We start from the raw sequence: 72,089 nt of genomic DNA on the forward strand, positions 1-72,089 counted from the left end.
TTATGCTGCATTAACAGCTTGCATTGCAACTGAATTTTTTTTTTAAATTTGAAAGATTTGATATTTTTTACTTTATAAATCATAAATTATCTAATAAATAATTTTTAAACTGCAAATTAAAAAAAAATTTGTGCTTCATATATATGTTTTGGTATTTCGCAAGATACATATATATGCTATTGATTAGAGTTCATTTTTGGTGCTGCTTTTTATTATTTATTTTCAGTTGCATGCTGCCGTGATGCCTTGATTTATTTGTTATTGCATATGTTTTAATATTCGGTGAAAAGCTCATTAGAGCTTATGTTTTTACTGTTTGTCAATATGCCGAATCCAAATAAAGTTTTACTTACTTATTTACTTGCTTGTTGGAAAAAATATGCTGGGGGAATTGGCTGGATCGTTGTAGTAAGTTGCGTGTCTAATTGTAGTTTTCGGTACCGTGATTTATTTCAATTTGGCGCCAAACTTTGTCAACGAAAATGTTGACGTACACTGGTATCCTGCCAAGAGGTCATGCTTCTTTCTCAGCACGATAACAACCATTACCAGTCAAGGTTGTTTTTGAAGAAAAATTACGATTTTTGGAATTTGTCCTTGGGGTATTATGGAGTCGCCTTCGGAAGAATCATCCGAACTGCCCACACAACAAGATAACACACAAGATTCGAACGGTGATGTCAGAAATAAAAAGACAAAAGTTAAGGTAAACTAGTATAGAAATGAAATGTGATATTTGACTTGGTATTCTATTCTATTCTATTCTAGAATAGAATAGAATAGAATACCATGGTAGACATGGTAGATGGGAATTTATAAACATTATATATTATTTGACTTGGTAGACATGGTAGATGGGAATTTATAAACATTATATATATATAGCTTAGGAAAGAATTTAAACATCATCTTAGTCTTAGACAAACAATGCTGCTAGTTCTTCAGATATGCAGCTTGATCTCATATTAAGGAAACAGGAATATACTGTTCCCAGTCTCAGGCCCAGTATGGAACGACCATAACTTATGATATTTATTTATAAAATCATAAATTTGAAAGTTTGATGAAATGTTAAGCAACTTATGAAAGGTTTTCACTGCAATAAAGGTTGTAGTAATTGGTAATTTTGTTTCAAATCAAGCCAATATTTGACAGAATTTCCACAGATGTTTATAGATCTTTATATAAGGCCAATTAAAATTAATTGCTAGATTTTCATCCCCGCCCGCCCCTCTGAAATCGTCCCGCCCCGATTTTTTTTATTTAACAAAAAAACGATTTCCGGATTTTGTTCATGTCCGTTACCGGGAACCATCGATAATTTCGTTTCATTCAAAACTTCCTGTTTCAAATTTCGTTTTTGTATTTCTTCGAGTAATCTAACAAAAATGATTAAGTCGACATATTCTGCTGCTCTATAATGACAACATCATCTACCGAGAATAGAGATTGATAACGAGAAGGGCGTGAAATATTCAATTTACGAGTAAAACGCCTTGTCCTTGAACGCAATTTGCAGTAGTCACAAGTGAATCGAAAACTGTGTTTTTTCTTTATTTATACAATGACTTTGTGTCAGGAAATTTGGACTGTGAATGATATCCAAAACGCAAGAATCGTAGAACAAATTGGTACAAAAAACATGACTGGATTAAAGAAATTGACACAAGCACGAACTTGTTTGATTTATGACCGTATATTGAGAAAAAAAAGTCGACAAACACACATTTTAATTATAACAGGCCCTTATATTTACCCATGGCTGTTGTTTTTGTTGACAAACAGCAAACACCCTTTGTAACTATCCCTATACCCTCAATTTAGTCATTAAACTGCTTTTCGGTTATGTTCAATACTGAGTTTACATTTTATTCTGTACTCATAATACTTGTGTTGCATACAATTGTACCAATACTTTTTATTGATTTTATGGGGACTAAAAACCATTGCTTAGAAAGCAAAATAAATTTGGTGTAGGTATAGTCCAACTGAAGGGGGCATTTTTCTTCTTTTTGATGAATACTATAAATAGGTTTCTAAAGCGGCAATTACATGTATAACAGTGGTTGCCAATCAGGGATTTTTATTTAAGAGTTTAAAAAATAGTGTAGGATTCCTTTTACGGCATGTATATAAATTATACAAGCTTGTTTTCCACTAGCATATACCCTGCGGTATGGAGAACTCGTGACGAGGGTTTCATATGAAATAAAATTTTAAAAATAAAATCCTCCCACCCGCCCCATTTTTTTCAAAAATTTGGATGAAAATCTACTAATTAATTTTAGTTGGCCTAAAAGACATTTTTGTGTTAACATTTTAAACATCATGAACATGTTAAACAATAATTACTCATATGTTTGTTCCGGCGTTTTGCATTTGCGCCGATCTGCATTTCATTTGCGCCGATTTTTTCTTTCATTTGCGCCGATTTTTTTTTTCATTTGCGCCGAATTTTTTTACAGGTAAATAACAGGTAAATTACAGGTGAAATGATATAAGAAGATGTGGTAAGAGTGCCAATGAGACAACTCTCCATCCCAGTAATGTTATTTTCATTTATCATTAAAGACCTCTTCCGTTAGCCAGTTGTACATATGTTATGAATTGTCAATCATAACATGTATAAAACTGTTGTCTCCTGCTTAAAATCAAGAAGTAAAAACCTAAGATAAAAGCACTTTGTTTATACTTAAATGACGAATTAAAAATATATGTGCAGCATTCAAATCCATAAAATCGGAATACATTCAAATCATAAATCTGTTCTTGCCGAGTATGTTTAGGCAACACATCTAATATATTCCTTTCTTATGATTTCGCATCTTCTATATTTGGCGAATTAGTTGACCGTTATGGAATGTGTACTTGCACGTTGTCTAAGAATGTATGACATTTGTCATCAGAAGGAGCGGAGCGTCAGACAATGTCAAACGTGAAGCAGTCATCGATTTCATTTAGGGAAAGGAATGGTAACCTGAAACATTGGGCCCATTTACCAATTGCAATATCACTTGATTTGTCTTTATACTCTGTGCTCAGGCAATATAAAAGTATAAACTTACCTGTAACTTACCTGTAAATCCAATTAGGAAAAAATATAAAATCGGCGCAAATGAAAAAATGAAATCGGCGCAAATGAAAGAATGAAAATTTTCAAAATCGGCGCAAATGTCATACGCCCGTTTGTTCATGTTGTGCTAGCATTTATTTATGATTTACTAAAAATACTAAACAGTATTAAGAATAAAAAAAAATCATGCTGAGTTGCTGAAGTCGGGTGCACCCTGGAAGGTGTGCTTGAATAGTTCGGTAATTGTACTTATTTTAACTAATATTTTTTATTCTAAACTTGTAAAATGGAAATCAGGGCTATATTCCCTTTCCGTCCCTTTCTATTAAATACTCATTTGTTTTTCTCTAATAATTATTTGGAAGTGCATTATAAAATTGTTACATCAAAATAAGCCAAATCGTAGAATGCAACAAAATACATTTTATTAATTAAGAGGAAATGATTTAGGATTAAGTATTATTTAAACTTTCAACAATAGTGAACACACATTTTACTTTATTAGTGTATAGGAAATAATTCTTGTTGCATAGATCTATCATATATAATTTATTATCATATGTAACAAGATGATGGCTGTATATATGCAGGAACTCTTATCTAACTTATCAAAATAGCACTGAAAGACAAATTTTACTTTGGTATTGAATATTTTTCATCTATATCATGTATATTTATAATTTATTCTTTTCAAGAGAAAATTATCTGAATAGTTAAGCATGACCCTGTAGAACTTTAGTCTGCAGCCACTCTGTCATTTTGTCTGTCTGACCATTTTCACTTTTATGCTCTTCATTGTAGAACCCTAAAATATATTAAAAAGTCACCTTTTTATAAAAATGCCTTTTTAAGGAAGTGTTTCTACAAAATTGAAACATAATCAAAAAGAGAATACAGTGTAACTTGTGTAATCTGACACAATAGGGGACCAGAAAAAATGTCGGATTAAGCAGGGTGATGGAATACTCAGGTTTTTACTGCAAGGATAGGCATATTTTGGGACTTTGAAAATGTGTGGGTTAAAGCAGAATGTTGAAATACTGAGATGTCGGATTAATCGGGTTACACTGTAATATGCTATTCCAAGTGATTCTTGTTAATAAAAATATGCAAATGGATGGTGTTCACTGATCTGATGAGAGAATAAAGAGCCAAATGAAAAAAAAAGAAGAGAATAACTCGTGACTAATATCAAAGGAATAGAAAATAATAATAAATATTTGACAAAAATATATATGTATATAGAAAAGAAAATTTTTCAATATGAGCACATATAATTATGTTTGAGTAACTTCCCTTTAGTCATGTATGAAATGCCATGATCATTGATCTAGTGTAATCAATAGTACTTGTAGATAATGCAAAAGTACAGAAAATGATAGCCAAAAACATACTTTATATAGCCTTCTGACAATGTCAGAAAGAGTTGAACTCTCAACCATCAGATAAGAATGATGCTTTAGTTATCAACTGAGCTATAAAGCATGATAAAGCCTCAATGTTAAATGAAATGAAATATTCAATATGTATATCTAGGCTTACTCTTCTATGATCTATTAGCAAGTATATACAAGTTCACATAAATAAACACAGAACATTAGTATTCTAGACATGATGTAGTTGTTTCTGCTTTAGTTTTCCCGAGTACATGGAGTATGAAACAATAAAATTGATTTTATGTTCATACATCGATTTGTCTCCCCTTTGTATTACATGTATTTTATCATACATACAACTTTTTTGTATTTACTAGTTCTTTATATATATTAGACAGTGTTAGTTTTCCTATTGAATTGTTTTACACTAGTCATTTTGGGGCCCTTTTAAGCTTTATGGCTTGCTGTTCGATCTGAGGTTCAGTGTTGGAGGTTGTACCTGTAGTTGTTTGCTTTAAGTTTTTACACATTGTGATGGAGAGTTGTGTCATTGACCTGCTCATTGGCACTCATACTACATCTTCTTATTTCTATTGACTTAATTGGAAGCATATTTTGATTATACACATAAATAAAGTTCTGTCAATGATTTCAAATTATGATTATATTTTCCAAAGAAAACTTAAAATAGAATGAAAAATGATGAATGAAAATAAAATAGTATGGTCAAATTTTTTGTCAAAACAAAAGTTGACTATAAATAAAATGAAACAATTTAATCATAAATCTCACAAGTATTGTTTACATTGAAGCACCAACCAATGAAAGTGTTATGTACAGATTCATATAAACACAGAATTGGCAGAAGGTACAAGAAATTAAAAAAACATGGAGTTATTAGAAAGAAAAAAAAACATTAAAAAGAAATACTGAAAATAGACAAAAATATTGTAGCAAAAAAAGTTAAATTATAGTACTGTATTATATTTTGGTGTATAAATTTTGTCCCATACATCATATTTGTATATTTATATATATATATGTATTTTTTCAATAGCAAGTTCAAATAGTCTGTGTAAAGGACCGTCAGGTAAGAAAACCAGTCCCTGGTATAAACTGCATGCAATACTTGTATTAATAGAGCAATTGTTTGCACTGCTGATAGAAATTAGACTAATTAAAATGGATGAGGACTTTCTTTGATGTTGTTATTTTGTAGTGAAATTGTCATGTACATGTACTTGTACATCTGTACATTATAATGTTTTATACAATACCTTCCAGGGATCTCACTAGGGATTTATACAACAAGTCCAGTGGCTCACCAATTTTTGGCCATGGTGAGTCCACCTTTATCACTACAACTAATTGAGGTTAATATTTAAATTTTGATGATAATAATTATCTGGGCTCAACTACCCCCTAATACAACATTATATTCTTGCTACATCTTATAATGTACTCACCAGCCTCTCCAATTCAGAAAATGGTGAGTCCAGTCAAAATTTCTTGAGTCCACGACTTATGGATTCATCCTAGTGAGAACTCTGACCTTCCATGGTCTCTTCAAGTATAATGAAGGCCTTGTGTCATACAGAAAATCAGAAAGGGAATTGAGATTTTCAATCACTTGATATTATACTGTTATACATGAATAACATTAGCTGTTTTGTAAAGTAGCATTGAGGTATTTACTCTTTTCACAATACAAAGCATATAAACAGACAAATGCATGCAATTCTGGAATATTAGAAATTTGTAACGAAACTTATATTGATTAAGTTAACAATGTATGAAATTGGAAGATATATTTAACAATTATTTTCATGGAACTGAAAGCCATATTCATATGTCAGTTTATTATTTGTGTGGTTATATTTTGAATAGGTATTTTTGACAGTCAAAATTACATTGTACTTCACCTAATTGTTTTATTTTTGATCTTACATTGTGATAATAGTACAACCCATGATAAAATAGGCAAAGGTTACCAAGATAACTGCATGACCTTGCTATGCTTCTGATGTTGTCAAGTAGCAATTTTTCTTTAAAGTACATTTACACGTGCATGTTAATATATATATACATTCTGTAGTAGCATGTGCATCTACATCTATATATTGTATGCAAAAATCTATGCATGATTTAAAATAACAATTCTGAATGCTTTATATAAATAATAAAAATATAGAGTTTATATTCATTGATGTCAGTTTGATATTATGAGTTTGTACTTGTCTTCGATACTGTGGATTCATTGATATTCGTTGGATACCAATTTTCGTGGATTTCGTGGGTACAGGAGAACCACGAATTTAAATGTTTAACGAATTACAATTTTCTAAAGGAATGACTTTAGACTTTGCCAAAACCACGAAATTAAATATCCACGAATATGTCAGTTTTCCTCAAACCACGAAAATTGGTACCCACGAAAATAAATGAATCCACAGTATTATAAATGATATATACTACTAGTGATTTAAATCTAAAATGTTTCCATAATATAGATAAAATTTTCACGTGTATCTTACTTTGGGTTTGAAATCCAAAATTATTTAGAATGCATTTATGCACATTCCACTGAACATAGAAAATGATAGTGCAAGTGGTATATCCATGTACTAGGGACACAGAAACATGCTTGTTTGTAAATGGATTCAGTTAAATATCATATTTTCCATATTTTCATATTAAATTCTAAGGGAGTGTTTTATATCTCTATTTAACAGAAATCTTTAGAATGTTTCTGTTATAGAATTAATCTTTTCCTGTATTTCTTACTCAGTGTTTACAAATCCATTTAGAATAGATATATACATTGTACATGTGAAAAATGTTTCTGTTATAGGATTAACTTTTCTGTTTTCTCAAGTTTTACCAAATTTTACAAGAAAGGTCAGATTTGATTTTGGGTAATATTTAATAATGTTTAAAAATTGTTAAGTTTGATGATATGTCTCAAACCGCTATTTGTTGAACTTTGATAATAATTTACCTATTAGAATAGAAAAAAATGCTACCTTTGCTGTTATGTGCCATAGCCTAGAGATCTCATCATATACATACACCAATGGCATAGAAGCCAGGGGATTGGGCAAGTGGACTATGCCATCTTTTGGTAAAAAAATATTTTATGTATTGAAAACAGAAATGAAAATGAGAAAAGGACACTGACTTGCACTTACATTATAAGACTATTAAAAGCTTACTTGAATTTTCAAATTTAGAAGTCAGTATCACAAGCAGAAAAAATACTGAAAAATTGAGTAATGACTTATAGAAATGTTACATTGTGTAGATGGTACATGTATCAAAAATAATTAGCCATCTTAAGCTTAGGACTATAATTGTAAAAAGAAATGTCTTATTTTTCTAAAATCTGTGGTATACAATATGTATATATATAACCTTGTTTGATTAAAAACGGACATTTTTGTATATATACATTAAAGATAAAAACTAGTTACTTTGATTACTCTTGAAAGCAAACCAGTAAATTCTTGGCTTATCAAATGATATCAAAAACTTTATTAGGCGTGAGACCTTTAGTATGTCACTTTGATATATAGTGAGAAGGTGATAAAATGCATGATAATTTCCCCGGTAAATATATACAGTCTGCCAATCGGGACTAAAATTGGCATTTGAAAGTGAGAAAATATAAGATAAATTCTTACTGTTACAAATGGATGGCGCAAAAGTAAGTGAAAAAAGTTTTAAATTTTTTATATATATTATTCAAACAAGGGCGAGAATTGATCTGTTTTTATGTAGTTAGTTTGAATAAGAAGTTCCTTGGTACAGTTTTATTGTTCTTTTTAACGTCAGAATTGCCAATAGTATTTGTTTGAAATAAAAATTCCTGATTGATCTATAAGAGCAGTACCCAAGTGTAATGCATTGCATTATGTTCCTTCAGTCACAGAAACAATTGAGAGTAAACTTTGAAATAGAACTCACAGAAAAGGTAATGTATTTCAACGCTCAGACTTTATTGTGTGAAAATTGCTAGTGTTCATTATTTAAATGAAAAACAGAATGAATTCATTGTGTATGTATTTAAGAAAGTGCCAATTAATTGGATAAAGATTGGAGTTTGTTAAAGTTGGGAGTTTGAATTGTTTCTTTATATTGTGATTATGAAAAAGGAAAATATTAAAAAAGTTGGAATATTTTAATTTACCATTATTATTTGGAACTAAAGGTTGCTGCTTTCAATAACTTCAATAATTTCTAACACATCCCAGTAAAGGATCGAACTTATAATAAAAGATATATTATGCAAATATAAGTATATTGTGTGGCTTATTATATTCTGATCATATTTAATAATATGTTGGGCTACATAATTCTATGTTAGAATAAGAACTTTTTAAACAGTTGTGCTTGCTGAAAAAAATATTATTGAATCAATTTAACTGTACATTTCATTAAAGATGAAATGATTGAAACATTAGCAATTATTTCAATTTTACAGTACTAACATATGGAAAACATAGTAGAATTCTTTGGGCTGTGTTTATGTTTTAGATGATAGGCAAATAACAGATACTGAAGAAAAAGTGCAGATTATTAGATGTGTAAATAAAAAGCTTTCTATTTCCTCTGAAGAAGATTTAGATTTATCTTTAAGGATATATGTGATTTGTATGTAAAAACAAAAAGTATAATCTGACATAATGTGCCAGATTTGATCCATTTGGAAAATTATCAAGATTTAGAATAGAAAGTGCATTATTTGTGCTAAATGATTAAAATTATAACTTCAATCAAGGATATTTGAAATAATTGTATAAACTTATTTAAGATACTGATGAACTTTTCAGAAAAATTATAACTTCAATGTAGGATATTTGAAACAAATGTGTAAATCTATTTAAGATACTGATGAACTTTTCAGAATATATTTGAAGTACACAGTGACAGTAACTTTGGAGGAGGATTGTGGTAAATTGTCATGGTATTCACATGTGTGATAGATTGTGTTTAGTAACATGAACTGTTGTTTAAAATTTGAATCATGGATTTTAACAAAAATTTTACAAAACTAGTAGAAGAGACTCAATTGGTATGTGTTTTTTTTTACATAGTAGGTGTCAACTTTTCTGTCATCAGTATGTGTTTTTGCTTTTTTCTTTTCACCATTCATTTAGTATATAGTTTAGAAATGTATACACAGATATTTTCTAAAGTAGATAGTAAGGTTTTTCATAATACATGAGGAATTAAAGCTTGGAAATTATATGTAAAATCATATAACCATTATAAGAATGAAAATTTTCTGAGAAAATTGTATTTTTGTAAGCTATGGTACCACAGGGACTTTTTATACTAAGTATAGAAAGTCCCTCGGGGTACGGGTAGTCTCAGAGTCAAAACTGCCACCAAATCTGACAACAGTAAGTGAATACTGCCTATACATGTATCAAGTATAAGCAGAAAATGCTCCATGGAGTAATTTTGTTTGTCTTTTCCTTCACTTATCCAAACAACCAGCAATACTAGATATTAATCAAACAGAAATCAGTTTGTCAATCTTGATTTGTTTCCTTCCTGAAAATGCATGATTATTTTCCACTGGACATTAAACAGGCAAACTGATTTGTTTTCTTGCTGAAAATGCTAGCAATATTTGCCAGGTACAGTTAATGAAGTAGCAATCAGCCAAACTGATTTTCTTCTTCTTCAAAAGTATATATATATAAGGTGACCTATGGCTGTTAATTTCTGTGTCATTTGGTCTCTTTTGGAGGGATGTGACAATCATACCACATCTTTTTTATATGCAATAGTTTTCACCAGACAAAAATCACTATTTAGGAAGAATCAGTTAGTAAAACTTGATTTGTTATCTTCCTGAATATTCATGAAGTATTTGCCACTGAACCTTAATGAAGAAGCCACAAATGAGTTAACTGACAACTGATTTGTTTTTTTCCTAAATAGGCAAGGAATTTGTGCCATTTGACACTTACGAAGCAGCAATTGGGCAGTGAAACTGAGTTGTTTTCCATCATAATATGCATGAAGTAATTGCCACTGGACAATTATGAAACACAGATATCAGGCAGTCAAACCAAGTGGCTTTCTTCTCAAATATGCATGAAATAGTTGCCACTAGACATTTTTGAGGCAGCAATCAATATTAATGTGTCACAGAAATATCAATGTCATCAATATGAAAAAAATCTGAAAAATTATAGATATAGTCACATGATAGTAGACATTATATCTTTTTCTAGGCATTTAAGCTGTCCATTAATTTTATACTTTTGCTTCTATCCTTCCTAATTGTCTGACAGACAAAGATCACAAATCATCAAAATAGCAAATTTATATGGAATTCAAATGAACCCTCTTCAATGTTAATTAGAAGTTCAATACCATGTTCAGTTGATTTCTAATAGAAAAATAACTTAAATTCAACATATTAGAACATTAACCTTGTTAAACATTGTTTTATGCAGGTAGGTTATGAACTACCTTTGAAATATATTAGTTCTGTAACAGAAAAAATAGACAATAAAATTTTAAAAAAGACAAAGATTATTATGATAATGAGTTAAAACCAGTGATACCGAGATTTATACAGTCATTAATACCAAAATTGATTTGAAAGTGATGCAATTATAAAAACAAAACAAAAACACAATACACACCTAGCTCCTTGTTGATCTGCTGTTATAATGTATGAACAAATAAAATATCAACTAATAATCTTATTATGTCTTAAAAGCTCAAAAGATTAAAAGTTTATTCACATATTAGAATAAATAATAAACTTTTAATAAGGAGTGCATTTAATAAATAAGGAATTTTTTTATTATTTTTTAAATGACAAAATTGCAACCAAAAAAGGAAGTAACATTTAGTAGAACAGATTCATATATTACGGTAGGTTTGAAATAATTCTGTCTTTGATTTGGAAAAAGGTTATATAAAGTTCTCATAGAATTATCCACTCATGATGAGCTTCGTTTTGTAAAGAAATTGTAATCAAATGTTATATACAAATGTACTTGAAAGAGTAAAATAAATAAAAAACAAGAGGTCATATATATATATTTACAAACTTGAAATGTATTAAAACAAACAACCACCCATATGTTGCCTTTTGTATTTGAAAAATGTTTTGAATTATTTTGTTTGTTTTTTTTTTTTTTTAAATATTTTGAATAAAATGTAAGATATGTTTTAGGTATTGTTATATGGCGGTATATATTTATATATCTCTGATAATTTATAAAAGATCCTAGAGGTAAAAGTGATCCTCTGTGATGGTTCCCTGGTCATTACTATCAACCATCACTATATATCCTCATGTTATATACATGCAATGGTGTGCACCTGGGGTGTGCAGTCATTGAGGATTACAATAATTTAGCGCAAATAATTTCAGAATTTTCACCATGATACCTGTTATTGGACATCTTGCATTTATCATCCTTTACTATAAGATCACATTACTTAAAGACCAGCCCACCTCTCCTTAAGTATCAAAATCTATTCGTTTGCTTTAACCATGATATTTTGGTGTTATAATTAGATATACCCTTTCAGGCTAGCACCTCATAGATTTATCTTATACTTACAGTATGTAAAAAATAAAGCATGTTGATTGAAAGTGTAGAGAGTTGAAGTAACTTTGAATTTGTATGCTGATTTGAGATAAGTTAGTCCAACCCCAAAACAACACCAAAACCAACTATAAAAAGTGGTGGAGGACCCGGGCAATTTTGCAGGCCAGTTTTCTTGATCTTATGCCCTTAAAGATTGAATTAACGTTTGATTGTTCCTTTCGCAAAAACTAAAAAATAAGGTGAATGTTCAGTTGACTGAGTACATGGTGAATTTCTAAATGCCATTAAGACAAAAAGTATGGGAAGTTCAAAATGCGATCATAACAATGAAAATGTTTGCTGAGTTTAGATAAAAAGTATGGAAAGTTCAGAAAGTGATCGTAACAATAAAAAGTATTACCAATGTTAAAGATCATTTGTTTGACATTTAGATACTGTTAATGTTTCTATATAATATATTTTATTAAACAAGTAATATAGAATATCATGTTAGATAAGGAATATAATCAATAAATAATTAGGCCAGATGATAAGAGTTGGTTAATTTTACATCACAATGTCTCTAGGGCTTTCTTTTTGCTGATTTTTATAGTAAAACTTCCTCAGTAAATTGCACACTCATCAATATTTCTGTAAGAATTAGCTTTATTATGTTCTATGGGCATTGGGAAAGGTCTGGATTAATTTGTTTAATTTTGTAAAGATGCCATGATTTATTTATTTCGAAGATGTGTAGATGTTTTGATGCGTCGATAATTTTCTGATTTATCAAGGTTTAAATTGGTTGAAAACAGCTTCATGCCAAGTAACAGTATCAAATGTAGTCCAATGCAGATAGGCTTTTTACATCTAACTTAATTATAAATAGCTTGCTGATTAAATTAAAAAAATTAAATTATTTTTTTTAATCTGAAATAGTGTAACTGAAATTTTCAACATGGGTGTTGGTTAATGATATGGTTATTCTCAGTATCTGTGTTTGATAATGTATATTGGTTTAATTTGTGTATAATTTGTACTTTGTTCAAGACATGCATTAAATTGCAAAAAAGTTACCATATACATTAAAATACATTGTACAAGGCTTTGTGAGCAAGAATAACTGCCCCTTCTAAACTCCAAAATCATAAACAAAAAGATTAATAATGTGACCAGATTAAAAGAAGAAAATTATTTGTATAATATGCGTGAATAGTATAGTCTACAGTCAGTGTATTAATTAAAAAAGCCATATAATCAGAGTTATCTCCCTTATTCAAGTTAAATAATTTGAGTTATCTTTCTTGATAAAGATAGGTTTTGAGTGGACAGGATCTTCTGTATTTTGTTAAACAAAATAAGATTACTGTGTAGTTGGATGGATTGTCTAGTATGCCTTTGTTCTAGTGAAAATTAAGTGTTGAGAATATGGTAATTTCATTTCTGGTACCAAATTTCATGAATTAAAGAAGGAAAAAAAAAACGTATAAAAAGAAAAAAAATGTTTGCTCAAATCTGGATATATTAGTCTTTAAAATGTATACTTTTTAAAACATTTTGATTTGTGGTTAAATATACATGTATATCTTAACTTTTGTTATGCTGAAAAAAAATATATTGAGGTATTGCAGGTATTGCAAAAAATCAAATATTAATGAAAATGAATCAGTTTGAAATTATAATAAGGTTGCATGTCACAAGGAAGAAGAATTATTTTTAGCTCACCTGGCCCGAAGGGCCAAGTGAGCTTTTCCCATCACTTTGCGTCCGGCGTCCGGCGTCCGGCGTCGTCGTCGTCGTCGTTGTCGTCGTCGTCCGTCGTCTGTCGTCCGTCGTCTGTCGTCTGTCGTCGTTAACTTTTACAAAAATCTTCTCCTCTGAAACTACTGGGCCAAATTGAACCAAACTTGGCCACAATCATCATTGGGGTATCTAGTTTAAAAAATGTGTGGCGTGACCCGGTCAACCAACCAAGATGGCCGCCACGGCTAAAAATAGAACATAGGGGTAAAATGCAGTTTTTGGCTTATAACTCAAAAAACAAAGCATTTAGAGGAAATCTGACGGGGTAAATATGTTTATCAGGTCAAGATCTATCTGCCCTGAAATTTTCAGATGAATCGGTCAACCCGTTGTTGGGTTGCTGCCCCTGAATTGGTCATTTTGAGGAAATTTTGCTGTTTTTGGTTATTATCTTGAATATTATTATAGATAGAGATAAACTGTAAACAGCAATAATGTTCGGCAAAGTTAGATTTACAAATAAGTCAACATGACCGAAATGGTCAGTTGACCCCTTTAGGAGTTATTGCCCTTTATAGTCAATTTTTAACCATTTTTCATAAATATAAGTAATCTTTTACAAAAATCTTCTCCTCTGAAACTACTGGGCCAAATTAATCCAAACTTGGCCACAATTATCTTTGGGGTATCTAGTTTAAAAAATGTGTGGCGTGACCCGGTCAACCAACCAAGATGGCCGCCACGGCTAAAAATAGAACATAGGGGTAAAATGCAGTTTTTGGCTTATAACTCAAAAACCAAAGCATTAAGAGGAAATCTGATGGGGGTAAAAATGTTTATCAGGTCAAGATCTATCTGCCCTGAAATTTTCAGATGAATCGGTCAACCTGTTGTTGGGTTGCTGCCCCTGAATTGGTAATTTTGAGGAAATTTTTGCCGTTTTTGGTTATTATCTTGAATATTATTATAGATAGAGATAAACTGTAAACAGGAATAATGTTCAGCAAAGTTAGATTTACAAATAAGTCAACATGACCGAAATGGTCAGTTGACCCCTTAAGGAGTTATTGCCCTTTATAGTCAATTTTTAACCATTTTTCATAAATCTAAGTAATCTTTTACAAAAATCTTCTCCTCTGAAACTAATTGGCCAAATTAATCCAAAGTTGGCCACAATCATCTTTGGGGTATCTAGTTTAAAAATGTGTGGCGTGACCTGGTCAACCAACCAAGATGGCCACCACGGCTAAAAATAGAACATAGGGGTAAAATGCAGTTTTTGGCTTATGACTCAAAAACCAAAACATTTAGAGGAAATCTGACATGGAGTAAAAATGTTTATCAGGTCAAGATCTATCTGCCCTGAAATTTTCAGATGAATCGGTCAACCGGTTATTGGGTTGCTGCCCTCCAATTGGTAATTTTTAAAGAAATTTTGCTGTTTTTGGTTATTATCTTGAATACTATTATAGATAACGATAAACTGTAAACAGCGATAATGTTCATCAAAGTAAGATCTACAAATAAGTCCACATGACCTAAATGGTCAATTGACCCCTTAAGGAGTTATTGCCCTTTATAGTCAATTTTTAACAATTTTCATTAATTTGGTAAATTTATGTAAATTTTTACCAAATATTTTTCTCTGTTACTAATGGGCAAAGTTCATTATAGATATAATTGTAAGAAGCAAGAATGTTCAGTAAAGTAAGAACTTCAAACACATCACCATCACCAAAATACAATTTTGTCATGAATCCATTTGTGTCCTTTGTTTAATATGCACATAGACCAAGGTGAGCGACACAGGCTCTTTAGAGCCTCTAGTTTTTATGGCCACAATATTTAAGATTTTTTTGATACATATATAAAAAAAAAATGGCTAACAAAATCTCAACTTTAGTGTGGATTCATGAATATTCATATCTATAGTGAACGACAAATGACTTGTATATAATCAGATATTTGTGTTATATTTGTTTCTCTGAATGCAGTGAGTGTTAAAACATTGATTTTGTTGTAAAGTGTCATTGAATGTAGGCTGCTAATGGTAGTGATTATGTTGTTTGTAGAGCAATTTGTCATTTATGTTTTATCTACCAAAGCCAAACTTAATGATAATGGTTTTGGTTTTCAATTATTTAAGCATTTTAAATTAATTTTGTTGTATTTTTTGCACTTATGTTTATGAATTAATTGTCAAAGATCAATGTCTTTCCCCTAAAATTGGAACAGTATGTAAATATATTCATAGAATTGGTTAACAATGTTAAATTCAGGTAACTGTAATATACAGTATACTATATATATATTACCTTCTCTGATATATTATGTTCTATTGATCTGTACATAACCATTGAATGGAAAGCTATTTCGATTTTTTGTTTGAATAAACTTTAACCAAGCATATTTTCTGATACCAAATGTTGAAATCTCAATCCTCATCATGTGAGATTTTTTTTCTGTCTTAAAAACCATAATAATAGAAATAAGTTGTTAATATTGTGATAAATTGGCCTTTATATATTTTAGCATTATTTTTTATTTATGTCTGTCTGTCCCATGAATATTTTCCTTCACATTTTTCTCAGAAACTACAGTTCAAGGATTTCTGAAATTTGGTTTTAGGGTTTATATAACTTATAAGTCAGCTATACCATGTGATGCTTTTACAGGTTTATCACTCAACTACTTCCTGTTTACCGAACACATGTATCATTTTACACATGAAAGCCAAGGGGTATCATTAGTGAACAATAGCTCGAAGTAGCTCTCAGTTTCACTTGTTTTTTCATTATTAATATTAAATACATGTATATATATTGTACTACATGTACTAAGTTTAAATCAAGTCCAGTTATAGGAATTGTTTAAAAATATATCTTGGCTGTTCTTTTTTGTTTAGTCATTTTCAATATATTCCATACATATAAAACAATTTAATCCTTTTTGTATAAAAAAAAATGTTAAAAATACATGCATATAACTGTCTGTGCTTTTAAGAAAGGCTTATTCCTTTGGTAATGCCAATTGTCAATATGTTCCTTTTGAACCTATGTCATTTGATAACTATATATTTATTAATTCCATCAATAAAGGGGGGTTCAAAATGATGTCATCCCATTTCGCAGGTTGTAAATTGTATGAAGCAAGTTCAGTGTAATAGAAAATATTCTAACCAATTAACTCGATTTGTAGATTGTCTTTTTGTATGCATACATATTGATATTTATAACCTTTTTGTGTATTTTATTTTCTAGTTTACAGTGACACCTGTTGCTGATTCCTACCATGATGCTCTCGATGAACTCCCTTGCGATGAAACAACCATTCTACAGTTTGAGAATGAGCTTAAAGGTCAAATGGCCGACACAAGCGACACACTTACGCATAACAGTATTACAGCATTATTATCCTCAAAGTTCCGAGTGAGTAGTTGTTACTTGGTCTATGGTATAGATAACTTTGGATTCATTATTATTCTTTCGATACCAATTTCCATCAATTTCATGTGTATACTATAGGTGATCAATGAAATTAAATGTTCAACCAATGACAAATTTCTTTGTATGCAAACTTCAGCAGAACCATGAAATTAAATATCTACAAACATATATTAGTCTTCCTTAATCATAATGCCTGAAATTTTACCCACAAAAATTTAAGTGAATCTACATTATAAGGTAATCTGGTTCTACAAATTCATAAAATATCAGCTTCGAGCCACAATGTGAACCACAAGCAAAAAAAAAATCACAATTGTGTCCAGCGGCTGATATTTTACAATATCTATATGAAGGAAAAAAACTGATTATCTATTTATCATTATATTACTGGTCTTTCCCCCTCCTTAAAGGGAAATTTGCGATTTTTTACTTATCATCTAATTATGTTCATCTTAACATAAAAAACACATTTGCAAAGTTAAACTTAATGCCTGAAATTTTACCCACAAAAATTTAAGTGAATCTACATTATAAGGTAATCTGGTTCTACAAATTCATAAAATATCAGCTTCGAGCCACAATGTGAACCACAAGCAAAAAAAAAATCACAATTGTGTCCAGCGGCTGATATTTTACAATATCTATATGAAGGAAAAAAACTGATTATCTATTTATCATTATATTACTGGTCTTTCCCCCTCCTTAAAGGGAAATTTGCGATTTTTTACTTATCATCTAATTATGTTCATCTTAACATAAAAAACACATTTGCAAAGTTAAACTTAATGCCTGAAATTTTACCCACAAAAATTTAAGTGAATCTACATTATAAGGTAATCTGGTTCTACAAATTCATAAAATATCAGCTTCGAGCCACAATGTGAACCACAAGCAAAAAAAAAATCACAATTGTGTCCAGCGGCTGATATTTTACAATATCTATATGAAGGAAAAAAACTGATTATCTATTTATCATTATATTACTGGTCTTTCCCCCTCCTTAAAGGGAAATTTGCGATTTTTTACTTATCATCTAATTATGTTCATCTTAACATAAAAAACACATTTGCAAAGTTAAACTTAATGCCTGAAATTTTACCCACAAAAATTTAAGTGAATCTACATTATAAGGTAATCTGGTTCTACAAATTCATAAAATATCAGCTTCGAGCCACAATGTGAACCACAAGCAAAAAAAAAATCACAATTGTGTCCAGCGGCTGATATTTTACAATATCTATATGAAGGAAAAAAACTGATTATCTATTTATCATTATATTACTGGTCTTTCCCCCTCCTTAAAGGGAAATTTGCGATTTTTTACTTATCATCTAATTATGTTCATCTTAACATAAAAAACACATTTGCAAAGTTTTAAATTTATATTCCTTCTAATAACGGAGAAAATCAAGTATTTGTAACTTTTTTGGTTGAATTCTCGAGTGGGTCGTGACGTTTTAGCCCGATGTGTTGAATTCTGGGAAAAAATGAATCTGTTTAACTCTTATAGCTTATCGACAATATACGTAATTAAAAGCGCACAGCTGACAAATGGTCGTAGTTATTAACCACAATATAATAATGAACGAAAATGAATATGCGTATACCGTTTTGTATTGATTGAATTAAACTTCCTCTATAAAATTATCTCTAGTAAATATTTTCGAATAAATTTCATTAATTATTGTTGAGATTTTTTCATAAAATATCTATTGAACATTTTTACTGAATTGAACTGAAAATATTTCCGTTCTATTTACCGTTATTACTTTGATAATAATTTCAATACAACTTATGTGTGAGCAGAATGTGTATATTATTTTGTTAAGGTCACTGTATATTTCTCGGCTTGAGTTCAATTCGTTTACCTTGTAGCAATTTAGCCGCAGGTGTGAATTCATGCGTACACAGGTATGAATCGGCGTTTTGCATTTGCGCCGATCTGCATTTCATTTGCGCCGATCTTTGTTTTCATTTGCGCCGATTTTTTTACAGGTAAATAACATGTTAATTACAGGTGAATCGACATGTGGTATGAGTGCAAATGAGACAACTCTCTATCCAAGTCATGTTAATTTTTCATTTAACATTATAGAACTCTTCCGTTAGCCAGTTGTACACTATATTCACATACTTTAAAATAAAAAAAGTAAACTCCTTAGATAAAAACACTGTGATATATACTAAAATGACAAATTGAAAATCTATTTACAGCATTCAAATCCATAAAAACGGAATACATTAAAATCATAGATCTGTTAACGTTCTTGTTGAGTATTTATAGGCATCTAATATATTTCTTTCTTGTGATTTCGACACTTCTATATTTGTCGTAATTGCCAATAACGAAGTCCAGCTTTAAATTTCTTTGTCTGGCTTACGTACTTATGTGTTTAGCCGTCGAAGGTTAAAGAATTGACTCCTCGGCTCGTTGCAATTTGCAATTTGCACATCGTGTTACAGCTAGGATCAGAACAATATGAATCAAAATAAACTAAAACCTATGTTTATAACCAGATTTTACCAATATACCTTAACGGTATAATACACGAACAAGTATTAACTTACCTGTAAATCCAATTAGGGGCAAATATAAAATCGGTGCAAATGAAAAAATGAAATCGGCCCAATTGAAAGAATGAAAATTTTTAAAATCGGCGCAAATGTCATACGCCCGTATGAATGTTGTTATTTGGAAAGGATAAACAGAAAGGATCAGAAAACGTATGCCGTATTTAATACACTAACTCAAAGATTTACACGATCAGAATAAAGATACAATAATTAAATTGTGTAAATCAAAAGACAATAAAATTCAGATTCGAAATTCCGAAAGTGTATAAAAATAAAAACGTTCTTAGCGGCAATTAGCGTAAATATTCAAATATGAAGTAATACTCATAATCGTTATTTAAAAATCCTGTTTGCTAGATGTAGATTCACTTCAATACAAAAATTTCGTCTTTACATTTCGCAAGGGTATAACGCGGAGAAGCTCTGACGGTACATTTCTCCCATTTTGTTTGGGTGTGAACCATCGATGTTTACAGCAATATCAAAGAATAAGATGATGATGGTAGAAAGAACTATCGGCGTCATGTGGCAAATATTACATACATATCGGACCATGAGTTGTCAATCTGTATGAAAAGATTTCCAATACAACCATATTGAGAAAAAATGTTTACATGCTTTTCTCTCGTACTAGAATTACAGGGTTCTTGCGTCGTTCACCTTAGATACACATCTTTTTAACGATATTTAATAAAAAAAAAAAAAAAACAGAACCAATTTAATGTCATATTTCCCTTTTTTTTAATATAACTATAAGTCTTTTATCCGGCAAGAATACGCCTATTTAGCGGACAAGTAGTTTATTTTTTTCTTTTCTGTTATTGAATACCAAGCGAAATTAATTTGAAACTTTGATACTCAATAGTTTTCCAGCAAAATATTCACATCCCTTGGGGATAATTAGATTACGTCCAGTGGCATATATATAACATGCATGTCCGAGGAAATATGGCATAAGATACTTTCTGAACCATGTTCACATTATTATATACATTATACCCAACAATTGTGATGATGATGAATTTCTCCCTTTGTTCGAGAACAATTTTATTGAAATATAAATCTGTGATTTTACTATGTCCATAATTTCGATAAATCAAAACAAGTTAGATATCGACCTGTTTTTAATTCAAACTGGTTCTCTTCTTCTTTTAACCAAAATTAAAGAAAATGTATGTTTCTATCGTATGCATGTATATATCCTAAATTGTTACTATCTATAGTTCCGAACCTTCTATCCAGGCGTATAAACGAGTGGTCACTTTCTATCCAGACGTATTTATAAACGAGTGGTCGACTTAAGTGCGTACATTTATGTTCAATGTAAAAATGTATATAATTTTAAATTGCTCCGTAACTTTCTATCCAGGCGTATAAACGAAGATAATCAACGAATGGTCGACAAGTGCGTATATTTTTGTTAAATCAATATTTCTTGTATGTTTCAAACTGTCCTTCACTGTTGACAACGAGTATAATTCTACTTACATTTCCCCAAATTTACCCTTGGAAAAAATGTGTAAATAGATTCTTATTTTACCAAATCTTTTTGGGGAATTATAGTAATACCAGACATGTGTATATATGTCTCTGGTAATACTTAGATTTTTATAAATAATATTCTTTACACCAGACAAGCGTATGAGTTAAGTATAATGACTAGTATATATCACTATCGGACACGCAAGACAGAGATTGATAGTTCAAATGGAAAGTTACAAGTTATCGGCCATGTACACGGATCAATACACACAGAAGTGAACCGAAGCATGAACTTGCAAGTCCGACAGGAAATCGCTTGAATACCTGGACGTGTCACCTCACAATACCTTTGCCGGGAGTAATACCTTTGGTTATGCCGGTGATCAGATAACGGAAGGTCCGAATTTATTTAAATAAGTTAATCATATAAATTAAAAGAATTATGAACAAATTAGATTTTCGAAAATAATTTTCACAGAACACTTATTTATGATAATTTATGAATTTGACCTTTGACTTTGTAACTAATTCCCATGCAAACAGTTAAAAACCAACAGATCACGGTTTAAAAAAAAAAAAAAAAATCCGTATCAAGTTATTTAGTCGGATAAAACAACCGTACAATTGACAAGATATCGACACGCAATTACGACTACATAAGGTTACTGTAGTTTTGGTCCTTTGTGGTTCTTAGACATATCGTGGTTCTCTAATCGGACAAGATGGCAAAATGGTGGCACGCATTGAATTGATACTCTAAGTTTAAAATCGATGGTTATCTCTTATCTAACAAAATAAAACTTCAATATCTATGAATTTGAGCATTTTTATACAAATTGGACATTATATCAATTTTTTATTTTTTTGCGGAGTTTCCCTTTAAGACAGTTTTACGCCTGTAGAAAGCTTGATAATGTCTCCTCATGTATTATGATGTCACTAATAACTTTTCCTCAAGCATTCTGATGTCGTAATAATGCCTGCTCTTGTCTCAAAGCCATGATGCCGGAACTACGGAGCGACTGAGCAGGGTGATATAGGCCTAAGGAAGGAGGATAATTTGGTTATCTCGAGCTTATTTAATTATTTATGAAACCTGACTTTACCAAGAACCAAACAATAGATTTTTTATACCCCCGCTTTAAAAAAGGGGGGGTATACTGTTTTACCTCTGTCTGTCAGTCCGTCCGTCCATCAGTCCGTCAGTCAGTCCGTCAGTCAGTCCGTCAGTCAGTCCGTCAGTCAGTCCGTCCCATGAAACTTTCGTCACATTTTTCTCAGGAACTACACATCCACCCTTTCTGTAATTTGGTATCAACATTTATATATGTCAGCCATACTGTGTTTATACCCCCGCTTTAAAAAAGGGGGGGTATACTGTTTTACCTCTGTCTGTCAGTCCGTCCGTCCATCAGTCCGTCAGTCAGTCCGTCAGTCAGTCCGTCAGTCAGTCCGTCAGTCAGTCCGTCCCATGAAACTTTCGTCACATTTTTCTCAGGAACTACACATCCACCCTTTCTGTAATTTGGTATCAACATTTATATATGTCAGCCATACTGTGTGATGCGTTTTCAGATTCATCACTTGACAACTTCCTGTTTACCGAACACTTGTCTGATTTTACACATGATAGCCAAGTTGAAAATTTTTGTCACATTTTTCTCAGGAACTACAATACAAGGATTTCTGAAATTTGGTTTCAGGATTTATATAAGTCAGCTATACCGTGTGATGCGTTTTCAGATTCATCACTCGACAACTTCCTGTTTACCGAACACTTATATGATTTTACACATGATAGCCAAGTTGAAAATTTTCGTCACATTTTTCTCAGGAACTACCATACAAGGATTTCTGAAATTTGGTTTCAGGATTTATATAAGTCAGCTATACCGTGTGATGCGTTTTCAGATTCATCACTCGACTACTTCCTGTTTATTGAACACTTGTATGATTTTACACATGATAACCAAGTTAAAAATTTTCGTCACATTTTTCTCAGGAACTACAATACAAGGATTTCTGAAATTTGGTTTCAGGATTTTTATAAGTCAGCTTTACCGTGTGATGCGTTTTCAGATTCATCACTCGACAACTTCCTGTTTACCGAACACTTGCATATTTTTACACTATTAATATTATCCACTTGCGGCGGGGGTATCATCAGTGAGCAGTAGCTCGCAGTTTCACTTGTTTATTGTATTTTTTTTTATAGTGTTTGTTTGATCCATTGAAATATGAAAATCATTATTAATGTATGCTTGTAGTAAATATATATAATATAGTATATTCTCAGCTACCCTTTAACTTAATTTTGGGTAAACACTTTTTGTGTCTATTGACAATGAATGAATGTATTTTCGCATACCACTTTCTGCCTTCATTATCTTGTGGTAGCCTGTTTGCCTCAAGAGTTGGAAATCATTGAAATGTGGGAAAAGTGCATTAAAAAGAGAAAAATTAGTCAGCTGGGAATTGGAATACGGGTATTTTTTCTTGGTTTGTGACATGCCTTTCCTGTGGACTGTTACCTTGTAAACTAGCTGACTCAAAATCCAGCTAATGATGTTGTTTTGTACAAAGAAAGGTTCATGACATTAACAAGTATTTGTTCTGGTATTTCGGACTTTGAACACTCTTATCACATCATGAAATCCCTCCAATATCAAAAGTAGACAGACTTTTAACTTGTATTTGGTGGTACATGTATATTACAATAATAAACTTTCTACTACAGTACTATTGATTATTATTACAGGATATACAGAAGAGACTGAAGCAGTATGGGATTGAAGCACCAAAGTTCAGAAAGAGGCTCGTTTCGAAATGGGAGGTATGTGAAGAAAGATGGTAGCACTTAATAGCTTTGTCCTTAATTTAGTCCATGGACATTATCTTTGTAGTTATCTATTGAGGTTAAAGACAAAGTTTGTTTTTTGAAATTGTGACATTATACATTATACAAAATTGGGAAGTTTCCTCTAACCCAAATAATTCAGTTCTTATATTCTGCTGATCTTCAATTACTACATTGTAGACTAACAAATGAATGCATCAACAATGAAAAATCAGCAACCAATCATTTGGTATTAGCTAGGGATTGATTTATCTCAATAAGCAAGATTGAGCTGACTGCTGATTGGTGACATCTACTGCAGCGGACCATTTAAAATCCAGGATTTTAGCGTGTTAAGAATTTCAAGTCTTTAGATTGATAACAGGAGGCACCAAATCATTCACATTGTGCTCCCTAGTCCACAATCACAATAATAAATGCATGCAAAATTTTAAAAAATAAATGTTTTATAGAAACTATGAAACTTAATATGTTTATCTTTTTGTCAAGAAATATATTTCTATATGGATTTGTTACAATTTACATTTTTTTTTATATATTTAATTTTCAGAGTCTGAATTATGACATCTGTGAAAATGTTTTGTACATTAAGAACAGGGACCAGTATAGATCTAAGGTATGGATGAAATATGATCAACAGAACACAAATACATATTCACTAATTGTTAGTACAATGTATTAAAAGAAATATTTTTTTACCCAAATAAGCCACATATTGGATGTTATTAAACAAATAATGTAAAAGTCTTTTTTTTATTATGCCTCTGCTGTAGCAGAGGGGGCATTAAGTTTTACCCTTGTCTGTAAGTATGTCCATACCTCTGTCCGTACGTTTCAGTTCTGTAACTTAAGTTTGCCTCAACCAAAGGCTATGAAACTTATACACAATGCTTATTACCACAAAATACAGATTCAGTTTGAATTTGAGGGTTGTCACTCTTAGTGTTCTAGAGTTATGCCCCTTCACAAATGGAAAAATAGCTGAGTATTTTGATTCCATTCTCTAACTTTAATTTGCCTCAACCAAATGCTATAAAACTTATACAAAATGCTTATTACAACAAAATACAGATCAATTATGAATTTATGTGGTGTTGCTATAACCCTTCTAGAGTTAAGCCCCTTTACAAATGGAAAAATTGCTAAGTTCGTTTCTGTTCTCTTACTTAAGTTGCCTCAACCAATATGTAATGAGACGGGCAGCAGGGGGCATAATCTGTGTCCTATGCACACATTCCCTATTTATTTATTGATAATCTACATGATTTTTCAAGTGTCTATTTTAAATAGATTGTTTTTTTACTAGCTGGCATTCTATGCCTAGAGAAATATAGAAATAACATTCTTTTTTAGATACATCATGAATTTGGTGGAAGAGGTGTAAAAGTAAAATATTCTATGTTTGTTTGTTTTGTTTAACTTGACTTTTTGTTACATATATTTTTCATTTGTAGTATTTTTGTATTTGTGTTCATGTAACCTAAAATGCAAGTGTGACCTCATTGCTATCACTAATACATCCATTATCATTCCATACTGGATTAGACATTAGGGTGAAATAAAATAATACACCCTGAAATTGATCAACAAACTGTACACAGTACAAAATAAGGAGTTGTAATATGATTGCCAATGAGACAACTAACCACCAAAAACCAAAGTGGAAGGATGAAGTCAGTTACAGATACAGGTTATGGATTGACCTTCAACAATAAGCAAGATTGTAGTCCAATAATCATGAAGTCCTTTCAAGGCGTCATAATTATTTGGACTAGCAAAATTGAAAAAAAAACTATATTGACAAATGTAAAACAATTCAAGATTGGAAAATTGAAGACCTGACTTGAACTTATAAAACAAGTCAATGTGAATCTATTTGTGCACATGTAAAATTATTTTGAATAACTTGAATTCCTCAGAGTGGTCCTTGAAGAAAATCTACTGGTCCTTACTATTAATTCTATTGAAAAATACTAAAATTGTGTCAGTCCTACGCAAAATTTTGGTGGTAAAATCCTGAGGACTGACACTTTTCGCAAACTCTGATTCCTTGTCAACAATCACTCATTACTTTAATTTGAACATATGTCAATTCTTAATAACACGAAACTAATTATTTGTGAGTTGATTGTTCACTTCTGCTGTTACATTCTACAATACAGAGAAAAAAACCTCAGGAAGCTAAGCTATACAACCCATTCTTTTGGAAGGGTTGCGTTGTGTTTAAGATCATTCAGCTAATATTTATTGGTACATGTACCTGAGTATTAAGATTGACATGTCTATATGTATATTTTTTAATCACTAACAATTCTTATCAATTTAATGGTTTATAAGACACCTCAAATGATAGTTTGAGTTACATTTGTTATCCAAGTTAAAGATAATGTACCTAACATCAGTGATGGAAATAATTTTTGTGGCCATATATTATATGATCAAGTACAAACTAAGAAAAACTTGGTAGCCCAGCTCAAATTTTCTGGGCCATCCATGGGCTGCTTGGCCCCTCCAATGTACCATCCTAATATTGTATATATTTATCTTTTGATGAATGGGTTTTATTTAATGTATGATAATGTTACATGTAGTCATGTTTACAGAGATGCATGACTTTTAGGTCGCTGAGTAAATCGATGATAATGGTACATGTATTTCTGTTTACAGAGATGCATGACTTTTAGGTCGCTGAGTAAATCGATGATAATGGTACATGTATTTCTGTTTACAGAGATGCATGACTTTTAGGTCGCTGAGTAAATCTATGATAATGGTACATGTATTTCTGTTTACAGACGATTGACTTTTGGTTGGCTTAGTAAATATTATATATGATAATGTTACATGTATTTCTGTTTACAGAGATGGGTGACTTTTGAGTGGCTGAGTAAATCTATGATAATGGTACATGTATTTCTGTTTACAGACGGGTGACTTTTGGTTGGCTTAGTAAATGTATGATTATGTTACATGTACTTCTGTTTACAGAGATGGGTGACGTTTGGTTGGCTTAGTAAATGTATGATTATGTTACATGTACTTCTGTTTACAGAGATGGGTGACGTTTGGTTGGCTCAGTAAATGGATGATTATGTTAGGGATTGGTTTATTGACAGCCCTATTAGCAGCAGCCATTCATGGCATCGTGGAAGAAGTAGCTCATATCAAATTTAAATATCTCAGTGATTGTATCCTCTTCGAACTAACAGCCTTATGATGACAAGAAGCAGAGAAAACAGAATTTGACCACTGTCCAGAAATTAATAAAGATATAAAAATAATACAATCATAAAAAAAAATACAAAAAAAAATTATACTATAATCTTAATAACTTCAATTATCCATTTTAAAATCATTTTCAAACCTTAAATCAATCTGCATTGAGAATTTCCATTTTTATTATGCATTTATTACTACATTTGTATTTACCTTAACATCATATACCAGATTTTGATCAGTGTGCAAAGGATGATTGTTTATATTTACCTGTGTTTATGTGGATGGGCATGAATCTAGTCATTACATGTTTAGCCTCCTTACTTGTAACATTCCTAAATGTAAGTTCACAGAAAATAGTTCAGTAATATTTAACTTGCAGTTTATAGATAAAAATCATTATTTTGTAAAATTTCAATGGCAGTGTGGTCAAGTAGATAACAGTGCTGTAACATTCCTTCAAATATAAAACAACCAACAGTGTTTTAATATGTTAAATGATGTGTATAAACAATTGTGCTGTGATATTGTAAAAGGAGGTGAAAGATACCCGAGGGACTGTCAAAGTCACAAGTCAAAAATAAACTGACAACACCATAACTTAAAAAAGAAAAATACAGACAAACAAAAGTACACAAAACACATCATAGAACACTAAAGGCTGAGCAACAAGAATCCCACCAGTACTGGGGGTGATCTAATGTTCTAAGGAACAGTAAGCAGATCCTGCTCCACATGTGGCACCAATTGTTTTAACTTATGATTTGCAAATTTCAAAAAGAGTTCTGTCATTGCTTTATCTGGATCTGGAAGGGTAAGCAAGTACTGCTGCACCTGTGGCACCCATCGTGTTGCTCATGGTAAGTGTTTAACTGTTAAGTCTCATTTGATGATGTCATATTAGAGATAAAGATATAAGATGTAAAAGGTTTTTGGATATATATTATATAGGTCAATGTGAAAAAGCAAAAAAAAAAACCATCAAAAGTTATCTTTATATATATGCTCTGTATACTAGTAATCAGTAAATTATTTTTTTTAGCAAAAAGCAGCCGGGAGTGGTATTCCATTAATCAAGGCATATTTAAATGGTGTCAAGATACCAGGACTGTTGTCATTTAAATGTTTTATAGCTAAATCTGTTGGAGTTGTCCTTTCTATCTTAGGTGGTCTTTTTTGTGGAAAGGTATGATTAAGTACTAGATAGTCAAATACAGTTGTAGTTTGTTTGCAGTTATTAATTGAACATTAACAGCAGTTCAAGTGTGTTGTGTATTTTGCTTGAGATTTAATTTTAGCATGCTAAAACTTTTATTTGTTTATATATGTTAACAAGTCTAAGTGTTTGGCTATAATTAGTTTGAGGTTATCTCTGACTTACATTCTTTTGAACAATTTGGTTAAAAATGCTGGTGCAAACAGTCTGTACTGTTGGCCACTAGTCTGATGCTTCAGTCCAGTAAAATTCTATCTGGACTAGTAAGTTTTTGCAAAATTTTGTTTAGACACATATTCACTCTGTTATTGTCTTGCCTAGATTGTTTGATCATCAACATCACAGGAAGTAACTTAATAGTTGTGGACTTGCAACAGCAAATACTTAATTCATAACTAATATTGAAAACATTTAATATATTTTATACAATTCTGCCTCTGTATTTATTTCTTTTTCATGTTATATTTATAAAATCATATTTGTTTACGTTAAAAGAAAACCTGAATTCTGAACTTTTAATCACTTATTTGCACCCGCAGCTATGCCTTTGAACGAAGGAAATAACGAAGATTTTGTTGAGGCACCAACGGAACCTTCCAGAAGTGCCAGTACCATCCAGACAAACAAAAGAAAAAGGATGGAAGAAGAAGAAGCCTTACAACTAGGAATAAACCCGACCCGGATTCAAGAAAAGAATGTTTCACTTTTTAGAACTTACCGCAAACTAAATGTTAAATTGGTCCGTTGCGAACAGCATAAGGCTTACTTAACCCGATGTGAAACAAGGGATATGGTACCCAAGACACTTAAATCAAATATACAACCCCAAGTACCCGATACAACTCCCGAATTCCTTTTCGAATGGGAAGACGCACAACTAGAATTTGGCAGAACATTAGTAAAACTCCTTATTAAATATTGGAACAACCGATGCCAAATTATTTCATCTCAAATTGAAACTATGGAAATTAGATTAAGAGATAAAACAACAGATGCTGAAATGGAACACATAACCAGTTTAATACAGAAAACAAAGTTATCCGTCGAAGACGAAATCAGCAAACGACCCGCGAATCCACCTAAGCAACAATAATTCATCCAACCCCCGAAAATGCCGAAAACCAGAAAATTCATTAAACGCAATATTTATAAAAAATTAAAAAATAAACCACAAAAGGACACATGTGCCGTGATAAATTTGAGTAAAAAACAATTAACAAATGCCCAATATTCAGTGCTACAAAAAGGATTGAGTTTCTGCCCAACACCAGGCCCACTAAATGATTTAGAACTTTTCAGAGATACACTAATTTTTAATCGACGCATACGCCTGAAACACCATTTTGAAAAAAAGAACGACACCATTGGAAACACATATACTCCCAACCCGTTTAAATTACCTACAGGATGGACACCACCAGCAGGAAGAAATAAAGATTTGGATACATTTTTGAACCTTACTTCTGATGATATTTCACAAATTCCGAAAACAGGATTTATAAGAAAAAACCTAAACCGAAATCAATTTACAGCCTTAAATGAATTAAAAAATGATCAGACCATTACACTTAAACCAGCCGACAAAGGAGGAGCAATTGTTATTATGGACACCATAGATTACATGCGAGAAGCAGACCGTCAACTTTCTAATACTACTTTCTACAAGGAAGTAAATAAAGATCTCAACCCTAAAATCGCCAAAGAAATAAAAGAATTCATTCTCGCCATAAAACACAAACTACCACAAACTCTACACGAATTCTTATTACAAAAACACTGGCGAACGCCACTATTTTACCTTCTCCCGAAAATTCACAAAACAGGAAATCCAGGTAGACCAATTATTTCACAAATAAACTCTCCAACTGCAAATATGTCAAAAGTTGTGGACCATTATCTAAAACCTTTCATCAAAGATATACCGTCTTATATTAAAGATACCACACATTTTCTACAAAAAATCAAATCTCTAGGTGATATACCACCCAACAGCCTTCTAGTAACGGCAGATGTAAGCTCATTGTATACAACCATTCCACACAGAGAAGGAATACTAGCAGCTAAAGAAATACTGAACAACAGACAAGAAAATTCACCCGCAACTTGGATACTCCTTAGATTTATGCACTTTATCTTAACCAAAAATTGCTTTAAATTCGGTAATAAATATTTTATGCAAACTATGGGAACCAGCATGGGAACAATTATGGCTCCGGAATACGCCATTATATTTATGGATAAATTAGAGAGAGAATTCCTAAACACACAAGTACTAAAACCATTAGTATGGTGGAGATATATAGACGACATATTTTTCATATGGCCACACACACGCAAGGATCTTGATTCCTTCATTAGTGCCCTCAACCAATTCCATCCAAGTATAAAATTCACAAGCCACATAAGTGAAGAAAAAGTCGATTTCCTAGATACAACGGTAGTTAACAACCAAGGAAAACTCCATACAACTCTATACACAAAACCAACAGATGCGCACCTATACTTACACTACAACTCATGCCACCCGAAACACCAAAAAGAAAGTATTCCATTTAGTCAAGCACTGAGAATAAGACGTATTTGTACAGAAATAAATGATTTCGAATTTCACACAAACCTTATGAAAGAACATTTCCTGACTCGGGGCTACCCCCGTCAGGTTGTCGAATCTGCAATCTCAAAAGCAAAGTCCTTAAACCGAAATGATCTGTTAAAACCAAAAGAAACTGACCAACCTGTGAAGCCAGATATAATTCCATTAGTAATTAACTACCATCCGAAAATAAAAAATATTAACGGCACCATCAACCAGAGGAAAGATATCCTCAAAAGAACTCCTGAAACACAAACCCTCTCTACACAGAAATTCATTGTCTCATATAGACGATCCTTATCAATAAAACAAATACTAGTGAAAACCGAAATCGTACGCAAAGAAACCCGCAAGGGTAGCCACCCCTGCAGAAAGAACTGCTATCTCTGCAGACTAATGAAAACCGCAACAAGTGCAAAAAGTACCGTGAACAGTTACCAAATAGATATTAAACACGAAATTACATGCAACACAGAAAGTGTGGTGTATTTAATAGAATGCAAAAAATGTAAAAAACAATACATTGGTCAAACGGGAAATAGCTTAAAAGAAAGATTTAGGGGACATTTACAGGACATCAACACTGAGAATAATACAAAACCAGTCTCGAAACATTTCACCTCAAATGGTCACAATAAGCACGATGTCACCATAACAGGCATAACAACCACAGAACAAAACATAAACGTCAGACTTAGAACGGAAGAAGCTCTAATACACAGATTTGGAAGTACCGAGCCCTGGGGAATGAACAGACGATATGGCTAACACGAAAATAACCAAAAGAAAAGAAACAACAGGAATTTTCACAAGACGATTTAATTGCAAAAAATGCCCGAAAACATTCTGCAGTATTTCAACATTAAGAAGACACCACAAAGAACTTCACGAACCAGCCGCGACAATGTTTGAATGCAAACATTGTGATGCTACTTTCACTAGGAAATCAAATGCCATCACACATCTGAAATCAAAACATCCAGATAAGGCCAAAGAAGATTACAACAGTTTCATACAAAATCCTCGGGAAATGGCGAAAGCAGTAAAAAAATGGAGACCCCCCTTTGAAGCCGTCCAGAAAAAAGAATGGAACGGGAAAACCCCTATATTCAGGATAAAAGCAGGAAAATCACCGCATGAATACAAAAAACCATCAACAAGTACATTGGAACAGGACTTATACCTTTCAGATTCCGACACTTCTATTCCAAAAAACATTCCGAAATACATAACAAACGATTACGGTTATGTCATGGACCTTACTCAAGAAGACCACATAGACCTGACAACCAGCAGCAGTGATGATACTATCTGTTTAGATGAGCTACCGGAAGAACTGTGGGACAGACATGTGTTTGTACACTCAATATACAACATTTTTAGTTAAGACATTAACAACACAGAGTTGATACACAAACAATTTTAATTTACTTTCATTTTTATGTTGACAATCTATTTATACATTTTCTATTTATACTTTCACTTTCACTTCCTCTTTCATAACAACTATTATACTATGACGTCGTCATAAGACAACCCGATTGTATACTTAAGCATGTTCAAATGTATTATTTGTATCCTGATGACGGTGCCCTAGGCACCGAAACATGTCGATCAATAAATTTTATGCAGCAGTCCCTCAAGTGTTGTTGTTATAAGACTTTCTACATTTTTGTGTTTTATCATAACGACCCTGCATACCCGAGGTATCCACTTCAGGGACTCTAACTTACTACAGACTTACCAGGCGTTGGTTCACTTTCGTTTGCAAATTAAGTTTTGTAAAATGTTTTTTTTCTAACCTCTGAATGGAAAAAAGTTTATTTGAGAGGATACCATATACATGTATCACACTTGCTTAAGTCCTTGCGACACCGTAAGAAAAACATTGTTCATAATTTAGAATTTTTAATAAAAATACTATCTTTTAATTTTCCGGTGCATTACGTTTGCGCGCATTACCACTACATTTGCGCGCAAAAATCATTACTTTGCGCGCAGCTTTTGCTTACATTTGCGCGCATTTTTTTGACAGGTAAACTAAGGTAAAATACAGGTCATAATACTTTATTATTTATTAATTTGTTCAATTATTTACAAGTATCAGTACCCCTCCCGTTAGTTTAAGTCTCCTAAGGCACCTATTTTGAAAGAATTCAATCAATAATATTTTAGGGAAATACAGGTCATAATACTTATTTATTTATCAATTTGTTCAATTATTTACAATTATCAGTACCCCTTCCGTTAGTCTAAATCTCTTCTTAGACAGGGAAAAGGGAGATAAAGCTGCATATTTTTTTTCGATTTTCAGATACAATTCAACAAGTCAAAGGTGTAGACAAAACTTTAAGAAATCTGTGACATAGCCCATTTATCATAACTTGAACTTAAGATAAAAAGGGGTTTTAAATTGATTTTAGAATTCAATATGAACAATATATGATTTGAATTAACAAACTATTTTCAAAATTTATAATTGATAGTCATATCTATGATGAAAATACCAATAAAATATAGTCATTTATAATTTAATATATATGAATTATTATTTTACATGAGATTACCTGTAAAATAAATGCGCGCAAATGTAATCAAAAGCTGCGCGCAAACGTAAAATATTTTAATCCCCAAATGCGCGCAAACGTAGTGCGCCCTAATTTTCATTCTAAAAACAAACTAAAAAAAACTTGTTTTCTGTTTTATATATTAGATAAGTTAATTAGTTTATATCCAATTTTCTGTTTAATCTTAAACATTAAACATTTGATTAAATGTATAAGCACTGTGAAACTTCACTCCAGGTTATGTCAGTTTCCCGAAATTCAAGAATAAGGCTGTGTTCACATTGACCTAAACTCGGTGTTGTGTTAGTGTAACTCCCACATAAACTAAACATAATTACGTTCCCATTGATAAAACTCAATGTCTACATGTAGTTTAAATCATGTTTTTTCTTCATGCAGTCGATAGTCAATGTAGGCCTTGTGTAGGATGAGTGTACACAAAAACAAGGCATTCAGAACTTTAATTTTCCCATGTATATTTAAAAAAGAAACGATTTTTATATGAAATTGATACTTATAACACTTATTAATAAAGTTCTTTACAGAAATAGTTGTCCAAACTTGATATATTTATTTGTTATAAAAACACTTTTATGTAGCCTTATTAACCCCTTATCAAGACTAATCCATCATCATTGCCGAACACATAATTCCTTTGAAAAGGTCTTCCTGAATCGACTGGACGTACACACTGACAGAAATATTTGCCACTTGTCATTACTGAAACAACGATTCACTTATAAATGCATTACTGAAAAAAAGGGTGAGGTTAATTGTTTGTTTGTGTAATATCTCAGATCCGTTTAAATACAATTAGAAATGAAAAAAAAAAAAAAAAAACATTACCCCCCCCTCCCTTTGCCATATACTCCTTGGAGAAAAATACCATTTGACACAAACAGAAAAGATAGAAATATAGTGATCCTTAACATCTCAATCCTTTTCTTCATCCGTAAGCACGCTGATGCAGCCTATGTTTTTAATGCGCAATCAAGACATCTTTAAACTACTGCAAATCATCAAAAATGACTTTCGTAAATGAGCAACCACTTTACTTCAAAAAAAGGGGGGGTTGGGTTCTGAGTCAGAATCGCGTGAAAGTTTATATTTGATTTTTTTTTTATGGTACCAATTCAATATTTAACACTATAATGTATGGGGAAACTTTGGATTTAGAATTTTTTCTTCATTCTAATCATCTGTATGACCCGATTTTTTAAAAATCAAATTATGGAAAAATCCATCCCCCTTTTTTTTTTTAAAGTCAAATGGTCGTTCCCTAACTGCTAGAAAAGTTGTTCGAAAATTTGAATTTGCTTCTACGTAATGAACATTTAAATGACATATAGTTTACAAGTGTGAACAAATCTTATGTACAGGTACCTAAACAAGGTTTATAGATGTGAACAAATTTAATGTGAAACTAGTGTACATTACATTAATAGATATGGGGGTCTCGGGATGATACCCAGGCTGATATGGAAAAGGCCATGTATTAATCTCTATATATTTTTTTTTAAATTATCACACGGGTAACCATTACATTTTACAAAATCCTGATTAAACCAGTCACAGGCAGAGTTATCGAACGTAATTATGACTGGAATAGTTGCATATGAAAGTTTATGCTGGTTTTAGCAGACCTCATTTTGTTTTTATGTTACAGAATAAACTGTTTGATATTGCAGGCATGGATATTCACATTTTGCAGCATGTAGATGTAAATGTATGTTGCAGTTATTTCCAGAAGTAGGTCACCAAATACATCTTCAAGCTTTGTCAAAACTTGTATTCCCTTCTCTGCATGTGCTTCTTCAATGGAATTACACTGTACACATAAACTGCTTTATTTTTCACCCTGGATTAAAATATTAGATGCTAGATTCCTAAGATAGAATATGAATTTTTGCATGTAACTTTTGTTCTGTAATTCTTAGGTTCATCAAGGACTAGGGGAGTGCCATATACAAAAGTCAGGTCACTTTGAACTTTGATCCCTATGATAGTAAAACCTTGTCCAATATGTGTACCTTAAAACTAAGGTTATCCAAACTTGGTATGTAGTCACATCATAGGATTGGGGTTGTCATGGCCAATCTGGTGTTGAGTTTGACCTTTGTCTGTAGTAAAACCTTGTCCAATATGTGTACCTTAAAACTAAGGTTATCCAAACTTGGTATGTAGTCACATCATAGGATTGGGGTTGTCATGGCCAATCTGGTGTTGAGTTTGACCTTTGTCTGTAGTAAAACCTTCCTTGTCCAATTCGTGTCTGTCTTGCATCATTTATACCTTAAAACTTAGGTTAACAAAACTTGATGTGCATTGGGTTTGGGGTGTGTCAGATGCCAGTCAGGTCACTCTGACCTTTGATCTCTACTAAAAGTCTAATAAAACATTGTCTAAATTGTGGTCTATGCATAACTTTAGTACCATACAATTGGTTGCTTATTCATCATGGGATGTTGGGATTGGTGGGTTTCATATATCAAAGTGAAGTAATTTTGACCTTGAATTTGACCTTTGACCCTATGATAGTAAAACCTCATCTGATTTAGTGTTGTGCATTGCTTTTGTACTGCAGAACTGACAAAACTTTGTAAATGCATCAAACTGACCTTGACTTTGACCTTTTATTTCTGAATTTACAGTAAAAGACACCAGATTTTATTGCTGGGCCAGTATAATTCTGTCAGATTGACCTATCAGAATGATCAGTAACCATGTGTTAATCAAACTCTGAGGCTTGATTACATAAATGAATGGCTGCAAACCAAACTTCTCAAAATGTTATTGTCAAAAATAAATTACTGAATTTGTCAAAGATAAACTACTGAATTTCTGAATTTCACAGCAGCAACAAAAATGCATGGGCTGTGGTTATTGTGCGGACAGATCAAGTTTTTCTTATATTTTCACCTAACAGTGCAATCAACATTTTTCTGAAGTATGACAAATCTAGTGATGTTTGCAAAAGTTTAAGTGAGTCAAGGGACATTCTGGTCTCTGTTTTAAGGAAATTCTAGTCTCTAATTACATGCAGTCTCATTGAAGTCAAACCCATATCATTGATCATTAGTTTCTTATTTTTATTATTCATTATCAGTTTTTTATTATGCACATAAATTATTTTTAGACTGCCATTGAATTTTACCTGAGGTATGTTAGTTTTATATCATTTACAGGAAATTACCATATCTATGTACAGTATATCAAGAACTTCTATTATTTCCAAGGTCATCATGTTTTCTTGATATCAATTACCAGCCATGTTGTATATATATAGGATGCATTATTTTTTCTCATCAAGAGAGTCTATAAATTTGTAAAGATGGTCATTATTATAATTCATATTTCTGAACTTCATGAACTTGTAGATTTCTAATAATGAAAATGATATCATGGTATCTACTGTGGATATTTTTTGCTTCATACAAATGTGGATTGGAAAACTATCATATTAACAGATTTTTTGTTTGTTTGTTGTTTTGGCAAAGTCTGCAATTATTCCTTTAGAAAACTTGTAATTCCTTAATCATTCAAATTTGTCGTTCCACTGTACTAACGGAATCCATGAAAATTGGTATCCAACGAATATTAATGAATCCAAATTATAAAATAAATAATACTCAATAAAAATTATTGAAAAATGGAAAGCAACTATAAACATGATAAATATGAAATATAAGTACAACTATAATATCATAAGAAATATTTTTGAAATTAATAACCATTTCAAAGTGTATTTTCACTACTTTTGCTACATCTGTTGAGAAAAAAAAATTCTTATTGTGGCAGTTCATGTTGCATGTAATTATCATTTTATGAAGAAGTAAATATTGGTGGTGGTAGTGGCATGTTGGGAGAATTGTTAATACTCAGTCCTTTTCATTTATAATAGATAATATATAATCAAAAGACTTATTTAAGTTTGCACTTTCCATTTTCACCCACTCCTCGTATATTAGTAAATAAAACTACCATTTCCTGCATGGCTCTTTTTTTTTTCCAGTCACATTTTAGCTTACATTTTAGCTTACTATTGGACTACAATTTATTTACAGATCCTAGCAGACCCAGCATGCTATAGGCTAGAAACTTATGTGTTATAGTGTATAATTTTATTTGATAAAAAATTGGTTATATTTCATTTATTTTATAGCTTGATAAAACATTCTTTGATCAATTATATCAATTAAAGATAAAAGTTAACTTGATACTCTTGGATGATTGCTTATCAAATTCATACTCTTTATTCAGCATCAATATCATCTACATATCTTAAACCACAATGTTGATATTTAGATCTAGAGTCTTTCCCCTTTTATTTCTTTTCATGAAAAAGTTAAATTGCTATTTGAAGTGCATATATAATGCATGTGATAGGTTTGTTTTGATGGTGATATGTAATTTGTTGTCTGTACCCAGACTACTAAATATAAGGCCATTGTTAGTTAACTCTGAGCTTGAAATTTATTTGTGACCTTTTTAGATTTGTATATTTTTAGTATTAAAAGGATAAGATTACTAAAAAAAACTTTGCAAAGTAACTATTAGGCCACATTTAAAAATATTTTAGTCTGTCCAAACCCTACCCAAAGGTTGAAACAGTAGGTAGGTAACAAAGAGAAATTAAAGCATCAAATGTTTTTATTTAGTCTCCTTGCCTAAAACTTTTTCACATCAGGACAATAAAAGATTTCAAATAGGCAGCTATTTTTTTGGGTAGGTATACGTAGGGTTAGGGCAAACAAACATAATCTTTTTATAGCCTGTAATTATGTATATATTTGAATATATTTTAAAGATTTTCAGAACCAACTGAATGTTTTAATCTGGCCATTTAAAAAATCTCGAGAGAAATGTATCCTGTAACCGCTGTAATTATATAATGCCAACTGAAGTCACAATTACAACTATCCTTGTTTGTGATTAGGTCCCTTGAATAGGAAAATTCAATTACAATTGAATGTGTTTACAATTACATTAGTTACATTTTCAAATTCCATTTCCCATGAAGACTTCATTGACTTTGATAGTTTTGAAAAGTTTGCAGGTAATTTTTTGCCAATTAGGTTTCAACAGTCACATTAATCTATCAAAAAGTAAAATAACAAAATTACCAAAAGTTATTAATTAATGATTTTATGAATCAGGTGTTTTGGGGTCAGTATACAGACCAATCAAAATGTTACCTCTAATTAACATGACCAATCAAAATGTTACCTTTAATTTACAGACCAATCAAAATGTTACCTTTAATTTCAGGAAGGTCCCATGGCTCACTCAGGAGGCATCATAGCAGCAGGATTAGGTAAAGGAAGAATTAGATTATGTAAAGGCAAAGGTATTTCGGTAAGATATACTACTATGAAAATATACTACTTTTATAGCTGACTATGCAGTATGGCCTTTGCTCATTGGTAAAGGCTATATGGTGACATATAGTTGTTTTAACTTCTGTGTCATTTTGGTCCCTTGTGGAGAGTTGTCTCATTGACAATCATACTACATCTTTTTTTTTATATTAAATATTGTTTTAGTACTCAGGAATTTTATTATCATGCTAATAAAATAGAAATGATAGGCTGTATTAGATCTTTACGCACATTCCTACATGCAACAGTTGTGCACTTAAATAAACTCAAATTAAAGGTCAAGAACTTTCACTACTGTTCTTCATCTCAGGGTCCAAGAGCAACAGTTCACACCTCACTTCAAATTCAAGGTTATCTCTTAGCAATGTTTGCTTGGTTACTGCTGAATTATACCACTAAAATAGCTACTGTAGATTCTTTATTATTTGTTGGATACCAATTTTCATGGGTACAGTTGAACCACCAAATTACATTTTTAACAAATAACAAATTTTCTATAGGCATATATGCAGACTCTGTCAAAACCATGAAATTAAATATCCAGGAACATGCAAGTTTTCCATAATCCACGAAAATAGGTACCCACGAAAATAATGAATCCATAACTACTATTTAACGATTTATACGGTATATCAATAGTTTGATGATTTGAATTATGCTAGTTTGAAGGCAAATTAATATTAGAAAGATTTGTTATAACAACTTTATACTCTTTTAAAAGGGAAATGTGTATCAGTAAGGCCTGAGGGTTTTTTAATTTGTTGGTTTATGGATTTTCCCCATGAAAAAGTTGGGTAGGTCGGTCGGGGATGAAAAAAAAATAATCTCTCAAGACAGAAAAATATGCAAAAAAAAATATATATATTTGACTTTTCGTACAATATGTTTGGTTTGCTATTTGATCATCATTTCTTATATATTAGTTTGATTAAATATTATTGCAACTATTTCAGTTGTATGATGGATTCAGGAATGATCATGAGATCAGAGATTTTGTAGCAGGTGGGGCTGCAGCAGGGGTATCAGCTGCATTTGGGGCACCAGTGGGAGGAACTTTGTTTAGTTTAGAAGAGGCTGCCAGCTTTTGGAACCAGGACTTAACATGGAGAGTAGTAAGTTGATTTTTACAACAGAATTATATACATCATAGTTATCCAGATTTCAGTTAGGACATTAGAAATGGGAAGATGTGGTATGAGCACCAATGTGACAACTCTTCATCCAGGTCATAATTTATAAAAGTAAAGCATTATAGGTCAAGGTACAATCTTCAACACGGAGCCTTGGCTCACACCCAAAACAGCAAGCTATAAATGGCCCTAAAAAATTACTAGTGCATATTAAGAACCATTTTAGAAACCTTACGGTTTTATTTTCCCCTACAATGTAAATTTGATACCTTCAGTAATTTTCCTCAACCATGTAATTATAACAATTTCCACTGCATAATATGTTGATGATGTTGCTTGTCATAGCAGGCTTGAAGAATCCATTTTCATTATTTTGATATGAACTTGACTGTGAGGGAAATATTTATTATTATGCTGTTTTTTTCTATATTTTAGCTATTCTCTTGTGAAATTTTTCTACATTATCCAGTTTGTCATATGCATTATATATTAAACAGAAATTGTATACACAATAAAACATAAATCCTTTGTTGGTTTTTTTATCAGGGACATAATAATCTGTTAGTATAGTAGTCCAAGCTGTTATAGAAGAAAAAAATAACAAAATATCTTTGTAAAAATAATAAAGTTAGACCAAATGACTGTTAACTTTGTTTTTTAGTTTTTTGGTGCTATGATATCAACATTCTTCACCAACTTTTTGTTGGGTGCCTTCCATGGTCATGCCACAGAGTTATCTTCTCCTGGTTTAGTTAGATTTAATGTCTTTGATAACGTAAGTATTAGTTTATTTCAGTTTTGTTTTATTTTGAATGGATATTGCCCCTTAAGCAAATGATAAAAAAACCCATTAAAACGAAAGAAAATATACAAAACAGTATGTGCCAAATTTTGTTTGATATATTTCTTAACATACCAAAAATATGTCTAGCAAAACAAAAAAATATGTCTAGCAAAACATACAAAAAATGTGTCTAGCAAAACACAAAAAATATGTCTAGCAAAACATACAAAAAATATGTCAAGCAATAACATACCAAAAATATGTCCAGCAAAACATACAAAAAATATGTCTAGCAAAACATACAAAAAATATGTCAAGCAATTACATACCAAAAAGATGCCTAGCAAAACATTCAAGAAATCAGTCAAGCAATACATACCAAAAATATGTCTAGCAATAACATACCAAAAATATGTCAAGCAATATATACCAAAAATATGTCTAGCAAGATACTAAAAATATGCCTAACAAAACACACCAAAAGAATGTCTTACAAATCATACCAAAAATATTTCTAGTACTACATAACAAAAATTCGTAAGGGTTCCACGGAACCCAGTGTCTCGCCTACATTTGCTGTTAATCGCAGACTCAACAAAAATGATGAAAAACATCAATAAAAATTTCCCTCTCGATACTGTCTTTTGATTGAAAGAAGCTTCCAAGTTTGGTAAAAAATCCAGAATAGTTTATGAATCTAATAAATGTTTTATAAACTTTAACTGCAGACTGTATGTAATGTTAACTGGAAGAAAAACTAAGTTCATTTATAAGTAAAATACGGAAAAAGTTAATTTTTTTTTTACAAAATTTACTTCTGAATAATATCTTATGATCAGAAACAAGCTTTTGTCTAAGTTTGGTAGAAATCCAGGATAGTTTAAGAACATTATAAAAATTTTAAAAACTTAAACCACAGAGTGAATGTTTTGTTTCTGGCAAAAAAAACGAAGTCCATTTATAAGTAAAATACGGAAAAGTGGAAATTTATTTTTACAAAATTTTCTTCTTGATACTATCTTATGATCATAAACAAGCTTCTGTCCAAGTTTGGTACAAATCAAGGATAGTTTATGAAAGTTATTAAAATTTTAAAAACTTTAACCACAAAGTGAATGTAATGTTTCCTCGCAGAAAAACTAAGTCCATTTATAAGTAAAATACGGAAAAAATGGAATTTTATTTTTACAAAATTTACTTCTGGATACTTTCTTATGATCATAAACAAGATTCTGTCCAAGTTTGGTAGAAATTCAGTACAGTTTAAGAAAGTTATTAAAATTTCAAAAACTTTAACCACAGAGTGAATATTTGTGGACGCCGCCGACGCCGACGACGACGGAATGTAGGATCGCTTAGTCTCGCTTTTTCGACTAAAGTCGAAGGCTCGACAAAAATGAGTCTAGCAAAACATACCATGCATACCAAAAATATGTCTAGCAATATAAACTCAAAATATGTCTAGCAATACACACTAAAAATATGTCTAGCATAAGATACAAAAATATGACTAGCAAAACATACCAAAAATGTGCCTTGCAATACATACCAAAAATATGTGAAGGATTGGATATGAAGAACTTAAATAGAAAGGGTTGCAGACATATAGTTAGAAAAAAAAGTAAAATTTGCTGCCTACAGCTTTTTTGCAAGCTAGTTGTTGGTTATTTTGTGATTTGGTCCTGCCCTCACTATGAGAAAAAATAATATTCTAAAAATTTGATCTGTTCTTGGATAGCATGGTAGCAAAACTATTTGAGAACTATAACAATGTATTTTTCAGGATTTAAAGTTTGATTTGATAGAAATTCCAGTCTTTGTAGTAATGGCAGTTGTAGGTAAGTATACTGAAAAGACTCAATAAAATCCTTCAGTTTGATGTTTGATAATTCTATAAAAGTGTCTCATCAAGTGTAAATTTTCTGAATTTATCTATGCAAATATTGAAAAACCTCAAACTCAATTACCCCCCCCCCCCTTCCAATACAATAGATATTTCTTGGTTAATACCAGACACCTGGAAACAAAAGATCTACCAATTCAAACTCTGGATGAGAGTACCTTCAAAAAAGGGTGTTTAGGTAGGTGGGGTTTTCTATGTTTAGAAATTCTTCTAAATTGCTGGATTCTTACAAAGACTGACACATTTAATTAACCACAAGTAACCAGAGAAGGATAAGTCTTAAACAAACAGGAGTTTTACATTCACAAAGTTCAAATAAAAAGAAGGATGTTTTGATTAACATTTTTTTTTCATCAAAGTTGAGGGTTAAGTTCTGAAGAAAATGTTGTTGACTGAAAGCTTCATATGACAATTTAGCAGAATAAAAAAATGTACCAAATTTAGTCAAATTGTCACAATGTATAAAAATATGATGCAAATCTGGTTTGGTCTAGACAATAGAAAGCTTTAATCTAGGTATTTAATATGAAGATTTTATTACATTAATTTATCAAGCAAAGATGGAGTGATTGATTGTTGGGTGCTAAATGTCCAGTGGCAAGCCAAAGATAGAAAATTTGAAGCTAAATGGCACTTTTAAAATATGTTTTAGTATTTGCAGGTTTGAGTTTCTAATATTTACCTACTCTATATGTCTATCATACTTGTTTCTTCTATTTCTAACTAGATATATATCTATGTATTTACAGGTGGAGTACTTGGGGCCTCATTTGTTGTTCTTAATTACAAACTAACAGTATTTAGACAAAGGTAAGTTACATTATATTTTCCTAGCTTTTCTTAAGTGACAAAATAAACTTTCAAATAACAATATTTCTTTCTAATTCCTGTTAACTTAGTCATTTTCATCTGGAGCTTCTTGAACTTAAATTGTTTGTTTGTAGCCTGTTTATTCTATTGATTCGTCCTGTATCCTGTTAAAGTTTTTGGTTTCTGAGGAAGCTGTGGTCACAGCCACTTGAAACTAAGGGCCACTATCTAGTTTTGAAAACCTGAATGGTCTGCTTAATGTTATTTTCCAATGTCAATGACATATGACTTATGAGCTCATCCACATCTCTATTTACACTACTTGCTGTAGAAGAGTGATTTCAAAAGATTAAGGGAAGATTTTAGAAAATAGTCAGGAATACTTATTATGATTTTTTTTTTCCTGAATAGTATTGTAAATGTTTATACAAAAGGCATCTTTGTTGACAATTGGATCAAGGTGACATATACTTTGTGCTAAAAGAAACACAACACCTACACATTGTTTTTTTTTCTCTATTTAATGAAATTGAAACAAAGAGATTTACTTTAAAAGTTGATTAATCAGTCTAAGATTTTAAAGACTTTTCATGTTAAAGCTGCAGAACTATTCCAGCAATTTTCAGGGATTTTTTTTGGAAAGATTTTAACTTTCCATACTTTAGTATAAGTGATGTAAATATATATTTTCTGAACAGGTTTTTAAGAAATAACTGGCTGAAGGTGATAGAAGCTGGTGTTGTGGCTATGGTATCAGCGTTATTGGCCTTTATATTGATGGTGGTTGTAGATGACTGTACCGCTACTAAACCATTCGGAAACAACACTGTTACAGCAAGGGTATATATCATTACAGACTATTGTATTTTTATTCAAAATGTTTATGTATCTGCATATATTGCTTATTTCATGACAATAGTATTTCTTGAATCACCTGTTTCGGAAAAAGTTATCTTGGGGAAATAAATAAAATAAACATTAGAAAAGGTACATTAAGGACTTATTAGGGTCCTACATTTAGGATCAAGAGCAGTATAGTTTTCCCTTCGTCTGTCTATAATTTTTTGTCAACATAAAACCTCAAAAGGTATGGATACGACATGGATGAAATCTGATACATATATATATTTTGCAGTTAAACTTAGTTTTTGTAAAAAAATAAATTGAAGAAATATCTTTTTCATGCTTAGGTTTCAAGGAAATTGATGTTAAGCTTAAGGTATAATATGCTTTTCAAAATTTACTCCTGGAATATAAACTACTTGTTTATTTTCCTTACTACACACCAATGTGCAAGCAAATTCTTGTTGACTTGTTAGATTTTAGCTTGGTTTGAAAACTGACCAAAAATTCTGATATATTCATGTTTTTTGTATGATTTTCTTTTAATTTATATAAGAGACAACTATTATTTTGTTTTATTTTTAGATGCACTGTAAACCAGGTGAACATCATGGGTTATCTAACCTGTTTCTTAACACACCAGAAGGCTGTCTGAAATCACTGCTTCATGATCCATATGGTAAGTCAATGAGATGAAATATATTGTAGGAAATGCTAGATAGTCTCCTTTCCTTTCCCCTAGTAATCATGTTACTGATGAGGATTTATTAACAGATCTATATAGTATGTCAGGCAGTATGGCTGATACAATATGCATGGTATTATATAACAAAATTTTATAAGTGTTTTACAAATCTGAATCATTACAGCAGAATTGCTGGCCTTATCATTAAGAGTTTATGCTAAGAATTACTGTAAGCAAAAACAAGGGCTGATAATGAGTTTGATTTTTGCTGAAAGAGCATATCATGTGTTGTTAAAGTTAGAGGTCAAAGGTCAAGCTGTGATGACCATTCCTAGTCAAAATATTGTCTTTATGATGTATATTTCACCTTTTAGTATATTACATAAAGGCAACAGTAGTATACCGCTGTTCAAAACTCATAAATCCAGGGACAAAAAACAAAATCGGGGTAACAAACTAAAACCGAGGGAAACGCATTAAATATAAGAGGAGAACAACGACATAACACCGAAACGTAACACACACAGAAACGGACCAAGCATCAGACAAAACACCACGAGAATAACAAATATAACATGAAAACCAAATACATGAATTTGGGATAGACAAGTACCGTGCCACGTCTGATCTCAATATCTCAAAAATAAGAGAAAACACAAACGACTCAACGTTAAAATGCAACACACACAGAAACGAACAATAATATAACAATGGCCATCTTCCTGACTTGGTACAGGACACTTTTAAAGGGGAATAAAAGTGGTGGGTTGAACCTGGTTTTGTGGAATGCCAAACCTCGCACTTTAATGGCAAAGTTAAATATAACATTGAAATGACAACATAATATTACAGGACTACAATACAAATAAATAGGAGAACATATTAGACAAAGAAAAACATGATTAATAGATAACAAAAAGCATCAGGTTTAAAATTCAATACGCCAAAAACGCGCCTTGTCCACACAGGACTTACAAATTTTGAAGTATGATTGATGATGAAACATTGTTGAATATGAAGTCTTGGTATCAACATAAGATTGGTTAATTTCCACTAAAGAGAGAATACATTCCCCATGATTGTATTTTTATGCCCCACCTATGATAGTAGAGGGGCATTATGGTTTCTGGTCTGTGCGTCCGTCCGTTGGTTTGATCGTCCGCTAGTTCGTTCCTCCATCTGTTCGTTCGTCTGTCAGTCTGTCCCGCTGCAGGTTAAAGTTTTTGGTCAAGGTAGTTTTTGATGAAGTTGAAGTCCAATTAACTTCAAACTTAGTACACATGTTCCCTTTGATATGATCTTTCTAATTTTAATGCCAAATTATATTTTTGACCCCAATTTCACGGTCCAATGAAAGTGCAAGTTTCAGGTCAAAGTTTTTGGTTAAAGTTTTTGGTCAAGGTAGTTTTTGATGAAGTTGAATTCCAATCAATTTGAAACTTATTACACATGTTCCCTATGATATGATCATTTTAATTCAATGCCAAATTAGTTTTTTTTTATACCAATTTCACGGTCCACTGAACATAGAAATGGCTAGTGATAGTGGGGCATCCGTGTACTGTGGACACATTCTTGTTTTGCATTTCTTATATTTACATTTCAGAGTCCCACAGTCCGGCCAGTTTAGCAGTATTCACTGTGGTTTTATATTTCCTGAGTGTTTGGACCTATGGTCTAAGTGTATCTAGTGGTGTTTTCATTCCTTCCTTAGCAACAGGTGCTGCATGGGGGAGACTAGTTGGTATGGGTGTAGTTGATATGCTCCCTGGATTAACTCATTTGGTAAATATACATAACTTGCAAATGGTAACAGAATTGTATTATTTTACTTTAAAAATTTGTATTAGTATTCTTGTTATTTAATTTCTTCCTTGAGCTAAAGATAATAGGAATATTGTTTATAGCTAATTTAACAGTTCTTATACAGGTAAAAGTGCCAAGCATGATACACGCATGAAAGCTAATGTGTGCCAAGTCATGTGTGAATCATGCGAAAAAATAAGCATGATATGTGCACAATTTTCACATGATTTTCATGTGGCACATTTACTTGCAATTGAAAAGTATATCTTTTGAGTAGATCGGTAAAATGGATTTGTAGGAAATATAAGTACTATACCAAGTTGTATGTCATTCAGCAGAAGACATTTTAGTAAACAAATTGCCTTTGTTATTATATATGGAAAATTAGATGAATTGTATAAATTGTTATCTTCTGAAAATTTGAGTATAAAGAGAAAGAACATTTTAATTAAACTAAGGTAAATGTCAACACTGAATTTTTGTCCCTGAGTTAATTTTGTATTTTGGTTATTATGACAGCCATGTCCTGTTACAGGTGACTCTGTCAATAATTATGTTTTTTATGTGTTAGATAACTGTTTATGTTTTCCAAGCATTCATCTTATGGCTGGGAGGTAAGCTCTAATTCCGTAGACAGTGTGATCTAAGTATGTTTAATGAATGCTGTTACTAAGTTGCTACGACATGATATTCTGATTCTAAAAAAAGAGATAAATTTAAAGAAAAGAAAATTAGGGATTTATTGATGTGTCCTAGAACTATTCTTATGTTATAATGTATAGAATAAGCTGGATATTGGTTGTAACTGCAATGTAACATTTAATAAAAAAAAGTCTTAAAAATATCATAAGTTTAAATTGATGTTGTTTAACAGATAAGATAAATAACAGTAATCAGGGATGAAGACAAGTATAGATTAGTCATGTGATTTTGTAGTTTATATCTACTGTAGTACTACTTCAGTGTTGACAAGAAATTTCTGTTTTTCAAAACTATCTGATACCAATTTTCGCTGATTAAGGAAACATTGATATTTGATTTTATGGTCTGCCAAAGGCTATAAATAACACTTAAGAAAATTGTACATTTAAATTTGTGGCTAACTTATACCAACAAAATCTATGAAAATTGGTATCCCATGAATAATGATGAATCCACAGTATACATAAGAGGTTATGACAACAACAGTGATCACAATTTTATTATTGTTCTAGACAAAAGATAAAGTAAGTTATATGCCTTGTCTGTTTTACTCTGTTTTACTCTGTTTTACTAGATGTGATTCCCTACATTTCCTCACTGTTAGTTTTCTGTGCATAGTATCTTGGGGAATTATTCTCACATGGTTTGTACATGACCTTTTTTAAATTGGGAAATTTTTATTATTTTAAGACTCCAAAGGAATATTTAAAACTACACCTGTAAACATATTAAAAACTAGGCATTCGTAGTCAGTATGCAGTACACTTTTTCTATAATTGATACTTAAGGAAGTATGGGGGTGTAAATAAAAAAATTACACAATTTGCTAAAATGTAGTTTATATAGAGTTATTTTCAACAAATTACTTAAGAGTGTAGTTCACAGCACTTATTTTTAAGCTAAAGGTTGCAACCTAAAATAATTTTTGTTATGGCTAGTCTGTATAGTGTCAACACATAAATTTTGTCATTCTTACATCTGGAATGAATCAAGTTCATGTCAAATTGCATAATTATTATTAAAAGGCATTATTGGTATGTAGAAACAATTGTTAATCATAGGCATACTTCTTTATTTATATTTTCTTACAATAACAAACTTTTCTTTAACTTTTTATTTGCCATAGAAGAAGACAAATATCGTGAGTTCTTAACTTTTTTAAATGAAATCTTATTGTTATAATGTATACTTTTTAAAAACTGCTTTGAATGCTCCATATTTTTTTTTTCATTTGTAGACTGACAAAGTTTGATGCAATTCATGTGCTTATATAAATTCTTAGTTTCACAAATTAAGTTGTGATATTTGTTTACACTGGATGGTTTATAAGTTTTGACAGCACAACACTTTTTACAATAACTGTTTACTCTTTGTTCGTACGTTTCAATGCATTTCTTGATTTTGTGCTAAAAGAAATTTTTCTGTATTGAATTTTCTGGAATTGTTTGTTAGCAGCATGGAAGATCACTTTCACCTTACCATACTAATAATAATTTTGCAAGATTCAAATTTAAATCTTGAAATGCATTTCACATCTTAGTAGTCTATATATATATATTGTAATAAAGAAATGTTGTATGATTGCCAATTGGACAAATATTCATGTACAGGAGACCAAAGGACATGAAGTCACTGTATGACCTTCAACAATAAGAATAACCCATACTGTATATAGTTAGCTATAAAAGTGTCTAGCTGGACTAAATGTGAAACAAATCAAGAGAAACATTAATGCACCCCCATTATTGAAACATCAGGAAACACAAAAATGAATATGATCTCCAATGACACCCACTGAGTAAACACCTCAAGATTAGGGACAAGCATAGAAAAAAGTGGTGAGAGTTATACATGTTTGTAGCACTTAACCCTCCCCAACTTTTGGACAGTGGTGTAACAACACAGCATAAGAACAAACTATCAAAATCTGTCCATTTTATCTTCAATATCAGCACATTGTTTACCTATAATTGTCTTATATTAACTTAAAGGAATTACGGTAACAAAGTCAGAATTGGCTTTCAAATATAATGCCTCAGAACTGTAAAGTCAAATGACTTGATGCTAAATAGTGTTCAGGTGTTGCCATATGTCAATACTATAAGTCTTTCTATACAGGTAAAAGAATTTTCCAACACGCTTAGAAATTCAAGTCATTTTGCATAAAATATTGATATTTCTTAATTAGAATATTTGTATTTGTACAGTCAGGAGATTTTGGGAAGTATGCCCTAATTGGAGCAGCATCTCAGATTGGAGGAAATCTACGTACAACTATTAGTTTAACTGTGATAATTGTAGAATGTACAGGAGATATATCATTTGGACTGCCAATCATTATTGTACTTATGATCTCAAAATGGGTCGGGGATTTTATCACGACAGTAAGTAACAGAGACATGCATTGTTTTGGTTTAAAATAAGATACAGGTTATGATTTTAAAGTGTTGAGAGATTGTATTTTGACAGTATATATATCAAAGAATTATATTATTTGGACTTTCAATCATGATAGTGTGCTATACTTGTTTTAAAAGGATATAATTGATTTCGTAACAACATAAAGTACTGTAAATTCATTTTTCGCAATAATAAAAACCACACATTAATTTCTGAATTTACAGTATTATTTATAATTAGAAGCTCACAATGTTTGGACTTCCAGTTCTCACAAAATTTAGTTTTAGAATTAAAGGTAGGTTTAAGATTGAGCAATGACAGTAATTATCAGATTATTTCAATATCTATCTTGAAATCTATCTCTGACACAAGCAGCAAAAAAAAATCATAATAGATCTTACATTTTACAATGCCAGAAGTGTGGTTTCTTATTCGTGATAGTTATTTTATTTGCTCTGTAATTTTATTACAGTTGATACTCTAAGTATAAGTTGTATTAGACTATAAGCATGATAAGTCGGTTGCCCTTTTCAGCTTCAAAATCTAAGGATGGTAATAATCTTACATATATTGTAGGGTCTCTATGACATGAATATAGAAGTACTAGGTATACCTATCATACCCTTTGAAGCCCCACCACTGGTAGATGACATCAGAGCAAGGTTTGTAAATGTGTAACAGTTGAGTCCATTTATCTTGAAAACTATAAGATAGAGAGATATCAAAAATCACAATTCTAATATGACAGCCTATATACTTTTAACCAGTATAATCACAGTATATCTACTTTAGGCGCAAACACATTTAAAATACACTGTTTCATCTTACACCCATACATGTTAAAATTATACAATCAGCTGGTGAACTCAATTTATGACAGTAACCGTCATTTTACATAGGCCAAGCTGCAAATAAAATATGCTTATCTCTATTCTAATGCTAAATGAACAAATATAAATTTCATTCATTATATAGATCGATCGATAAAATTTCATAAAACAAAATTCTGCCAAATGATGCACTTAGAACCATGTGAGCGAGCCTCTAGCTTTGTATATATCTCAGATTGACCAGATGTTATGAAGGTTTGACACAGCGTTTGGATTTAGTTTTACCGTAATATTCCTTTGTCTTACACATTATGTATTTTATTAGGACCTAAAGACATGCATGACTTTTATTTTTCAGTGAAGTAATGACATCACCATTAATTGGTTTTCGACCGAAAGAAAAAGTAGGCCAGATAATAGATATATTAAAGACAGAAAATATGTGTGGTTTCCCTATAACAGAAACGCCAGAAGATGTAAGTAATAATTGAGCTGCGTCGAATAAAAGTCAACCTTATGCAAGTGCACATAAACATGTACATGTAAAAGACTGATTGATTTTTGAATATTCTAAGACGAATAAAAGATAAATTTTGGACTGTTTTGTAGGGATTTTATGTCAACTCAATTTTCAAAGAGTTACATAATTTTCATAGAAATTTTTTAACCCGAAATTTAGTTAACAGATGTATTTATATTCATTTACATAAGGTCGATTTCTATATGACGTGGCTCATTTGTTTGTTGTAGAATCATTATATTTATGCTTCCTTTCAGTAAACAAAATTATGGTATAACATATTTTGTTCTTGCTTTGACTACCTGTAAAGTTGAGTACATCAATTCCTAGCTTTGACTCACTGTTTATAGGTCACAGGTTCATCTCAGGTTGATTGTTTTGATAACTTGAAATAAAAACCATGCTTTTCTGTGATAATAATCTGTAGGCAGGGTTGAATACCTCCTTCTGTACATTTTTTATGAACATAACTAGGAAGTTTTTACATAAACTTATATTTTATAATTGTGAAATGACATTATAAACTAATTCTTACTTTCATAACCTACGAATGGTTAAAAGAAAAGTTCATTTATTTTATAGGAACCTGGCAGAATAAAGTTAAAAGGTTTAATACTAAGGGAACAGTTAATAGTTATATTGAAGAAAAAAGTAAGTATCCTGATGTTTATACTTCAGTGCTAAGATATATGGGTATTAAATTAAACCACCTGTGTTAAAGTCAGATAAGAATATCTTGTCACTTGTCTATTACTTGTACACATTATTGATTGATTTTTGTTTGCCTAACATCTAGCGGCAAATATTTCTTGAGTGATAAGGAGTAGAACAAATTACAAATCAATACAATAGGTAAGTTCTGCAGAGTTGGTTGAACAGTATGAAGCTCAGAAATTTAGACTGCCACTTGAAAATGAAGAAGTGTTAGATAGAGACAAATCTTTTGCCTTGCTGCATGCTACTTATGGAACCCTCAGAGAGTTGTTGTTAAGTTTCTAGTACTTACAGAGAACAAGAATCTACCCCTATATTGGGCACAAAATTTAATGTTTCCATTTCTACCAGACTTAGCTTCATATTTAATATATATATTTAACACTGTCAAAAGGACTCTACAGCCTAAGTTTTCTGCATGACTGGAGAAGATTAGGGATGCCCATGTTTCTTAGGGTTACTTCTACAAATGAAAGCTAATAGGAATAAACTGATGGAATAGTTACTGAATTTCGAGGTAGGGGTAAGCTTCTGGAATAGGTCTCTATTCAGGATTATATACAGTTAACTCTCGTTGTCTCGAACTCGGTTGACTCGAAATTTCGGATGAGTCGAAGTTTTCACGTGGTCCCGAACTTTATTCCATACAAAAGTATGTAATTCGACTCCTGATGAGTCGATATTGGATGAGTCGAAATTTGGTTGAGTCGAACTAAATTTACAGTCCCAAGGTTAACAAAAGCATTCAAAAATCATTTTTTATCTCGAACTAATACACATATGTCAAAACATGACCTCCGGGATTTAAATGGATTGAAGAGTTAATCTGACAATACACGTGTAATTAAATTTCCGGTCACTGACCACTATATTGATTTATGACATGCTATTTCCATGAGTGTTTTCCTAAGATTATCTTTTGTAGAATTTTTATAAATAATTAGTGATAAATTGTTAATGTTCATGAAAAAGTATTTTAATTGTTTACAAAACAATTAATTTGTGATTTACACTAATGAGCTTGGGTGTGTATAAAGTGAGGATTATGGCTTCCGTGGATGATCACCTAAAAACTACTCAAACGGCGTCTTTAATCTTATTATATGTTCTTTTGAAAAGAAAGAGTGAGATAAAACAAAATGAATAGAAATCAAAATTTTCTTAAATCTCTTGTATCCGAGAATAAACAATTTTGTCAGCTATTAGCGACCTGAATTACGAAACTGTCGATTGGAAATTACTCTCTTGGAAAAGCCATAGGATTTTTTTTTTAATTGAAACAATTGAATAAGTAAAAATAACAGTCATTATAATAATAAAAGACTGTGCCATACAAATACATCGATCTGATACTAGAATATCGATCCCCTTGTCATATTCACCCGTATTTATTTTAGCTTTACCAAGCTAAGCAAGAGTTGTGTCCCTTAGATTGTCGAACTTCCGGTGTTCGTTTGAGTCGAACTACGTGTATCTCGAAATATTTCTCTGGTCCGGCTGACTTCGACATAACGAGAGTCGACTGTATTCCGATGTCAGCATCATTTATTAAGTAATGATAAGTAACACATGTATGAGCCAAGGTCTTTTTTTATCGGTAAGTATTATCTGACAACATATTTTGCAGATTTTTGCTCCAGAAGGTCTTCCACAACCAAAAAATATAACCATAGCAGATTTCAGAAATTTTTATCCACTGTATTTGAAAATAAAGGTAAGTTTATAAAACCATATCAGTTTGTATATCACATATTTCAGTGTATGTAATTTTTCTTTAAAAACTGTACTGTTAAAGGGTTTCTGTGTAACAATTTATCAAATAAAAATATCTAGAATCTTTAAATATGGATTAATTCTTCTTTGCTCTGTTTAACCATATGTTGGATTTTGTATGTTTATAAAGAGACGATTCAAAATATCTCCATGAATTCCTGGACAGAACTTTAATGCATAAATGAGAGTGCATGTTTTTTGCTTTCTAGATATATACAACTTGTAACAACTGGTTTATAGTTGAATTTATTTTGAAATTAATATTATATAAATAATAACCCATAGCAAATTATTCTTGTGCAATTCTATGAATGTTGTATTATACAACTAATACATTTTTAAATATTTTATTTAGGATATAGCCATTTCAGAAGAAGAGAGAGATTACATGATAGATCTCAGACCATTTTATAATCCAACACCTCACACCATTGAAAAGGTAAAATAGAAAAAATCAGTTTTACTGCCTATTGTTGCAGCCTGCATGTTACGCTCTACATTTATTTTGATTAGTTTTGTTATTGGGTGACTGTCTTATTTATGTATACCCCATATTATATCCCATTTATCTTACCTCCTATACATTTCTAGGAATATGATTGGTTAAAAGTGTCCTCGTGGATACCGTGTATATTTGATATTAGGTTAATAGGGAGGCCGGGCTTATTTCATACACGGTTAGTAGTTGTGTTATGTCCCTTTATATTCCATATTAGGTAAAAGGGAGGCAGGGCTTATTTCATACACAGTTAGTAGTGGTGTTACGTCCCTTTATAAAAAACAAAATGGTACTGAGAAAAAAATCTTGAGAGGTTTCAACAAATGGAAGAAATTGATGATTAAGATTGAAATAAATTCAATAAAACGCATTTAAATCTAACAAGTTGTTATTGTTGGCATCTGTTTTTGTAGGATCAGTGAAAGTAGCTAGTTTCTTAATGCTAACAGTATCGAAGACTTGCTCATTTTGATAGGTCACTAGTCTAAATTTCACATGTTAAGATAGTCGGTAAGATAAATTCTTTACGTAGTGTGCTAGTGATGTAATACGGTATTTATGGGAACAGTAAATTCCATATGGGGATTTGAGCTTCGCTCTCACCTCATATGGATTATCCTGACCCCATATATATTGTATTAGGTCACTAGCACACTATGTAACTAATAATATCCACTAAATCATACTTATAAATAAATAAAGTATTAAAAAAAAATATTTTAAATTAACATTAATAACTTTATATTTTGTCGATCAAATGATGTGATATTTTGATGCTATGACTAATTTTCGATTTTATCTAACAAAAACATGAAGAAACTGTGATTGATATTGACTTTTACTTTCCAGACATTTTCTCTGCCAAAAGTATTCAATGTATTCAGAGGTCTTGGATTAAGACATTTAATTGTAACAGATGATAAATTAACAGTGAGTATAATTATATAGGTTGGAAAATTATATTACTACATCACTTTGAGGATAAGACACATGAATACTAGATGTTGTCATTACTTTGATCTCTTTGAACTTGACAAAAAAAACATTTGAAACAAGTATTTAAATAAATTTTTAAGTGATGCTAATACCAACACGTCATAAACTTCTAGTATAATATGAAAATGAAAAGTTTTCATTGATATTGATTTTTAAAACATAAGACTTCAATTTCAATCATTATCAGTAAAGCTAGCAAGACATTTAAATGATTGTCGTATGTGCACCCTTGTAAAAATCAAGTTAACAATTATTTCATTTTATTTCCAGCCTTTAGGGATGATTACAAGAAAAGATTTAGCCAAATTTAGAGCAGGTACAAAACGAGGTCTGGTCAAAATAGAACATCTAAAGATTGAAGACAATTAAGGAAAAGCACAGCAAACACTTTTTTATCGAGTTAATATTATATGGGCTATTGGGTTGTTGATATATTATACTGCATGAAAAATACACTTTAAAGATTTCCTATTTTCCTTTTTATGTAAACTTAACAATGAAAGACAGTTTATGATTATTTAAAAAATGTTCTGAAGAAGAAATTCTTCTACATAATTGACAAAAAATGTTCAATTTTATATTTATTTTAATTAAGGGACAGGAGGGGATAGTAATCAATACAAACTCCTGCATGTTAGCAGGAAAAAAGTGAAAAAATATTTGATTTTTTTTAACAGAGTTTAGTAATACTGAATTTAAGGAAATATTTATCCTTTCATAGAATAACCATTACACAATTTATGACAAAGGACTACCATTATAATTGATTTACAGTTTATGACAAAGGACACCCTTTATAATTGATATAAAATTCTATTTCAATATAATTTATATTTTAAAGGAAAGTTTTCTTCTCACAATTTTTATGCCTGCTCTTTTTAAATTAAGAGTTAACAGTAATGTGTTCTTAAGAAAGATAATTGCAAATAAATGTTTGTCTTAAGTAAAATATTGTCATGGTAACTTATATGAAAATTGTAAATGTCATTTCAGCAAAAAAATTGAATCTCTGTTGATTAAGATATTAGGTTGTTATTTATATTTTTTGATGTGTCTGTTTGATGTACTGTGGATTTATTATTTTTCCTTGGATGCCATTTTATTGTGGATTTCGTGGTTACAGGGGATTTCGTGGTTACAGGGGAACCACAAATTTAAATGTTAATTTAATTATTATGTATGTTAATATATAAGTATATGAAGACTGCCAAAACTAAGTAATCAAATATCCATCCAAAATTCAGATTTGATTTAATCAATAAAAAATAGTACCAACGAAAATTCATTAATTCACGGTATAACATTTCATTGCCACATTTTTAAGAATATCCAAAGAGTTTATAGGTATGTTTAAGTACCAGTTGTTTTATAGTAAAATTTTGCACCAATTCATCATAGAAGAATATTGAAATTTTATGATGTATATTCATTGACGCAGTTAATTCATTTATTTTGCACTCATCTGTGTTTTCAAGTTATTTAAATGACTGTACATGCAACTTTTGAGTCAGATTTGTTACCATCATATGATAACTGAAGATGTTTTGGACTATACCAATAAAACAACAATCCAACAGTATAACAAAACACATCCTAATGTCATTTTAAGGCCGTCAATCATGTACTAAAAATTGTAGTAGTCATAATATAGATGCCTTTCTTAAATTTCAAATCTAAAAAATAGAGGGGAAAACAAATATTTGATTGGTTAGAAAAGCAATTTATGATTCTGTTTATATTTTACCAGAAATAGAGTGCAGAAAATTGGCAGATAAGATTGGAATTACTGGATTAAATGGCATACACTATATATTTAAACATATCATTATTATATATTGTTTGTCTTTGGTCAATACTTATATTGCATATTTATTTAATGATTTCAGTTTTTTTTAGCATGTAGCATACTTTAAACATTGTAATATCACAGAGTTTTTTTTGTTGCATGTTTTTAGTGTTCAAATCAAACATAAACATTTTTTTTATTTTTAAGTTCATTTTGACTTTTTATACGCCCCGTATTATGGTATACAAATGTCCGGTGTCCGTCCGTCCGTCCGTCTGTCCGTTTGTCCGGCGTAAATATGTCGCACCGTAACTTGAGAACGACTTATCCAAATTTCATGAAAATTAATATAGTTGTTTCTTATGATGGTCAAATGATCTGTATACTTTTTGTTGAAAATAAGATTTAAACTTTTTGAGTTACGGCACTTTGTAACTAAAACAAGGGTGTGTTTTTTTTCACATGTCGCACCATATCTCAAAAACGTTTCTTGATTATTGCTTAAAACTTTACACACTTCTTATTATATTAATCTTAATATCTGTATACTTTTTGGTGATGATTCAAAATTTCATTTTTGAGTTTTTGAGTATTTTGTAAAAAAGGGGGAGGTTTTTTTTTACATGTCACGCCGTATCTCAAAAACGATTTATGATTATTGCTTAAAACTTTACACACTTTTTTGTTATATTAATCTAAAGATCTGTATACTTTTTGGTGATGATTCAAAATTTCATTTTTGAGTTATTGAGTATTTTGTAAAAAAGGGGGAGGGTTTTTTTTACATGTCGTGCCGTATCTCAAAAACGATTTATCATTATTGCTTAAAACTTTACACACTTCTTTGTTATATTCATCTAAAGATCTGTATACTTTTTGGTGATGACTCAAAATTTTATTTTTGAGTTATTGAGTATTTTGTAAAAAAGGGGAGGTTTTTTTTTACATGTCACGCCGTATCTCAAAAACAATTCATGATTATTGCTTGAAACTGTACACACTTCTTTGTTATACTAATTTAAAGATCTGTATACTTTTTGGTTTGATTCAAAATTTTATTTTAGTGATATTTATAAAAAAAAAAACAGGGTGGGGGGGTGGGGGGGGGGGGGGGGGGGTGGTTTCACATGTCCCGCCGTGTCTCAAAAACAATAAATGGTTATTGCTTAAAACTTCCTCAGAAACTATTTATGATTATTGCATAAAACTTCCACACAAGACGTCGGGCATATCATGCGCTCATGGCGCAGCTGTTTATTGTTTATATTATATCCATCAGACACCATTGTTCACATTTTGTTCCATTTAACTATATAAAAGAAGCTATCTCACTTAAATCAGATAAATGCGAGTTGAGAAAAGTTTTTTGAAATATTTTAACTCCATCTTGCTATTACATAAGGACTTACATTAGAACATACATAGTGCCGGAGGAAGGAATTTCACAAAATAGGGTACCATCTATAGAGGAATTATAGAACTTTTGTTATATTTTAACTGTACAAAAAAGTCTTTACCCATAGTAGAGATATAGAAGTAGTTTTCTGGGCCCTTTGTATGTTTTTATGGAACAGCCCTATTTTGTTAGGCAAATACATATTATTATGTTTGTGAAATTTGCACTTAAATGTTGTGCAGGTGTAAAAAATAAAACCATAGTATATTTTGATTAACAACCAAGAGAATCTCTTAACACACTATTTATAAAGTGCTGACAATACATCAGATATGAATGAGATGGGTTTTTCATTCAAATAACATCAGATATTTTAATTTTTAACCGAATTTTTGTGACAAAAATGTCGGTTATTGATTTGGGGATGTACGGTGGGCGGCGGGGCGGGCGGTCGGGCTGTAGAGCGGGCGGCAATCAAATGTTGTCCCTGCATTAACTCGTGAACCGTTTAACCAAAGTTTTTAAAATTTTAATATGTTATTACTGACAACTATACGAAGGTCAAGTTCAATAATGGCGATTTTGACTTTTACCGTTCAGGAGTTGTGGTTCTTGAAAGATTGAAAAATGGAGTTTCCAGTCGTGTTCGTGCATTTATGCATGAACTGTTCTATCAAAGCTTCCAAAATTTTAATATGCTGTTACTGATGACAAAATGGAGGTCAAGTTCAATATTGACGATTTTGACTTTTACCGTTCAGGAGTTATGGTTCTTGAAAGATTGAAAAATGGTGTTTCCCGTCGTGTCCGTGCATTTTCTCATGAACCATTCAACCAAAGCTTTTGAAATTTTATTATGTTGTTACTGATGACAAAATAGAGGTCAAGTTCAATAATGACGATTTTGACTTTTACAGTTCAGGAGTTCTGGTTCTTGAAAGATCGTAAAATGGCGTTTCCATTCACGTTGTTGCATTTACTCATGAACCATTCAATCTAAGCTTTTCAAATTTTAATATGTTGATACTGATGACAAAATGGGGGTAAAATTTGATATTGACGATTTTCACTTTCACCATTCATCAGTAATGGTTCTTGTGATATTGCCAGAACACAAATAAATGTTAATAAATCCGGTTTGCTGTCATTGTGACAGACTCATGTTTGGGTACTATTTGTGGTCAAGTTAGAACTGCAAAATTAGAAAAAAGTCCCAACTTTTATAGATGAAAATTTTAAAACATTTATTCAAAGAATGTTGATATAGATATAGGAAGATGTGGTGTGAGTGCCAATGAGACAACTCACTATCCAAATAACAATTTATAAAAGTAAACCATTATAGGTCAATGTACGGCCTTCAATACAGAGCCTTGGATCACACTGAACAAAAAGCTATAAAGGGCCCCAAAATTACTAGTGTAAAACCATTCAAACGGGAAAACCAATGGTCTAATACATAGTTGAATTTAATTAGTCAGATTGAAGATATGCATGAAACATACAATAAACACACTTATTGCAGTCAATGAACATATAATCAGAAAAGAAAATATATTACTCAGAAGAGTTGTGACTAAATTTCACTTTTGTTAATTAGTTCTCTACTGAAACTATGCACATATAATTGATCTCAGGGTATTAAGTTAATATTGTTTCCATTCATTAGTTATTCTTTAGAAAAGTGTGCTCTTGTAACCTTTGACAATCAGAGTGTCTGATGAATATCCATAGGTCAAAATAATTCTTACAAAGGAAAACATTTCTAAATGGGAAAGAAATATAATTGTAAACAAAAAATTTAAAATGATTTTTTTTAAATCTTTGAAACTATAGAAATTCCTATATTTGAACCTTGTGTATAAGTTCGTTTTGACAAAAACCTTTAATTATTTAACCACTTGTTCACATTCCAGTACAATTGTGCTTTTCCACTTATTTCTTATCTATATGAACTGATTCTAATTAATGTATATTATTATTACTCATACATTGTACTACTATTAACAGACTTATCATTTATACCCTTTTTCATGTTGGGTTCCGCCTAGCTTAGTAAGGTGGTATGGGTGTCTTCCTCCATCTTGGATTGTAAAAAACAGAGAATCAAAGGTGCAGATTTTCCATCAAGTTAGCAAAATTTGATGCAGGAATGCAGATGTTTAATGTACATTTTCATTTAAAAGTACCAATTTATAAGAATATAACTTCTAAATATTGATATTTTTGCAAATGTTAATTATTTTTGGTTGTTTTTATCTTTTCTAAAAATTGGCATTTTAAGGGGAGGTAACTCTAAAAAAGTGCATTTTCTGAAGGATTCTGTATGGAATTTTCCTATTTTGTATTTTAGCCGGAAAAAAACGTACGGTGACCCTATCTTTTCTTTTGATATTCTCAAAGCAGTGTCTGAAAGCTATCTTTTCCTGAAGTATTTAACAATTCTATCATTTTGTTTAATTTCTAATAACAAAATGGTGTTTTTTCCTGTATAATCCATACAAAATGTGTCATTTTGTCCCGTCCTGTAGCTTGAGAAAATGCGCGGTGACCTATCATTTTTATTATACTTTTCAACATGTATCAATAGATACAACGTTTTGGCAAAGTATGAACAAATTCTATCATTTTTATTTTAGACTCCCATACCACCTTAACATTCACCCCACATAGGATATTTTGACAATCAATGGAAATTGACCAGTTCCCAGTTTTCATTGAAATTTTGTTGAAAATCAGAACTTTTAATAACAGTGCTATTTTTAGATGTCATGAAAATAACAAAAACCGGCAAGTAAATTTTCACAGCAAGACATGTTTCCTATTTTGTCTTTGTTTTAGGTATGATTTATTGTGATATTTGTCAAGAAATCCTAATTTTAAATTTTAGCTTAAAATAGTTGCTATTTATGACCTTGTGGATTTTTTATTTTTGTAATATTTTATTCATATTGCATCTGATTTTCATCTACTGAACTAACATCGAACTATTACAGAAACATTATGCAAAACTGATGTTATACATCAGAGATAACAATATTTATTATGCGTTTTCTGAATTCAGAAAGAAGCAGGTTGTACAAATCAAATATTTAAAAATTGTAAATATTACCACTTAAAAATTGTTACCAAAGTATGTTTATCTCTGATTAATTTATTTTTATTTTTACTAGTTATCCTGGTCTATAACTTTGTTAAATTATTAGCTCACCTGGCCCAAAGGGCCAAGTGAGCTTTTCCCATCACTTGGCGTCCGTCGTGCGTCGTCCGGCGTCGTTAACTTTTACAAAAATCTTCTCCTCTGAAACTACTGGGCCAAATTACACCAAACTTGGCCAAAATCATCATTGGGGTATCTAGTTTAAAAAATGTGTCCGGTGACCCGGCCAACCATCCAAGATGGCCGCCATGGCTAAAAATAGAACATAGGGGTAAAATGCAGTTTTTGGCTTATAACTCAAAAACCAAAGCATTTAGAGCAAATCTGACAAGGGGTAAACTTGTGTAACAGGTCAAGATCTATCTGCCCTGAAATTTTCAGATAAATCAGATAACCTGTTGTTGGGTTGCTGCCCCTGAATTAGTAATTTTAAGGAAATTTTGCTGTTTTTGGTTATTATCTTGAATATTATTATAGATAGAGATAAACTGTAAACAGCAATAATGTTCAGCAAAGTAATATTTTTACAAATAAGTCAACATGACCGAAATGGTCAGTTGACCCCTTTAGGAGTTATTGCCCTTTATAGTCAATTTTTAACCATTTTTCGTAAATCTTAGTAATCTTTTACAAAAATCTTCTCCTCTGAAACTACTTGGCCAAATCAATCCAAACTTGGCCACAACCATCTTTAGGGTATGTAGTTTGAAAAATGTGTCCAGTGACCCAGCCATCCAATCAAGATGGCCGCCATGACTAAAAATAGAACCTTGGGTAAAATGCAGTTTTTGGCTTATAACTCAAAAACCAAAGCATTTAGAGTAAATCTGACATGAGGTAAATTTGTTTATCAGGTCAAGATTTACCTGCCCTGAAATTTTCAGATGAATTGGACAACCCAGTTTTGGGTTGCTGCCCCAGAATAAGTAATTTTAATGAAATTTTGCTGTTTTTGGTTATTATCTTGAATATTATTATAGATATAGATAAACTGTAAACAGCAATAATGTTCAGCAAAAAAAGATTTACAAATAAGTCAACATGACTGAAATGGTCAGTTGACCCCTTTAGGAGTTATTGCCCTTAATAGTCAATTTTAAACCATTTTTCGTAAATCTTAGTAATCTTTTACATCTTCTCCTCTGAAACTACTTGGCCAAATTACACCAAACTTGGCCAAAATCATCATTGGGGTATCTAGTTTAAAAAATGTGTCCAGTGACCTGGCCAACCATCCAAGATGGCCGCCATGGCTAAAAATAGAACATAGGGGTAAAATGCAGTTTTGGGCTTATAACTCAAAAACCAAAGCATTTAGAGCAAATCTGACAGGGGTAAAATGGTGTAACAGGTCAAGATCTATCTGCCTTGAAATTTTCAGATAAATCGGATAACCTGTTGTTGGGTTGCTGCCCCTGAATTAGTAATTTTAAGGAAATTTTGCTGTTTTTGGTTATTATCTTGAATATTGTTATAGATAGAGATAACTTGTAAACAGCAATAATGTTCAGCTAAATAAGATCTAGAAATAAGTCAACGTGACCAAAATCGTCAGTTGACCCCTTAAGGAGTTGTTGCCCATTTTCTTCAATTTTTAACAATTTTCACTAATTTGGTAAATTTTTGTAAATTTTTACAAAATATTTTTCACTGTATCTAAAGGTCCAAGTTTATTATAGATAGAGAAAATTCTAAGTACCAAGAATGTTCAGTAAAGTAAGATCTACAAACACATCACTATCAGCAAAACACAATTTTGTCATGAATCCATCTGTGTCCTTTGTTTAATATGCACATAGACCAAGGTGAGCGACACAGGCTCTTTAGAGCCTCTAGTTTTTTGTAATTATTTCTCCGCTTATTATTTGATAAAGAAATAACAGTAACATGATTTACAGATATTTAAGGCTTATCTAAGTTAAAGTATGGTAAATCATATATAGCTCTGTTGATAGCAGTCCAACATATTGCATATATTATCTAAAAAACGTCATGGTTGTTCATTGATTACCTTCAAATGCCAGACTGCAGTGGTTTTTTCAAGATTGATTTATAGGGATTTGATTGTAACTGCAAATTTAAAGTACCAAATGCTAGCATCAATGTGTATTTCTAAATCTGCATACTTTGCAAGAAACAGTACTATTGATATGTTTTCTGTCTTTACATTTTATCCAGTATAAGTGCACTATCTTATTTCTTGTTTTACACCTTGTCTGTGATATTTGAAACAAGTAACCTTGTGTCTTGTAAATCCTATTTTTATTCAGTCTCTTTTTTTTGTAACAATTATCTGTGTAAATATATTTCAGTGATGTCTAACACAGGGCATTGATTGCTACTTTTATGTGATAAATATTTGTTTGTCTGTTGAAACTTGATTTGAAATCAAATTATAAAACATTTTTGTTGACATTAAATTATTATCCAATTTGTTTGTGTCCATTATATTTTCAGTAATTGTGACTATCATAGCTAGTTTTGAGAGAGATCCCATAGTCATTCCACCTACAATTTGTCATATTCAATTTAAATTGTGGTTTAATGGCATTCGACACATGAAATTTCTCTGTTTATTGTTCTTAAAATTTTGTTATGTACTATTGGAATATGCCTGTAAGCCCCCAGCACGAATGTTAAATGGACCAAATATACCCTCCTTTTACAGTGGAAGTCCACATTTTCCACAGATGAGACCTACCTATTGTATTTAATGTTACCTTGTTCTCGTCCTGAACATGCATGAAATATTTGCCACTTGACGTTAAGTAGTACAAGGTTTATTAAAAAAGAAAACAATAGTAGTTGGAGTGGTAATTTTTTGAATAAATAAAAAAGTTAGATTTCGAAATGTTGATTATTCAATTTCCTTTTTTGTTGATCTTTATTGCAACATTGTACTGCAGATATTCCTGTTGTACAGCAGTATTGTGACGTAACAAAGTTTTATACCAAAATATCATTTTATTTCACTAATTTCTTTCATGAATATAAAGATGTGTAATGTAATAATGCTACAAACAACAAATCTAAATAATGATATTGAACTTTGAATAGTCGCTGGTGCAAACCTTGTGTAGTTTATGGCATATTTTCTGGCTCTCAAAGACAATACTTTATTGATAGAGAGGTTAAAACAAGGTTTTTTCAATCAAATTCAGTTTTTTTAATTAGACTTCTTTCTTCACTAATGACTGAGTGTACTAGCATTTTGTTGTTTATTTTGTTTTGAATTTATTGTGTGGCTGTTTTGAAGTTGAATCGAATGAAGAATCAGTATTTTGTGACAAATCCACGAGCTTGCGTTCTGTGTTTGATTTCGTTTTCCTTTTAGTCATCATTCAAAGTTCACTATACGACTCTTTTGTGTTAATCTTTAATAAAAATTTGTAAAGTAATTTCTATGTTGTTGTTTGTGTACTGGTTTGTATCTTGGAACCTCTAGTTTTATTTGATATGGCGTAGTCAGTTTCTTTTTCAAGCTACTAGTTTTGAATGAATTCTTGGTACATTTTGCCTCTTCTACAGTGGTACTTCATCATATTGAAAATATACATTTACATATTTTCCAGACTAGTTATTAACTTAGAACAGTAAACGCATAGAAGCTGAAAATTGATCCAAAGCTTAAATAACAACAGTGTTACTAAATTAAGGTAACTAGTTTACTGAAGTTCAAATAAAAAATTCGAGTCAGAAGACAAATTCAGACAACAAACAATTTCAGTATGTCATTTAGGATATATTTGACATGTTTGGAGAAATCTAAAACTGAATTATGAGCTCCAAAAGTAGGCGTACTGGGCGGGTCTAAAAACCGACTCTCGGTGGTTAACGTCTCTCGATGGTTAACTTTAAGTGCCTACCTTCTTTTTTATGAAGCAAAGTAATACCAACTCTTTAGAGCTTGTTTTTGTTCGGTTCTCGTCATTGCAACCAAAAGGATAAACATCTTTCATTTAAAATAGTATAATATACTATGAACTGGAAAATAAAAATAGCATTGCAGTTTTGAACTGGGACGGAAAATACACATAATACGCATTACACATTTCATCTGAGTAGTGAGAATAAACTTTATATCTATACATGTTAAATATAACACTAAAATTTTGTTTATAGTACAAAGATTTTCGTCCATTGCAAATGACATAAAGCATGTGTCTTAATTAACAAGATCTGCATAAATGATACCAATTTCGTTTTTTCAATAAAAACTATAAAGGTATAACGTCAAATAAAAAATAAAGTGCACACGCCTTAATCTTCCAGTTACATCCTCACGCTAGGACTAGCGTCCCAATCAGGATTTCATTGTCCGTTTTGTGTTTCTTATCGGGAAGTTAATATGCCAATAGTAAACATAAAGTCCTCTTGTATCAGCACATCCTTTATTTCAACCTCAGTGAATGCAACTTTTAACCAAATGTTTACTTGTAATGGGCAACACGACTGGTGCCATTATTGTATTTAGAACTGTATATCTTCTGTAGCACCAGATTACCCGGCTTTTGGAGGGTTTGTATTGATCCCTTATTATTTGTTTGTGTAGTCTTTTGGAGAATATTGTCTTTAATCTTTTTTCTTTATCTTTTTACGACTTATCGCTTTTTATTAACCCCTTTCGTATAGTCTCCTCTCGTTCATACATTTCATTGGCACTCATAACACATCTCATATCTAATTGACATATGTAATATCATTTAAAACATGAAACAACATAACCATATACCACTGGCCAGACGATTAATTGGGGGAATAACTTTTCTCAGCAACCAGACGTATTATTCACATGTTTCATTCCCAGCAAAGACAATACTATATTTTTGTAGTCGCTCTGCTATAAATATGAAAGAAATGAGTATATCAAAACTAATTTTTTAATTGTGAAAATTTTCAAACAAAACATAATGTCTAAACAGAAATGAACACTAGCAAATATAGCAAATATAACTACAACTTGCACTATTTTTTACATTAATTATGAGATGATAAAACACAGCATAATCTCCAAAACACAATTTACACCAATAGCTAATAGTTTAACAATGTTTTAGCAAGTAATTACATCATACATATTTTAATGCCCCACCTACGATAGTAGAGGGGCATTATGTTTTCTGGTCTGTGCGTCCGTTCGTCCGTCCGTCTGTTCGTTCGTTCGTTCGTTCGTCCGTTCGTTCGTCCGTCTGTCCCGCTTCAGGTTAAAGTTTTTGGTCAAGGTAGTTTTTGATGAAGTTGAAGTCCAATCAACTTGAAACTTAGTATACATGTGCCCTATGATATGATCTTTCTAATTTAAATGCCAAATTAGAGTTTTGACCCCAATTTTACGGTTCACTGAACATAGAAAATGATAGTGCAAATTTCAGGTTAAAGTTTTTGGCTTCAGGTTAAAGTTTTTGGTCAAGGTAGTTTTTGATGAAGTTGAAGTCCAATCAACTTGAAACTTAGTATACATGTGCCCTATGATATGATCTTTCTAATTTAAATGCCAAATTAGAGTTTTGACCCCAATTTTACGGTTCACTGAACATAGAAAATGATAGTGCAAATTTCAGGTTAAAGTTTTTGGCTTCAGGTTAAAGTTTTTGGTCAAGGTAGTTTTTGATGAAGTTGAAGTCCAATCAACTTGAAACTTAGTATACATGTGCCCTATGATATGATCTTTCTAATTTAAATGCCAAATTAGAGTTTTGACCCCAATTTTACGGTTCACTGAACATAGAAAATGATAGTGCAAATTTCAGGTTAAAGTTTTTGGTCAAGGTAGTTTTTGATAAAGTAGAAGTCCAATCAACTTGAAACTTAGTATACATGTTCCCTTTGATAAGATCATTCTAATTTTAATGCCAAATTAGAGAATTTAGTCCAATTTCACAGTCCTTTAAACATAGAAAATGATAGTGCGAGTGGGGCATCCGTGTACTGTGGACACATTCTTGTTTTTCTACAAATAATAAGAGTTAATATTGTTTTTTTTAAAGAAAATATGGAGACAAGACATTTGCAGTCGGAAGACAAGTTTTAAAGAAAGAAAAAAAAAACCCAGGATTTACTTCTTTTTCATGAAAACAGCATTTAATATGATGACACTATATGTTCTATGATTTTTAACATTTTAAGTGAACAATGATGGCTTTCTGTCGTCCGAGTTAAAATAGTTAAAAAGGAAAAATAAAAACAAAAATATACAACCAACACCCGGTAAACCGCAGCCTGGCAAAAAAATAACAATCGTTAATGACAATAATCAATATTTATTATTTTTCATACTACTACGTTGCATTCTAAAAAGAAAAATGTTCATCACATCAACATCAATTATCTAAACAAGAAGGTTTCGTGCCCATTGTCATGGACGTGTCGCTAAGTATTCACGAAACTTTAAGTAACTAAAAATAATAAAATCTAACAATGCCATCGAAAAGAAGATTTTTTTTTATATTTTCTTATTGACTTTTCGTTTAGAATTTTCATCGGAGTGCGGCATTTTTGTTTATTTTACTTTTTATATTATCGCAAAGTTTTCAAGACTTCTATCATTAATAAGTAGAATTAATCATTTCGTGATGAAAGAAAAAAATAAATTTGTAAAGTTAAAATGGAAAAGCATCAAATATATATTTGGTATCTATTAAACTTTTCGTTTTGTCAGCTTCACAACTATCATAATTGAAAAACACAACAACAACAAAAAATGAACTTCAGATTTCTTTCCGTTGTAAACGAGTCTATATTATATATGATAAACAAATGCATCACAAAAATGACTTTCGAAACTTATAACGAAATAATCAAATTGTGGTAAAAAATGACAGTATCGAGATGTAAAATGTTCGCAATGGATTACAAAAAGAAATAACAGACTATATAATATCATAATAAAAGTGAAAAGTGCGTATATTCCTACAAAAAGGTGACATGGAATGTAAGCAAAATACGCTCATTTGCAGAGGCAAAATATGTTCATTTGCAGAGATGCGAAATGTAAGGCACATAATACATGTATATATAAATATAGTTAGAAACAGCCATTTATTCTTATCATATATCAGACACTGGGTGTATCTTTATAGTGCATTAATATCTAAACATAACACTGAGTCTAAGTTCATCGTATGTGCGTAAGATTTACCGTTGTGTAATCATTCTCATGAATCATGAAACCATTCAACTCCCTCCCACTGAAATATAATTTTGAGATTTTTTTTTTAACATCACTATTTTCGTTTCAAGTTTCATAATGTATGAGAAAGATCATATAACGTTTTCCATTCGTCTTTTCCTTCTTAATCCATCAACTAATTGTTCTTTAAATGTCAATTTCGCCTCCTCTGAATCCTCCCATGTAAGGAAATCGTGCCTTTCCATCTTGCGCCTCAGTAGTCTGGGAACATGTCTTGCGGTAAGTCCATCGACGTTGACAATCAGTATATCAGATATTTTACCTTTTTCTAGTAAATCAATCGCCGTGATAATTTCAAACTTGTATCGCTCTTTCGCCATAAAATCTCTTGTGAGTATAATGAGCACAACTCGACTTGCTTCCATGTTTTCAATTATGTTATAGACTTCAGCTTTTCCTGGTTCGGCGTCTCTGTCTTCAAAATAAAGTTTAAATTCACCACCGAACGTAACAGTTTCCAGATCCCCACAGTCTACCCCTGGAAAGATGTTTTTCAAAACCCACTGATAATTTTCACTGGCACTGCAAATGTAAGCATCGTATTTATTAACATCGCCATCTAGTTTCTGATAACCGACAGCTCCAGATCCTCCAGATCTTCTCACCGATCGCTGAATCCTATACCATCGAAGTTTGATGTACCAACGCCTTTTGTAAACAACAGCAATTACTATAACAAAAGCTAGAAAACCACACACAGCTGCAACTATAATTTGGATAGTTGTAAACCAGACACAATTTATTTTATGTCTGTCAAAAGAAAGTAGTTTCTTTCCATGCCATTCTGGAGGTGAATTGCAGAGATACGCTTCGTTGTGCAAAATTGAAATTGTTGTTGTATTCATCCAATCACGGAACCATCGCAAGTCACACGTGCAAGCAAAAGGATTCTGGCGTAGATCAAGAGTCTTTATTTCTTTAAAGTCCTGAACAGATGACGAATTGACAAGCGCTATCATATTTTGACTCAGATCAAGATTTTCTAATTGAAAAGTTCTTTTAAATAAATTATCTCCCCATGATGATATTTTGTTTGAACTGATATTGAGATATTTGAGATTTATCAGATCTTTGAAAATTGGATCCGGAAGCTGTGTCAATTGATTGTTAGTCATGTTCAATACGATAAGTTTGTGCAATCCGGCAAACAAATGACCATTAACGTCATTGGCAATCAAGTTACCAAGTTGATTATTTTGAAGGTGTAAAACCCTTAGCGACGAAAGAACACGAAAAAGTCCCATAGAACAAGATGCAAATGCATTGTCGGCCATGTTTAGATACGTTAATGATGACATGGAACCAAAAAGACTGTCACCGTTCGGAATTTGGTTTATATTGTTTTTATTTAGTTCCAGTGATTCTAGAACAATAAAAGATTCAAAAAGTTTTCCTGGTAAAGTGTGGATCTTATTATCTACCAGGTGAATTGTTTTCAAACTAGTGAGGCCCAAGAACGCCTTTTGTTCAAGCTGATGAATTTTGTTCCCTCCTAAATATAGAAACTGTAGTTTAGACAACTTCATAAAGGTTTTGTCTTTTAAACCTGTGATTTGGTTGCCATTTAGATATAACTTTTGTAATGATGGCGGTAGATTGTTAGGTACCTGGGATAGCTGATTGTCGTTTAGGAATAACCTTGTTAAGGCATCGAGTCCTTCAAAAGCACTGTCATCTATTTTGAAAATGTTCGCTGCACTTAGGTCTAAGCTGATCAACTTCTTTAAATTTGCGAACCCCTTTTGAGGTATACTGCTCATTTTGTTATTTTTCATACTAAGGGTCGTTATTGACGTATTCTGAAGCAACTGAAAGGTAGAAGAGGGCAAAACTCCTCCAAGAGTTATATTATCTATAATTAATGACACCAGACTCGATCCAACAAGACCATGAAAAGCCATCTCCAAGTCTGAACTGGTCAAAGGATTATAGCCTAGTTTAAGGGATGTTATATTTTTCATCCAGCTAAAAGCGCCTGTAGATATCTCATCAATTTTATTCCTTGACAATTCCAGTTTCCGTATATCTGAATTATGCAAATTTCTAAAGGTCGAATCATCGAGTTTTCTTATTGCGTTATTACTCAACCCAATTTCATTTAATTTCTTAAGTTGTAGGTACTCGTCCGGAAACGTTAGATCAGATAATTTGTTTGCCTGGATGTAAAGACTTTTAAGACTCTTTAATTTCCCGAGTCTTGGAATTCCTGACAAATAATTACTGCCCAAGTTTATTAACTGAACTGATGGAGTGTCTATAAAGGCATCGGGCTGAATTTCTTGAATTTCATTGTTGGTTAGATAGACCTGGGTTAATGACGTCATATTTACAAAGGTTCTGCTTTCAATCACCGATATTTTATTGTTCCTTATATGTAATTGATTAAGCTTAGGAACGATTCTACCATCAAAAGTGTTAGCCTGTAATCCTGCGATTTTGTTATTGTCTAACCAGATAATTCGCAGGTTTGGTAAAATGACATTTGCAGAAAAATTAACATGTACTATATCATTGTGTGTCATGTAAAGCCTTTCAACTGATTTCGGAAGTTTGTTTGGAATGTATAATAGTTTAAGCCTTTCACAATTCACATATGTCAATTCTTTGTTACAGGAACATTTCTCAGGGCAAAAATCTTCAGCCTTGATGCAAGTGACCAATGTAAAGACAAGAACTCGGTGAAAGAACATCTAAACAAACAAAAAAAGTATTTTACAAGAAGAATATGAACTAAATTAAATTACAATGGAAATTATATCGTGTTTAGGGTAAACCTAGATTGTGTATTTATTCTGGGATAAGTGGGGTTAAAATGTAATTTGGTGAAAAAGGTCGCGTCTATACCTATAATTTTGCTTTACACCGGTCATGTTAATGACAGTCTTTACACTAAATTCATTGGATGTGTTCTGATTGATATGTTAGTCTTAGATACACGATTTGTTTTATTAGTTGTAATTATTGGCTTAGCTGATCACAATATTGAACTAGCTGTCAGTCACTACGAGTACTCTCAGATCAGTACTTAGCGTATTTTCTGTTGGTAAGGATGGGTATATACTTTGCCACGTCCTGTTTCA

At 31.4% G+C, this 72,089-nt stretch overlaps 2 protein-coding genes across 6 annotated transcripts in view; one reads left to right on the forward strand and one right to left on the reverse strand.

Moving 5' to 3' along the window:
- The first annotated feature begins 459 nt into the window (after positions 1 to 459).
- Positions 460 to 56,500, forward strand: LOC139523176 (H(+)/Cl(-) exchange transporter 7-like). 4 transcript variants are annotated; one of them, XM_071316983.1, is made up of 25 exons: positions 460 to 706; positions 5,507 to 5,539; positions 17,015 to 17,182; positions 24,015 to 24,089; positions 24,664 to 24,729; positions 25,467 to 25,499; positions 27,166 to 27,301; positions 27,561 to 27,670; positions 28,372 to 28,515; positions 38,974 to 39,060; positions 40,037 to 40,195; positions 40,875 to 40,988; positions 42,781 to 42,835; positions 43,650 to 43,710; positions 44,409 to 44,550; positions 45,139 to 45,232; positions 46,845 to 47,023; positions 49,954 to 50,130; positions 50,723 to 50,808; positions 51,335 to 51,452; positions 52,079 to 52,147; positions 53,838 to 53,924; positions 54,339 to 54,422; positions 55,332 to 55,412; positions 55,749 to 56,500. In XM_071316983.1, exons 1-25 carry the CDS (start codon positions 608 to 610, stop codon positions 55,845 to 55,847), a joined length of 2,556 nt encoding a protein of 851 aa, XP_071173084.1. In that variant the 5' UTR covers positions 460 to 607; the 3' UTR covers positions 55,848 to 56,500. The 4 variants fall into 4 exon arrangements, with proteins under 4 accessions (XP_071173084.1, XP_071173085.1, XP_071173087.1 ...); XM_071316984.1 differs by lacking the exon at positions 25,467 to 25,499; XM_071316985.1 differs by lacking the exon at positions 5,507 to 5,539 and having other exon boundaries at positions 478 to 706.
- Positions 56,501 to 66,686: 10,186 nt separating this feature from the next.
- Positions 66,687 to 72,089, reverse strand: part of LOC139523177 (toll-like receptor 3) — a 13,592-nt gene continuing 8,189 nt past the window's right edge. The window contains exons 3-4 of one of the 2 annotated variants that reach the window (XM_071316988.1): positions 67,775 to 71,699; positions 66,687 to 66,912 (exon numbers count right to left, since the gene is read on the reverse strand). In XM_071316988.1, the coding sequence (XP_071173089.1) occupies positions 69,081 to 71,699 (2,619 nt within the window). In that variant the 3' untranslated portion in view covers positions 66,687 to 66,912; positions 67,775 to 69,080. Of the gene's footprint in view, positions 66,913 to 67,758; positions 71,700 to 72,089 lie in introns of both variants that reach the window. The other variant, XM_071316987.1, reaches the window with a different exon arrangement.

The sequence above is a fragment of the Mytilus edulis genome, chromosome 5, assembly GCF_963676685.1.
Source record: "Mytilus edulis chromosome 5, xbMytEdul2.2, whole genome shotgun sequence".
In the NCBI taxonomy this organism is placed as follows: domain Eukaryota; kingdom Metazoa; phylum Mollusca; class Bivalvia; order Mytilida; family Mytilidae; genus Mytilus; species Mytilus edulis.

What these genes read in the sequence shown, in the direction of transcription:
- LOC139523176 (XM_071316983.1), top strand. Translation starts at nt 608, where the DNA reads ATGGAGTCGCCTTCGGAAGAATCATCCGAACTGCCCACACAACAAGAT. An exon ending in TCCCTGGATTAACTCATTTG is followed by an intron (nt 47,024 to 49,953) that starts GTAAATATACAT and finishes GTATTTGTACAG; the next exon opens with TCAGGAGATTTTGGGAAGTA. An exon ending in TAACAGAAACGCCAGAAGAT is followed by an intron (nt 51,453 to 52,078) that starts GTAAGTAATAAT and finishes TTTATTTTATAG; the next exon opens with GAACCTGGCAGAATAAAGTT.